This window comes from Vulpes lagopus, chromosome 23 (genome assembly GCF_018345385.1).
Source record: "Vulpes lagopus strain Blue_001 chromosome 23, ASM1834538v1, whole genome shotgun sequence".
Taxonomy (NCBI): domain Eukaryota; kingdom Metazoa; phylum Chordata; class Mammalia; order Carnivora; family Canidae; genus Vulpes; species Vulpes lagopus.
The window spans coordinates 35,258,080-35,330,168 of record NC_054846.1 but is presented as its reverse complement, the minus strand read 5'-3'; positions in this window follow the sequence as shown (position 1 = coordinate 35,330,168).

Sequence of the window (72,089 nt, the reverse complement as noted above, 5' to 3'; positions counted from 1 at the left end):
TTCTTTCAAATCTTTCATGAAGAACAAAAACATTTTTTTACACAAACTGCTTCAGAATATAGAGAAAATTTTCCAATTCATTTTCTGAGATTAGCTTAATATTGCTCCAAAAAAAAAATATAATGACTCCAAATAGTACTAGCACAATGCAAGAAAGGAAAATTATAGACCAATATCTCTCAGGAACATAAATGCAAAAATCTTAAAATATATTTTTTAAAGAATCCAATTTTTAGCAAAGATAATTGAACATGACCAAGTGGATGGAGCTTGTTTCGCTCCACTAGTAATACTAAGTTACTCTGAAATATTAAAATTAATCACTGTAACAGTGTAACAGTAAGAGATAGAAAGAAGACTGAGAATTAACAGCCAGAGAAGAGAGTGTGATATCATAGAACTCAAGGATAGAGAGTATTTTAAGAAAGAGAGCATGATCTTTATTATATTCTCTCCTACTCTGCCACAAATCACAAACTATCACAAGCCTCTCTGTGCAATATTACAGAAAGTATTTCTTTTGGCCATTTATTGGTGAGTCATTTGGGGTTCAGCTAATTTAGGCTGCGCTCAACTGAGCAGCTATAAACTGAAGGTCAGATCTGCATCAGTCTCACATATCTCTCATTCTCCCTGAGAATATTTTCCTCACCTTCACAATAGAGATGCAAAAGCACAAACAAATATGTGATGGTTCGTAATGCCCTAGTCTTGGAACTGGCACATTATCACTTCTGCCCATTTTCTATTAGCCAAAGGAAATCACACGACCAGGCCCAGAGTCTAGAGGTGAGGTGCATTTCCACTGGAAGGTCCTGCAAGGTCAAATAGCACCCAGCAGTTTTGAAGATACAGGGTGGTTGGTGATGGTTGTACAATGTGAATGTACTTAATGTCACTGAACCATATACCTCAAAATGGTCAATACGTTCAATTTTATGTTATGTGTCTTATATTGCACACACAGAAATCAATTTTGACAATATTGGGAAATTTACCCCTTTGCAACTTTTTAAACTTATGACAAAACATGTTTTTAGATGTCAGCTTCAGTGTGTGTGCATGTAGCTAGTTTTTCAAAACTCCTTTGGGCGAGAGAGTACCTAAGCACAAAAGGGAAATCAGTGGATTAGATTATGGAGAAACTTGAGCCCAAGTCCTGAGAGTTCCTAGCTGTATCCAAATTCCATTTGTATCCAGCAGGGAAATTGGAAAGCAAGCCATGTATTCCAATGTCTCCCAAGTCATCATGCACCTTTTGATATCACAGTCCATCTATGTCATCCTCACACCTCTTTGCATTACCGTGAGACCTCTAGGGTCATCAGAGTAACCCTCTGAGTTCTCTCACACCATCTTAAATACCCCTTACATCATTATGTTGCTTTTTGCTTCAACACAGCGACTCTGAACAGAAGTTCTACCTCTTTCTAGACTCCTCTGAGAATCTGATAAGAAGCTTCAGGCTCTCTTCCTCAGAAAACCATGTAGCATTTGGCATTAAATTCTGAGTGACAACACAGGCTGCAATCAAGAACTGGCACATTAACACAGCTGAAATAAGTCTCAAGGATGATCCAGGAGGTAGAAGGGGACAAAAGAAGTTTGAGCAACCACCCCTGCCCCATATGCACAATTTCAGCACAGCCATCCAAGCCCATAGGCCAACCTTATGACAGGACAGAGTATTAACTTTGGTAGAACTAGGTATTTTTCCCTTTCCAGGCCCCTCCTCCATATAAAAATTATATTTTATGATTGCATTGTTATAAAGATTATTATTTTTTTTAATTTTTTTTTTAAATTTATTTATGATAGTCATACAGAGAGAGAGAGAGAGGCAGAGACACAGGCAGAGGGAGAGGCAGGCTCCATGCACCAGGAGCCTGACGTGGGATTCGATCCCGGGTCTCCAGGATCGCGCCCTGGGCCAAAGGCAGGCGCCAAACCGCTGCGACACCCAGGGATCCCTATAAAGATTATTATATTACTATTATCTAGTAAAAATTTTCTTCAACCTAAAAAATAAAATACCAAAACACATAGATATTAGTAGAGGCAAGAAATTAGGCCAATAACTCAACTTACCAAAAGGCCCCAATATCTGAGCTCCCATGTCAGAGTCTTCTAATGTAGCCACATATAAAGTCTTTTAATTATACTGCCCAATCTAAAAACCCCCAAAATGCCTCTAATATTTACAGATAAATTTTGAGAAAGTTAGTATGCAGCAGTCACCATAAAATGTGCTACACTAATCTAGCACTATGGACATACTTAATTGGATCAGTGATGGATACCATCCCAAAAAGAGTACAGATGAAGTCCAGAGGTTCTAAGAGTCTGAGTGACAGAGAGCTCTAACTGAAGTACTTTATATTGGTTAATGACTATTGAAACTTTATTATCTTTTGACAGTTTGAATTCAAGATGGGAAGAGGGTCTGGGTCATGATCACTATGGACCATTAGACTTCTTACTAGGTCTTCTGACCTACTCTCAGAAAAAAGCAATTATTACTGCAATCTGAGCATCAGTGAATGATATTTCAATTCTCCATGTGGCCGGTGTTGTTACTGAGAATTTTTCTCGTCCTTAGGTACATCTCTTAACCTACCTCTTTGTTTTCAGTATCATATTTCTCCAATCTACTTTCCAAGTAGATTAATTTATTTTTTAAAGATTTTATTTATTTACTTATTAATGAGAGCCACAGAGAGAGGCAGAGACACAGGCAGAGGGAGAAGCAGACTCCCTGCAGGAAGCCCGATGTGGGACTGGATCCTGGGACTGAGGGATCACACCCAGAGCCAAAGGCAGACTCCCAACCGCTGAGCCACCCAGGCGTCCCAGATTAATTTATTTTAAATCAAACATTTCATCACTCATAGAACGAAATGTCTGCTCTTAGGAAGTTCAGAATTTTTAAAAACACAAGCAATCTCTGATTATGATGAACCCTAAGAAATTGCCTGAAATATGTACAGAATATATATGGGATTCTATGAAATATCTGCGCTTTCTAAACTTGAAAATCAAGACAAGATCTGCCAAGCTCAAGAATCTATCACTGACTCCAGTATCAAATGGATACTTAGGCAGTGACAATCTGAAAGTTGGTCAAATCTTCCTGTTCTATTTGTGGAAGTAGAGCAAACTCTATGGTAGACTACACTCCAAACCTAAAAGTTATTACACCTGGAAGTGAGAGAGATTTAGGAAAGCATTCCATTTTTCCCAAATCAGTCAAATGCAATTTTTTTAAAGAATCATTTTTTTATTGATAAAATAAAGCCCCTCTTCACTGATCCACATGCCCACTATTCTACTGATTCACAAAGAGTGGGAAAAGCATTGTCCCAAAGTCTGTCCTTACAGCGAACTTATCTTGAAAGTCAGAAAACAAAGGAAAAGAAGACAAAGGAGAACAGTGTGACAAATTGGGGAAATATAAAAATATTTTGAAAGATCACTTATCATTATTATTCTTGAAGTGTTTTCTCTTATGGAGTTAAAAGTTAATTTCCCCATTGAATAAGATCACATACTCAAGTAATACATCATTTTAAAAGGTCATGAGATAGTTTTAGTTCAGTCTGAGCTCACAATGTATTCATCTTTAACATACGTTTAAAATTAAACGTTAAGGATTTAAATTTAAAATGTATCATAGAAGATAAATTCGTACCAGGACAATCAAAAGCAAAATATTATAGTACTGGTAGAGCATTAAAGGAAAGTGAAATTGTTCTGTGGTTATAAAGTTACCCTACCTATCAAAAAGTCAACCCTTTTCCAGTATAATTAAATGATGTCCCTTTCAGAAGTATCTGCTATACTAAGCTGGCATAAAAATTGTTACATAGCATTCAATGTATATGTGCAAAACTTTAGTGAAAGATGTATTAGCCCTTATAAGGTTGACAATCTCTTCAAGTTCCATAGGACTTTATGAATAATTCATTGGCTTTGTATTCACACATTTTTTCATTATTCATATAACCTTATTTATTTATTTAACCTATTACTTTGATCATGATAATAAGCCTATTTAGAAAAAAAATCCTTATGACAATTTGAGATGGGTCAATGGATTCACACTTTTAGTGGTATCAATTAAATTTCCAAGACATGTTCCAATCTTTGCATGAAAAAGACAGCAGCCCTGTCTGCCATATTGCAACTCAAAGCAGTTATCGAAGACAACTTATGCACTTGTCTCAACTCTGTTCTATTTGCAAGTGGTGCAAAATGGAATGTTTTTCGAATTCAAGTATCCTTCAAGTCATTTCCAAGTTTTTCTCCAAAAGTAATCCAAACCTCCATTCTAGTCTAAACTTCTTATCAGGGCATTCCAGACTCTTCATAATCAGACATAAGACTTTCTTTCCAGGCACAATTCATATCACTCCCAATTATGAATCTTTTATTTCAACCCTATAAAATTTCTTCTTGCCACTACAGAAAATGTGAAAATGCCATGTTTCCAACTTTTTCCTTCTTACTGAGATTGCCTATCAATTCAACTATTGTTGAAAATTACCTCTTAGCTCTCTTGTTTGATGTTCAAATATTCCATCCTCTGAGGGGCCTATCTAGCATAATTCACCGCTTAAGGTTTCCACTGTGAGACCATTAACTGTAGCCCATACATGTATGGCTACCATGTATGGTTATGCAGTTTGTGCACTGCACAAAAGTACACAGGGGAGAAAATGACAATATAAATCCAACTAGTAGTCCACTTGTCCAGCTGGTGTTCTATCATAGGAATGCATCTTCCAGGAGGAAAAAAAAAGTGGGGTGAAGGATACATTTTTTTTATATTAACCTAAAGATGCCATCAATTTCTGAACCATCTAGTGATAGGACTATCTTTGCCTAGAGAGACAACTTGTTCTAATTTATGCATCTTAGGAGAAATGGGTTTCCTTCTTCTAATTCACAGAAAATTGCTATACAGGCTAGCTGCAAACTTTACTGGCTATAACACCTCTTAGTTAGCTGCATATACATTTTTTCTCAGATAAATTATGACCTGAGAAGAAATTAGGTACTTATTGATCTTTGAATGAGTAGTTGCCCAGTAACTACCCTAGAGTCTGGCACATAGAAGACACTCAATACATGCTAGATAGGCAATGAATTATCCCTCTGGGAACAAAACTGGGGAGAAAATTATGTCAAACTTAAGATCCAGAAATGAAGCCCTGCCACTAGCATTCTCAGCATATATACTTGGTTGTGATTTGAAATTACTCACCTTTTTTTTAAAGCATCATATCAATTCATAGTAATGGTTAGGATGCCTTTGAGTTCAGAAAATATCTACTTCAAAACAAAACTGATTTGTTTTAATTCTGTCTACATAATTCATTGGGATAAAATTTCCTTATTAGTTTCTTCAGAGGGAGGACAAATGCTTCATTAATTTTAAACATATCAATCTGAGAATGCTATACACATCACATAGAATAATGACTGACATTATAAGGAACACAATATACTGCATACCAAAATCAAGCTACCCATTATTCACTCAGAACAAATACACCTTTATTTGTACTTTATAAGTTTCATGAGGAGAAATCCAAGTAGATACTTAAACCATAGGGAAGCTAGAGGGATATTATGTGATGAAGAGACTACCATGTTATCATTAGCAAGAATATCCTGCATAATGCATATTATATATGTAAAGTTCTCCTTTGTGAAACTACTCCTTTTACAGTTAGAAATCATTTAACTAAGACAAAGCTGCTTTTTTTTAGTCCAACTCTGAGTTTGAGTCAAGAGCATCAACTATAATAGAAACAAAAAATGTTATTTCAGTTTCATATGCTGCTTTTACCCAAATATTTTTAAAGACTCATTAATGTATTAAATAAACAAAACTACGATTTTTGTTTATTAAATACATTTAAATGTTTGATAACTTTTTGAATGCAGAGAAGCCCCATGGAAAAGTCTTCAGGGATGCTTTTAAATTCTATTTCTTAACATTTCTGGACCATTACAAACTTCTCTTAATGGTGTACTTTCTATGCAAGTGCCAAAGTTATATTTTACAAATATATTCCTTTTCTCAAAATCTTGCTATGGCTTACCCTTTTCAATCAGAATAAAATCTGTAGTTCTTACCATTGTCTATAAGGCCTTAAACACCTCGACCCTTCGACCTTCATTTCGTTCACCAGTCATGCAAGACGTATGAAGCAGGCTTCTGCTGCAGGGCCACTCTGCACACTGTGTCTACAGTGTTCCAGCTATCCTAGGACTACCCCTCCACTTCATTCAGATGTCTGTGTAAATGTCTGCTTTTCAGAGATGTCTGCCCATCACTGCTGTTTTCTTACCCTTTATTTTTCTTTATGTCACTTATCACCATCTGTGTATAATTTGTGTATCATACCATTCTTTCCACCAAAATATAAGCCCTAAGAGCAGAGACTTTGTTCACTGGAGTGTCACCATCATTTATAACAATGACTACCATATGAAGTTCAACAAAATTTATTAAGTAAATGAAGTAATATTACAGTTAGTCATGTATATAAGCCTACCTAAAATTGCACAGAGAAATTTAGCATCACTGAAGATACAACACTATGGTTAAAGAGACAGATAACTCAATTGACAAAAATCAGAATATTTTGGCCCTTTAAATCATGTGTGAACCCAACTGAATCCTTTAGCCATAGCAATACATGTACTATAATTTAAGGATTCTTTTCCTCTTTAGTACATTACTAAATTAGTATATTACTAATACCTTGTAGATGTAAGTGTATATAGAATGTTTTAGTGTACTTCAAACTAGACATTTTTGTAATTTTTGTAAGTTTTTGTCCTTGTTCTTAATTTCTGATATATGTCAGATAATGAAATAACTGTGTAACATAACTGCTAGGAGAATACTTTTTCCAGAGAAAACAAGTCAATTATCTAAGAATGTTTATTGTTCAGAATTGGGACAGTATGACATTTTTGAAGCTCTGTCCTTGTCCTTTGTTGTGTGCCACTGAATAGAAAGGCAAAGGTAAAATTTAATTTGTACACTTGAGATGGATTATACATTACTTATAATTTTATAACTATTTCCCCACCATTGGCTCTTGTGATTATTTCAATGTTAAGAGAATTTTAATCATGACTGCAATTAATTACTTATTCATTTCAGTACTAAGGATCTTGAGCACCAAGGGAAATGTTTAGTATATTAGTAATCACAACTCATGAGGAATTTCCATGTATAAGCAAATCTATATTGAATATAAGCAAATCCTTGGGTGACCCAGCCATTTGGCACCTGCCGTTGGCCCAGGGTGAGATTCTGGAGTCCCCAGGATCGAGTCCCACGTCGGGCTTCCAGCGTGGAGCTTCTTCTCCCTCTGCTTGTGTCTCTGCCTCTCTCTCTCTCTCTCTCTTTATGTCTTTCATGAATAAGTAAATAAAATCTTAAAAAAAAATCGGTGGGTTGTAAGCTTTACTTACAAGGAAAAAAATTAAAGAAACTAATGATGCTCAGGTATACCTCACGTACCTACTTTTCCAAACAAAACCTACAGAAGTCACCATGTTTATTACATCTGGTTCAATTCAGGTATAAAATATGTTATTCCTCCAAAATTATTGTAGAGTTTTTTTTTTAATTTGGAGAAGGAAATGTCTTTATTTTTTGGTTTACATGTATTTATTCATTAAGAAAAAATATTAGGCATATATTATGTGCTGATATTGTGTTGGGTACAAGAACATAGAGGATATTAAGACAAAATTGCTACCTTTTAAGGGACACAAAGCTGAATAAAAATCAGCCCCAATGCTAAAGAGTTTCCAGTCCAGTGAGGAAAACAGGCATGTAAGGATAAGTATCACAAATATAAGTGAAAATAGTGGCATGCACAATATATTACAGGACCTTCAAGAGCATGGGAGCTTTAGGAAAGACTTTTGGGGGATGCTTGAGATGTCTTGCAAAATGGGTAAGATTTATACAAATGAATGAGTGGTGGGGAATGTGATGTGAGAGTACATTTCACAGAGTACCACAGTGAGTCACCGGGGTAAAGAACAATGAAGCTAGAGAGGAGACAGGGCTCACATCAGGGAAGTCTCCATAAGCCTGTAAGGCCTCAGACATTCAGTAGGTGATTGGCATGATCAACGTGCAGGTTGATAATGGATGTAAAGAGGCACAAGACTAACAGAGGCCCTGGTTGGGAGATGTAACTGTCCAAGAAAGAGAAGAGGAGGGCCTGACCAGGCTGCAGCTGCAAAGATTAAGAAAGGGATATATATTATATGAAAATATTTCAGAATGTTAATCAGGAAGACTTTTTGGTTTATTGGAATGACAAGATAGGTGAGAAAGAAAGGAATAGATAACTCATGTTATTGAAATATTGGGGGAACAGGAGAAATATAATGGCAATGCAGCTACAGAATTGTCAGTAATTGAAGTGAACTGTTCAAAATATTTGTCACTTGCTCCCTCTGGGTGAATTATCTTTTACTAGTTGTTAACACCGAATTTTGTCCTGTGACTTGCTTTGGCCAGTGAAATGGAAACAGAAGTGATATGGTCTATTTCCAAGGAGAGATTTTAAGAGCAATTGCAAGGTCCTTTTATGTTCTACTTTTCCTCAAACATGGAGTCCTCTCAGATCATGGCTATTCCTTTAATTTGAGTCTAGGGTAAGACAAGTATGGAGCACAGCCTTGGAACATTGCCACTGCTGACCTGGAATTCACATGGTAGGATAAGACAAAAATAAACCTTTGTTGTCATAAGCCACTGTCATTTCTCAGATATTTCTGTAACATATCTGAGCCTCATTAATTCAAAGCTATCTTAATATTAGTCTAAGAACAAGTAATTGTCTAAACAACTCATTGAGGAGTAAATGGAGTGAGCTTGATAGAAGTTTAGAGCACATGAGTGCTGATATCAGGAACAGAATTGTAAATTATCATGAGGCAGGTACAGAGGATAATGACTAAGGTTTAACTCAAGTAACTGAGGGAAACCTGTTTGTTCCAAAGTCAAAAAGTTAGCTTAGGATCCAAAAAGAAAGGGTCCTTACTTTCTAGGATAGCACTGAAGTTTAAAAAGTAGTAGCAGAGTTGTCTAGATGAAGGCAAGGGCGTATCTTCCAGAAAATGCTGATCTTTCCTAAAAGAAGTACCTACAACTTGAACGTAAGCAGAATACAGCACTCAGGATGGATATCAATTAATGGTAAAATTATACTTCTCCAGTTTCATTTCATGTGACATCTGTAATCAACAGAACATACACAGTTTATTCCCTGACTTGCCCTTGCAATACAACAAAAGGTAGTCTGGGAATTTTTTAAACTGCTATATGGCCTATGCTGCTTGTAGTAAATGGAACAGAAGGTTGCCACTAGAGAATGAATGGATAGATGTAAAATCCAAAAATATAGTCTTTCTGGGAGAGTTTCATTTCTTTCTGCTACATCCTTCTGTGTAATAGCAGTAAACAGTTACCCAACATAGAATATAGACATATTCTGATATTGGAGAATTCAGATAATGAATGTTACTTATACCTTGCTTAGGAGGCTACCTGAAGATGGTGCTTCAAAAAGAAACAGAAACTGGGATGAAAAATGAAGAAGGTGTGGCCAAGAGAATTAGGTCAAAAGAAGAACATGGAGTAAAATGGGATACGATAAGGTAGCGCACTCTATTCCTCTCTAGCTAGTAGGCTCTGGCTGAATGAGTATACTTTGAATCAGCCCCCATCACATGGTAGCACAAAATATTAATTTGTTGAGGAAAGATCCCTTGTGAATTGCTGCAACATCTGCATTATTTTCTTTGTCACTAGCCATATATGTGTTAATAGGCATGACAAGAAACATGAGTTGTAGCTCAACAGACTCCATAAAGTATTCTTTTGTGTGTGTGGTGTTTGCATAATGGCATCACATTGTAAAATAACTACACTTGCTTTTTCTCCCTCAACAATATGTTCTTGAGATTTATGCACAGTCATAGATCGAGTTCATTACTTTCAACCACTGAATAGTATCCAACCATGAGCTGTTTTGAGAGTCTTTCTTTTAAGATGTGAGTTTTCCATTTATCGTGAATATAAATATATTTCAAAATATTTCTAAATTAGGGCTTTCCAATTATTATATTTTTCTTACTTCTTTTTTCTCTCCTTGAATTTTCATATTTATCCTCTAATTGTTCAAAAATATGCTGGTAATTTCTATTCTTTCAAGTTAGCTCTTAAATTTATAACATACTGCTCTTCACATAGTTTGTAAAGAATACTTAAAATGAATCATGTCTCTGCCTCATACCCAAATAAAATAAGGACCTTAACACAATTTAACTATTTGTTCCCTGAACCCCCTGAATGCAAGTTCCATCTCATCATTAACTAGTTTCCTATTCTGATCCCATTTGCTCACATATTACTGCCTTTACTCTCACAGTAAGTATCTAGGCGTGATGCTATTTTATTAATTTATTTGTATACTCTTGCTCTATACATTTTACCACCACTTCTTCTTTTCTCCAGGCTCATTGCGTTTACTCTGTAGTAAATCTATTAGCAATTTTTCAGTGATGGTTTGTAAGAAATAAACTCTTTTAATCTTTGCATATCTTTATTTTACTGTCAGTCCTGTGTGATGGTTTAATTGGGAATTAAATTCTAGGTTGACAGTCATTTTCCCTCAGCTCTTTGTTTTCATGCATGTATTTTTGTGGATAAGACTTCTGTCAACTTAATCTCCCATCCTTTATAAGTAATTGTAATATTCCCTTGTTTCTTTTAAGATTTTCTCATTATCATTGATGTTATACACTTAATTATTTTGTTTCTCAGTGTGCACCTTTCTTATTTATCTTGCTCAGCTCTCAGTGAACATCTCAATCTGAAGGGCTACATACTTCTCTGTTTTTGGAAAAAATAAATTATTTCTGTAACTATTTCCTCATCTTTAATCTGAAAAATACCTTTTAAAATGCCTGTTAAATATATATTGAAGTTTATCAGTCTGTCTTCTGCTTTTTAGCTTCTGCTTTATATTCTAGATTTCTTTATGTTATTTCTATGTAGTTTGCTTTATATTTTAAAATACAACATTTTAGGACAGCCCAGGTGGCTCAGCAATTTAGTGCTGCCTTCGGCCTAGGGTGTGATTCTGGAGACCCAGGATCGAGTCCCATGTCAGGCTCCCTGCATGTGTCTCCCTCTGCCTGTGTCTCTGCCTCTCTCTCTCTCTCATGAATAAATAAATCTTAAAAAAATAAAATAAAATACAACATTTCTCCTCTACTGAGAAGAGTTTACCATTCATCTCTTCTACAGATCTTCTCCCCCTCACCAAAGAGTATATTTTTCATTTCCAAGACTTACATAATTCACTCTTTCACATCCATCTGTCCTTATTTTGTAAATTCTTGTTATTGTCACAGGAACAGTTTATCTCTTTAAGAACCCTATATATATTTATTTTAATGTCTTTTTCATATAGTTTGACTATTTCTATTTATGCAAGCTTTAATTTTCATGTTTAGTTTCTCTATAGATCTTCATATAATGGTTAGTATTTTGGTATGCTTTTGTTTTTGTGAAAAATGCTAATATGTGGGGCTTTACCATACAAGTCTTTCTGGATTCATATTTGCCTGGATTCATCTCTCCAAATTTAAAATGTATTTGATGGTAATTCTGTGCAAGCATAGGCCAAGTTCCCAATTCTGGATGGTTGCCTCTCTTTCCTCCCCAAATCCCAGAATGTACTGTAAACCTCCAGCTCTATTCTTATTTCTAACCAAGCTTTGAGGTACTTTCAATTCTTGAATCAAATTTTTACTTCCTGTGAGCCAAATACCTACTTTGTATTTGAAACTATGGATTACCTCTCTTTTTCTATCCTATGAAGATGCTTGTCTTATTTTAAGCACATCTGTGTATTTTCAACTGATGTAAATTGTGTATGTATGAATGTGCATATGTAGAGTTTTCTATGATTCAGAACAGAGAGAGGGAAGGTTAAGTTTCTGTTCACTCTGTTATGCTAAGCAACATTTATATATATTGATTTTAAACATTAGATTTAATTTATCAACCGCATCTCAACACTTGGCACTCCCTACCAAACCTATTATTCTGTATTTTTTCCCTATAGCACTTATCACCATTGGACATATGAGTGCTTTGAAATACTGGATTTATCTTTATTACTCTGTGCGTATTTTGTTTTGAAAAAATAAAGCAACGCTGTTAGATATAAGTGAAATGAAGAGGGAGAAATAGCAGCAGAAGAAAATAAAATGGAAAAATTAGTTTGGAGTATTTTATATTTTGTCTGACTTTTTAAAATTATTCCATTTAAGAACCTGAAAATTTGTATTTGCAACGTGCAAGGTTATATAGCCTAATTAAGATGAAGAAAACATTATTCAAGCAATCATAGAAGTAAGTATTATTTGCTTTTACAAGAAGGAAAGAAAATTCACGGAAGTCAGAATGATTAAAAACTTATAAAGCAATGAGAACACCATGATAGTTTGTACTTCCGTCAGCCAATGACAAAACAATATTGATTTTTTCTTAACATAATGCAAGGAACAATTTCTTGCTCTGAAGTAAACAGATTAATTTTAACAGAAATCAAGGATCACTTGTAATGCATAATATTTTTATGGAGGTACTGTCCTCTATTTTCCTTACATCTCATGATGGCTATGAAGCTGCAAAAAGATAGGCAGAGAGAGGCTTTGGAAATACAGAGAGATAATATGCTTGTAAAGCCTGCTCCTCTGATTTCTATAAATCACCTTAGAGAAGGAAGTGTTGTGGTAGCTACAGACCCTAGAAGATCAATACTACAGTCTATTGATATGTCATGATCAATCTGCTGGAAAGGTCTGTTCTGGAATATTCTGACTGTATTCTTTCTTCATTGATCTAAATATTGAGGTGGTAGGCATTCACTGTAATTGTCTCTAAAATTTATTTCATTATTGAAAGTTTTAGTGGAATCATGAATATTTAATGATACTATCAGAAATAAAAAAGACTTTAAAATATACCTCAAAATAGCCAATGAAAATGCTTAGGTGGCAAACAACTCAGTTTCCAAGGTGAAAAGTTTTATTGAATAAATGCAGAGACAGCTGTTTTCAGAAAATCACATTTTCCCCAGTCCCGAGTGAGACATGTTCTTACACATCACAACATTAATAGTCACATTGTGTTACTTGATTTAGTGCAACATAATGCAGTGTGACTAATGCAACCCGATGGTACAGATTCATGTAAGAGAAAAATCCATCACCTAGGAAATGTGAAACAAAGATGTACTTTTCTGAAAACAAAGGTTAATAAATCAAAGTTTTCTGAAGAAAGAAAAGTCATGCAAAAGAGAGTTTTATTCCAAAACACATTTCAATCCACCATTGCAGTGATCCCTGGGTACATTACGGAGGGGAATAGGAATCAAACATGAAAAGCCCTTAAGCTGTTTGAACTCAGCAGTACTTAGTGCTTCCACAATATTTTTCTCTGTAGTACTGATCTTCTGAAGCAATAGCCTTTTTGTCAATTTTCTCATGCATTGCCCAGGTGACTAGTACACAGGCCCAGTGGACAACCTAGTGTCCTTTATCCTTCACTGTCTCTAAAACTATACTTGAGTTACTGAAGAGATAAATGGAAAATACTTCGTAAAGTCCACTTTTCATATACTATCAAGGAGACAGAAAAAAGTGAGGGAAAAAATAGTTACTAAAGGTCTGTGGTTGGTTTTTGGTTGTGTTTTACCCATTTGTATTCTTTTCTTGTTGGTAACATCTTTACCTAATAATAAGTATACTAGACAGGGGCACCTGGGTGGCTCAGAGATTGGGCACCTGTGTTTGGCTTGGGTCGTGATCCTGGGGTCCTGGGATCGAGTCTCACATCAGGCTCCTGGTGAGGAGCCTGCTTCTCTCTTTGCCTGTGTCTCTGCCTCTGTGGGTGTGTGTGTCTCTCATGAATAAATAAATAAAATCTTGAATAGATAGATGGATATATAGATAGATGATAGATAAACTGGACAGATAATAGGAGTTGAAGGTTGGATCTCTTAGTCAATAGTTTGAAATAGGAAAAAAAAATTATTTTATGTCTCAAAAAGTTTTATTAAGAAATTTAAGGGGGAAAAGTCTTATAAGGATATTTGGACTATTCTATGAACATCAAAGATTATATTATATATTCAGATACGAATTATTATATTATATTATATTCAGATTATATTCAGATACGAAATCATTTTAATATTAGTCTGTCCTCCATTTTGACCTCACAACACTGCAAGTCAATTTAGAGGATATTTTAAAGTCTGACTGACGAATAATTGTTTGAAGCTCTTTTTACTTTTTTTTTTTTTTTAAGCTCTACACCTAATGTGGAGCTTGAACTCATAACTCAAGAGTTGCATGCTCTACCAACTAAGCAAGCCAAGTGTCCTTTTTACTTTCATCATTAGACTGGATGCTCCTTGACCCTTCTTCTCACAATTATTGAGCAACTACCTTTTTTCTGGTTACTTTATATACATTATGCTATCTCACATGGCAATATTTAAAGTATGGGCTATTATTACCACTTGCCAGATGAAAAAGTTATGGCAAAGATAGGTTAAGTGAGTTGGCCTCTTAACATAGCTAGTAAATGGTACAACTGTTACTTTAATACAAGTTTGTCTTCAAACATACATTTTTGTATCATGTATGGAACAGAGTGCTTGTAACTTTAGAAGTGCTCAATACATACACAGTTAAAACTCTGAATGTTGAAGGAAATCAAAGTCTTCATTTACTTCAATGTCCAAACAAGCTGCTAAACATCCACGTAACATTTCAACAACTGGCTATTCAGTCACAGTGGAGAACTCTGTTATTAGGATCTCACTTATTTGAGGTTATCTGACTAGACATTGGTGGACAAAGCTTATTGGTGAACATTGCTCTCACCACTAAAAATTTATTAAAAGTGACTAGAAGTAAGCTTCCTCAGAAGAGTCCAATGACATTTGTATATTCAACTCAATGTAGTCATGGAGAGCAAAATGGTTTAAACAATCACTTCCTATGGTGTTCTGTTGGAGTGCTGGCTTCTAATGAACCATGCTCCCTGGTGCATAGGCTCTTCCCACATGAAATCTGAGCATGGTCAAGTGAACCATGTTGGCTAAAGCATTACTGGCAAGCGTGATGCAAAAGAGGTTTAGTAAAACCCTTGCAGGGCCTTATTCTCTTGGAGATCAGTGTCCATGGGGTAAAGAACCTGGGCTAACTACTGAATGATGAGAGACAAGAGACTCTAGAGGATAAGAGGTTGTCTTAGACACTACAGCTCTTTAAAAAAAAAAAAAAAAAAAAGACACTACAGCCTTAGCCAAACTCTCAGCTGAATTCAGTCATACAGATGATCAAAGCTGCACCACGTAGAGCCACCCAGATGAGCTCCATCAACTCATAAAGTCAAAAGAAATAATTTGCTATTATTTTATGCTACTAAGTTTAGAAATGGTTTGTTACACAATAATGGATGACTGATACATTGTCCTTAAAGGCTTTTAAAAGAGAGATATATTGAATCTATTAAATATCTATTGAAGGAGAGACATCTACAAGTAATTAAAATATATAAATACAACAAAATTAGCTTTGTCTTCAGTAAGGAATCCATACCAAATTCCATCATTTAAGAAGACATTCAGATCTTTTGACTGCCTTAGATGTCTTACCTAGGAGTGTATCATTAAATAGATTGCAGGTGTAAGTGTTCATTTAATAAAACCATTCTATTAAAGACAATATTAATGGTAACAATATCTCTCACTTATTGTATGCTTATCGAGTAGTTTATTGCCATTATGTTCAACACATTGTAGAGATTTATTTAACTTCCTTCAGCAACAACCTAAGATACATCTGATTATTTTTTCTATTTTATAGCTATGAAAATTGGAACACATATTTTGTGAATTCACACAAAATTAGACAGTTACACTTGGCAACAATTAATTCAAACCTAAAATTTGAATCCTGCATCTAAAATTTGTATTCTTATCCACCATATTCTCTATAGAACCTTCTCCAGTATTACTTTGAGGAGAAACAGTGAAGGGATCTCAACAACATATATATAAAGTGAGTTGTCCTCTCAGAGTTAAACTATAATGTCTGCATATAACACATGATATAAGAAGTACAGTCACCTTACAAGACAAAATAAACCTCAGGCTTGAGCAAAATACAGTTGTAAGATAATTTATTTCATTAAATACACCTAAAGACAGAGTGTGGGCAGTTTGAAGAAGAAATAGAATTAGAACTTGAAAAAGAAGCATCAGAGAAAAATGGAGGCAGTAGTGATTTAGAAACTGTCTTGAGGGAAGGCATCCTTTTGATTGGTTGATGTGGAAGGTACTTTTCCATGAAAAGACTTCATAAAGCTAAACAGACAGGGTCCAATATTTAGTTTTTCCCTACAGCTAATTTTTTTGTTTTGTTTTTCAGTTACATTTCTGACTATAATTTAACTCATCATGACATATAAGTGTGTTAAACTGATGTTCCAGTTTCTGTATTTCAGTACAATCAACTCTGAGGCACAGGGAAGGACTAAGCACTGGTTGACTCCACCAAGGTGATGTGACCCTGAGGTCCCCCAGTATTCGGTAAGTTTGCCATAGAAATGTGACCGCTTTAAATGTATTGCAAAATGCTAGTCTGGTCATTGTTTGTCTCATCTGCACCCACACCTGGAAATCCCCAGTCACTATCCTCCTTTGAATAATCAGAAAACTATCCCTTCTAAACGAAGGGATACGATGCACAATTGACCTCCCAATACTACGGGATAGTATAGAGGGGGAGTCCACAGGCTCTAAGGTCTGCCTCTGGTTTCAAATTTGGCTTTGCACAAAGTGGCAGTGACCTTCATCAAATTACTTAAGTATACTCTAGTTTTCATGTCCACACAATAGAAATAATAAAATAAGGCCCAACTCTTAGAATTATACATATTGAGTTAACACATGTAAAACACTTATGATAGTATATAGCATAGAATAGTACATAGTAAGCACTCAAGAAATATTAGCAGTGATTATGGTAAGGATAGTAATGAGCATGATGGCATCTGGTTCAAAAAAAGTGAACAGGACTGTTTACGATGATCTCTTATGTGACATACAAGAAAGACATTGAGGAAATTTATCAGTTTCATAAAAAAAAAAGGAATTTATCAGTTTCATCTAACCTAGGTCACGTCAAGGGTACTGGCTCATGAGTACAATGAGCCAGCAGAAAAAGAAAGAATAGAAGTAAAATAAAACATACAAATAGAATAAGTGAAGACAAGAGAAGCCATGAAACTCCTAAGATATGGAGAAAATATCCGTTGTTTTAGATTTTTTTCAGTTTTCTAGTTCTCTCTTGAGGTAAGACTTATTTTTTTTTATTAGATAAGTGTGGAATTGCCAGTTTATCCTAACAATACACAATGTCTTTCTCTTTACCACCCCCTCCATAAACTATTTAACTGGCTTTCTGATTCTGTAACACTGTAGCTTTTTTAAAAATGTGTATAGCTTAATTCTTTTGAACTACTCTAGTCTTTTCTATCTTGTTCTGCCTTTTGTCATTCATCTGAAACTGCCACATCGATAATGTGAACAGCATTACTGGAAATTAAAAATGACCTGAAATCATAGGAAATTAGATTGAAGTGAATATAGGAAAAAACATTCACTATCTAGACACATAATGCATTTTTATGGACTCTGTGCTAAGAAAGATATTAACTCCCTCACTCCACCCCCACCCCACCCCCCACCTCATCAGGGCATAAACCAGGAGTACTCAATTACTTAGGGTCACTATTTCATTAATACAAATTCCTGACATAAGCACCCACTATCTCATGCTCAGCTTTATGTTTATCCATCTCTGTTTTGGTTCCCCACTCCCCCCCACCCTTCTGTCTTGTTTTCTCTCTTTTGTTCTTTTTCCTTAGCTTGTGTTTGAACTATCACTTCTAAAGCACTGAATTTTAAGCTCCCTCCTTAAATCTCTGGGGAATCTGTACATACTTTCTGCAAAACATTAAACTATATATCATATAGCTCAGAATCTAATGGTTAAAAATTCATTAATGGGAGCAGATTGATGATACATTCCTGCTTTAATTAAAGAAGGCTATGGAATGGCATTTTAAATAGCAGTGTCATTTTCTAAATTGACATGACTCCATTATAAGAAGACATACTTAAGTTGAACCCGAAGTTGAACAGTCTCTTTTCCAGTAGTAAGGGAATTTCAATTTTAATTTTTAATCTGTTAACAAAATATTCACCACCAAAGAATAGGACTTTTCTCATTTTTGCCTGAATCCTAGGCTCCAAGATTATTTCCAGATATCTCAAAAAAGTAAATCTTAAGTGCTTTATGACAATAGGAAATCGGGAATAAATTTCTGAAGAAATCTACTAGAACAAATACAAAGTACATTTCTCTCCCCCCAAAAAAATACTTGTTTTTATTTCTTTTGATGGGTACATCATATCCTTCTGATCTCCCCTGCATATGAGAAAGGAGCCTCTGCCCACTGGATCTTAGCACTAGAAAGAATTATTTAGAGATTTACCTAGCGTCATTGAAGCTGATCTGGTAAAGCCAGAACCATAACGCTGGCCTTTAGTAGCCTATATGTAGCATTTTTCAACTGTTAACAGGGAGAAACTAAGTATATCTTACCCCATATTGCTTCTATCTCCTTAACTCTGCAGGTAGGCATATTAACATTTATGCAAACTTCTCCTACCCAAAGCCCACATTCCAGTGAGGAGATGAAAAAGTACGTACAGAAATAACATTTGCTGTGTCTAAGATTTATAAAAACATCATGATGAGATTTCTGTATGCAAAGATCAAATGACCACAGACAGAAAAGTTTCACGACCTTCCTCAGATCCTTCTGGGTACCTGGATGTCTACAGATGTCACTTACCTCTTTACTCGAACCCCTTCCCATTTCCTTTTTCCTAACATTAAAGTAGCTCAAATTTCATACTGGATTTAGATGGTTGTATAGGATAACTGTCCACCATCTTCTCAGTTTGCTGGGCTTTCCAAATAAAGTTGCTTTCTTCCATTACTCCAACATCTTGCCTTTTGACTTACCTGTAGTGCAGTGAGCAAGCTTGGACTCAGTTATGCAACCATATTATGTGTTCCCTGAAAATCAATTCCAATCTTTTACAAAGTTTTTGACTTATGTTCTTAGCATATAGAAGTTTAGTTATAATTTTGGCAATCGTATTTTTAAGGGAATGAAAAACGCTCTTCTTTTCATTTTTAAGTTTGATGTTCTAGGATAATAAATCCAGGAATATTGTGTTTTTTAAAGAAACTTTTTGAGATAGGTTTGTTAAAATAGAGGATGAGTTTTGTTTTGTTTTTAAATTGTGAAATAATTCAGATATTCATACAAATGTAGAGAATAATGTAACAAATATATATTTATTAAATACCCAGTTTAATAAAATTTTAAAATTTCACCATGTGCATCTCAGCTTATTTTTAAGATATAAAACATAAACAGAAGTGAATGACCTAATACTTTCTGATCCTCTCTTTTATCAAAAGTAACCACTATCATATTTCTGGTATTTATCATTCTCATAAATGTTTTGTTTACTTAATGTTCATATATCCAGACAATATATTATTTTTTATGGTTATATATAATGACATAAATAGTGTATTGAACTGCTTTTATGACTTACTGTTTTCCCTCTGTTGATAATAAGTGCACCTCTATCTCACTTGTTTGAATGGCTGCAGAGTATCCCATTTTATAAATATATTGTTATATATCACTATTGATAAGCATTCTGGTTGCTTCCAATTTTTCTTACAAGTAACTTCAAAGAGTATTCTTATCATCCCTCCCTCTTTTTTTTTTTTAATTTTATGTATTTATTTGAGAGTGAGAGAGGAAGAGCACAAGCAGGAGGAGGGACAGAAAGAGAAGCAGACTCCCCACTGAGCAAAGACCCCGGCATGGGGCTCGACCCCAGGACTCCAAGATCATGACCCAAGCCAAAGGTAGACACCTAACTGACTGAGCCACCCAGGTGCCCATCATCCCTCCCTCTGCACCATGTGTATCTCTGTAGTATATACTTATTAGAAGAATATTTAGTTCACTGATGTTTTCTCTCCAAAATGACTATCATTTTAAACTCTACTTAGACCCATCAGATTGTACAAGAATTCTCATTGCTCTACATCCTCAACAACATATGCTATTTTCAGGTTTGTAATTATTTGCCCAGCAGGTGAGAAATGATATATTTATTGTTTTTTAGTTTGAGTTTCTCTGCTTACAAGACAAGGGGAAGTATTGTATTGGTTTTCTATTGCTATTGTGACCAATCACAATCAATATAGTGTCTTTAAACAATACAAATTTGTTCTGTAGCACTTCTGGAGATCCGAAATCTAAAATGGTCAGCAGGGTGTATTCCTTCTAGATATTTCAAGAAAAAAATTTGCTGTCTTACCTTTTTCAGTTTCTCCAGTTGGCCTGGATTCTTTGTAATGCCTTCCTCACATCCATCCCTCCAGCCTCTTGTATTTGTAATCACATCTCCTACTCTCTGACCCCTTCTACCTCCCTCTTACAAAGAGATTTGTGATTTCTTTGAACTCACCCAGATAATCCAAAAATAATCTCATCTCATGATGCTTAAATAATTCACATGTAAAATGTCCCTTTGACCATTTAGATAACAGTTGCAGGTTCCAGGGATTAGGATGTGGACCTATTTGGGAAGGCCATTACTTAATCTACTACAAATAGATCTTAACAATTTGGAATTCCCTCCAAAGAAATGTGTATTTATATTAATTTGTCTATTTAAGTTGGTTGGTTTTTTATAGCTGATTTGTAAAAGATTTTTTCTTTGAGGAAAGATTTTTATGAATATTAAGAGTTCATCATATATAGACATCAAAAATGTCTTTTGGTTTATGGTTTGTCTTTTCATTTTTGATTTTATACAGAGTTTTTACTTTTAATGTAATCAAAGTTTTGAGTGTGTTCTTTTCCTTTAGAGTGTATGCTTCTGTGCCTTAAAAAATTGCTTTGACTCTTCTTAGTCTTTTGCTTTTCCCTATGAAATTAGGTGTCAACTTCCCTGGTTTCTTGAAAAGTCCTATTGGAATTTTTAATGGGATTAAATTTAATGGCATTTAATGGGATTGCACTGAATTTATAGATAATTTTGGGGAGTGTCAACATAATTAGTTATTGTAGTTTAAGTCATAAATACCACAAGCATTCTGTGTGTGAGTATGCACACACCCACATATACACACACCTCTTTTGATTTCTTTCTATCCCTTCAATGTTTTGCCCTTTTATCCAGAATGGTTTTATACTTCTTTGTTAAACATATTAGGTAACTTTTAATTTTTGTTCCTATAGAGACTGGGTTGTTTTTTTTTTTTCTTTCATTTGCATTTTCTAATGATTATCCCTGGTGCTTAGAAGACCCTTTTAATAATTTGTCTATAGATGCTCTTCTACTTCTAGATAAATAAGCTTGTCTTCAAATAAGGATGTTGTTCTCTTTTTCTTTCCAATTTTTATACCTCTTACACCTTTTCTTGACTTCAGCTAGGGTTTCCTAGCTTTAACTAGAAGTACAACTTCCATCATCTTTCTGACTTTAAGGAAACTTCTCACATTTTGCCAGGAAGTGTAATGTCTATTGTTGTTTTGGTTCGTATTATTTATCATGATAAAAAAAAGTTCCCTTTTTCTAATGCTAAGTTTGCTAAAGGCTTTTATCTTGAATGTTGAACTTCATCCAAAGTTTTCCTGCATTTATTGAGACATTCATTTGCTTATATTCTTTAATCTATCAACGTAACATCTTTTCATAAATCATCCACAAATTAGTAAGATAAACTATTTAAAGAATACTTGTTTTTGAAAACTGCTAAACTGAATTTGCCAATATTTTATATAGAAATCATAAGAAAACTTAGAATAGTTTTCTTTTTTGGTTTTCCATTGCCTTGTTTTTAAAGGAAGATTTTATTTGCCTAAATTCTGTTTTATAAAATATTTTTAGCAGAATTAAAATTATTAAATTAAAATTATTTTTAAAATTTTATTATTTTTATATCAGAATGTTGCTATATATGTATGTTACCAGAATGTAAAAACAAACAAACACTTCTGTAAAATAATCTGGGAGTGAAAGATGTAGATAGATGCTTGGGTTAATGGATGGATGGATGGATGGATGGACACATAGAAAGAAAGAGAAGAAAGAGGAAGGAAGGAGGAAAGATTGAAGAGAAGGACTTTTGATTTGGTCTTTTGATTTGGGCTTTTGATTAATAATTGAGTTATTTAGTTCTTATTGACATATTTAAGTTTTGTGCCTCCTTGAAACAATTTTGATAATTTTTTCTATAAAATTATCATTTTTCTAGATTTTCAACTATATTTACATGCTGAAGAGAAGGACTTTTGATTTGGGCTTTTGATTAGTAATTGAGTTATTTAGTTCTTATTGACATATTTAAGTTTTGTGCCTCCTTGAAACAATTTTGATAATTTTTTCTATAAAATTATCATTTTTCTAGATTTTCAACTATATTTACATGCTGGTAAATTCATAGTATTCTATTTACTTACATCATATCTGTAGTTATATTCCCTTTGTACTTCATGCTGTTATACTTCAATTAGTTTTATTAAGGATTTACTAATTTTTTAATTCAGTTTTTCTTTTTACAGACTACTTTTCATAGAACAGCTTTCATTCTTATTGTTTTATCTTGGTGTTGCTTTGTTTCTTGTTTCTTGTTTCTAGCTTGGTGTTGCCTTTATTATTATCTTTAATCTGCTTTGTTAGGCTTATTCTTTCATTTTCCCCCAGCCTCTTAAGTTGTGTAAGTAATTAATATGTCTTCATTCTTTCTATTCTTTTTAGTAAAAGCACATAAAACTATAAAATTATATCCACACTTTTTTAGCTGAATTCTACACTTTTGAATATATGGCAATAGCCTTCCAGTTTATTTATAAATACTTTATAGTTTGTAATGTAAAAAAAAAAAGAAGAGTGAAGTTTTATTTCCAAATATATAGTTTTATTTTTGTAAAATTATATTTTTGTTGATAAACTCTAATTTTACTTTTTTTCCCTTGTGGTAAGAGTACACAGAATATATTTTTAAAGACTTTTTATAAAAATATATGCAGTCAATTTTTTTCAAAATGTTACACAGTACTTGGGAAAAAGGTATATTTTTCATGTTTTAGGTACAGTTATAATACCTACCACATCATTTTATTTTGCTAATTTGGCTATTAAACTACTCTTCAAACTAAAATAGTTTTCTTTCCTACTTTGTTCATTAGTTTTTGATAGATTTCTGTTAAAACTTCCCCTTTCTTCTGATTTCATGTCTTCTCTGAGTAGCTACCCTAACACTTCTAAGAAAAGGTATCTAATGATACCAATTTTCTATTCCTCCTAAATACCAGAAGAGGTCTTAACAAATTTTACCATTGAATACTATTACTATTTTATTATTGTTTCAATTTGTAATTTTACTATTTTAAGCACAAGCCAGATTATTACTGTTAATTTAAAATTAAGTTATATATTTTATTAACCTGGATGGTAATAGAGTTGTTTCTTTATTCTACACTTTGTCTCTGAATTTTCTTTTTTCACGCTAAAATCACCTAAGTAGTCCATGAAAGTCTGTAAATATTCTATTTGTCTTTACAAATATGAATAATAACTTTATGTCATTCTGACTCTCAAATAATAGTTTACCTGGTTATATTTCTAAAGAGTGATTGTTATTTTTCCTAAACACACTAACTACATTTTTTCATTCTATTCTCTCCTCTATTGTCCTTGCTGATAAATCTGATAGATCTGTTACCCCATATAGACATTTTGTCACTTTGGTCTTGTAGCTTTTAAAATTCTAGAAGCTTACCTTTTGTTTTCCTCACTTGTCTACCACCAATGAATACAGTCTATTTTTTAAATTTGAAAAAGAATTTTGATGTGAGAAAGCTAGACTGCATATTTCAAGCTTTTGATTTATATTAAACAATAAAATAAGAGCCAAACTGAGTCAAAATATCTCAGTTTTTTAATCAATATTTATTGAGTCTTATATCTGCCAGACAACCATCTAAGCACAAGGGGTATGTTAGTGATGGCACAGACACACAGGAATTATGCTTCATGGTCCTAAATCAGCAAGGTTAAAATATATCACCAGTCTCCTTAATAGTGTTTATTGCATAATTCTAACCTTCACTTTAAATATTCTTTGACCAATACATTATACATTGAGATTTATCAGTAAGGTTGTGACTTATTTGCTCTAAGGTAGACAGATATATAAATAAGCCTAAGAATCCCTATAAAATGATTTTTTTAAAAAGCTCCTAGCCAAACTAATATTTTCTCCAAAATCATCTTTGCTGATTATACTAAAGATATATTTTTAATTAATTAATTTTTAAAGTCCAATATAATTAACACACAGTATTATATTAATTTCAGGTGTGCAATGGAATGATTCAGTAGTTGAGATTCAATACATTACTCAGTGCTCATCATGATAAGCGTATTTACTCTTAATCTCTTCATCTATTTCACCGATTCCCCATCCACCTCTCCTCTGGTTACCATCAGTTTGTTTTTTTTTTCAATATTTAAGAGTTTGGTTTTTTTTGTTTATCCCTTTTTTCTTTGTTCATTTGTTTCTTAAATTCCACATACGAGTGAAATCATATGGTATTGGTCTTTCTCTGACTGATTTCACTTAGCATTATACCCTCTAGATCTATCCATATTGTTGCAGATGGCAGCATTTCAACCTTTTTTATGGCTAAAAAATAGTTTATTGCATGTATATATATATAATATATTATTGTATATTGTATATATTGTATTGTATACTATATATAATATACATACCACTATACATATAATATATATGCCCTATCTCTTTTATCCATTAATCTATGGATGGAAAATTGGGTTGCTTCCATATCTTGGCTATTGTAACTAATGCTGCAATATACATAGGGGTGTATATATCTTTTTGAATTAGTGTTTTTGTTTTGAGGGAGCAAATACCTACTTACGGAATTACCAGATTATATGGTATATATGGAAGACAAAAGACCCCAAACAGACAAAGCAATCTTCAAAAAGAAGAATAAAACTGGAGGTATCACAATCCCAGATTTTAAGATATACTGCAAAGCTGTGGTAATCAAATCAGTATGTACTGGCACAAAAATAGACGCATAGGTCAATGAAACAGAATAGAAACCCCAGAAATAAACTACAATTATATGTCAATGAATCCATGACAAAGGAAACAAGAATATGCAATGGGAAAAAGTTACTTCAACAGTATTGGGAAAACTAGACAACTACATGCAAGAGAACGGAACTGTCACTTTCTTACTCCATACGCAAAAATCAACTCGAAACATATTAAAAACCTAAATGTGAGACAGTCACATGTGGGTGGCTGTTGGCTCTGAGTAATTAAATAACCTCTGCAACAGTCCTCATATCTTTTTCACTTTCCACAGAACTTCTATTAAAATCATCATTTGCTTCTTATATTCTTGTCCCTCTGCTTAATTAATTCTTATAATACTGCTTTCATTTTAGAGTCCATTTTCAATCCTTTTATAGAAGTGTCAGAAATCATTTTAACCTCTGAACATCTCCAAAAATATTGGACCAAATATATATATCCAAAAATATTCTCATGAAGTTCTTTCAAGATTATCTATCTATATAGATTTTCTTATTTAAAAAGTATATGTACGCATATATTACTCAACTTCAAGATTTATAACTTTGCACAGAATTATATTAGTATTACGTCTAATAAGCTTCTAGAACTTACATGGAGAACACTGCTAAAGCTTAACATTAATTTTCAACTTAGTATTTTCAATTTAAAACTATTTTGAAAAAAACTATTTTGAAAAGTGGAATTAAGAAAATTTAAATAACAGATGAATGGATAAAGAAAATGTGATACACACAAAACTGAATGTTACTTACAATAAAAAATAATGAAATCTTGCCATTTGCAACAATATGGATGGACAATATGCTGAGTGAAACATGTCGGACAGAAAACGACAAATACTGTATGATCTCACTTCAAAGCAAAATCTTAAAAAAATATAAAAAAGAACCAAGCTCATATATACAGAGAACAGATTGGTATTGTCAGAAGTGGGGTGGTGCATGAAATGAGTAAAGGGAGTCAAAAGATATTTACAGTTTTAAATTGAATAAATCATGGGAATGTAATGTACAGTTTGGTGACAATAATTAATAATATTGTCCTGCATATTTATTTGAAAGCTGGTAAGAGAGTAGAGCTTAAACCTTTTTATTACAAAGAAAAAATCTTGTTGCTATGTATGGAGACAGATGTTAACTAGACTTATTGTGATCATTTCTCAATATATACAAATGTTGAATAATTATGCTGTATACTTGAAATTAGTATAATATTATATGTCCATTATACCTCTATAAAGAAAGAAAACACAAATTTAAAAAATCAGAGCATTCTTAAAGTGATGGGATAGTACCAAAGCCAGTCACAGGAAGTAACCAAAGGCAAAGAAAGAGAATATGCCAAAAAATTCCTAAGGAAAACAGTAAGATCAAATTATCCAAAATCGGCACTAATGAAGTAATACATGTAAAGAAATACAGAAAGCAAGTAGATTTCCTAGAAATCTGAAAGCTTGGGAGGAATGGGACAGGAATAAGAGGTCAGCCCACAGGGTGGTTGTAAAACCCAATAAGGTTCTAGCAATAAAAGAGTGAAACAAAATGAAGAGCCAGAGGAATGAAAACGGGGCAAAAACAGAAAGAAAAGATTTAGATATGAAGCAAACTCGTCCTTTATTCATTAGGATCTTCGGAAGAAAAAAAGCCCAGGGCTTTTAGGTAAAGAACAAGAAGCCAAAAGATATTAATTCCTTCCTTTATAAGATATATTCTTACTCTTTCTTTCCAAGTTCTAGCATTCTTATAATCTAAAGACTCAAACTATGAACTACGTAAGGGTATCTGAACAACAACCTCATTAGGGATGAAATTATCTTGTTTCAGTAGAATTTCATCATGGACTGTGAAAGTGGTGCGAAAGCAAGCAAGGAAAAAGGCATACCTAATTGTCCTTTTCTCTACATTTGGGTGGAGAAGCATTTTCTAAATCTACAACCAACTATGTGCTGGCAGCTAATATTTGGTTTATGGTAGATCAATTTATGAATATTGCTGTCTAACTTGAGGGAATAGAATAGGATTTCACCTGCTTAGAATTGTCATCCTGTCAGCTTCCTGAAACTGCTTTAAATCCCCTTGGCTTCTATAGAGATAACGGTGCTGTTTACTTTTCCTTAACAGAGAAGGAAAAGGGCAAGGACACAGAATGGTCCCTGAGAGTCCCTAGTATTGTGCCTACAAACAAAAAGCCAGTTGTCTTCCTCAGGTTTGCTTCTACCAGGTGAGTCAGGATTTTAACTCCAAACATTTTCTCTCCGTATTACACTTACCAAAGTCATAGGGTTAGAGAATAGAGATCTCACAAAAACTGCTTCCCTAAACCATGATTTTGACAATAAATGGTTCAATCTTTTGAGAAGGGGAAATTTTTGTATTTCTTACTACCATCTGAAGAGTTCTTCCTAATCTTTTTTTTTAAATAATAAATTTATTTTTTACTTGTGCTGGCAAAAGACATTTACAGTGCCAACTAGTCAGAGAAGATGAGAAGCCAAACATTCACTGTTGGGAATACATGACTGTCCTCAACTTGATTTGAGAAATTAAGCCCTACAGAAGATAATTTAATTGACTATTTTCTCAATTTTCCAGTTAATATACTACCATTCCACATGCATAGGAGAAAACACAATTCATTGTATACATAAATGTACTGGGGCAAAAGGGTTTAACTCCCTCCACAGAACTCCTTTGGAGAAGGACTATACAAAGCCTGAAAATTCACACCATTTTCAAAAATCATGAAAGCTATGGGATTCCACCTTTATTGTATGTTAACAAATCAGCCTGCTACAGTTGCACAGATGCTGGCAGAAGGCATGATATTCCTGATTCACAAACACCAGACTTAATTATAGCACAGCAGGAAGCATTAGCTTCATGTTTGCATGGTGTTCCTTTGTCCCCCAAATCCCTTGGGAGTAATGAGGAGCAGCCCAGGTAAATGCTACAAGTGCATTAGTTTTGTCTAACAGCCAAGGAACCCAGAGTTTCAGAATTCCAAATCTTGGAAAAAAGGCTCCTATCTGTCCAATCTTTGCCCCAGAGAAAGATATTATCTATATCATCTTGACTAGAAACAAAATCTTCAGCCCTCTACTCCAGAGGGAGATACTCTCTGTCTTCCATGGCTGTTTGTTATATGAAACTCCTAGGAAAAACAGTCCAGAATAAAAATCATCAAGGCTGCTTCACAATATATGCAGAAACTTGAGACCCAAGGAGAACTGTTGTTCAACACTGGCCAAACTCACAAAATCTGAGATGTTTATTCCCACAGCCATCCTTCCACCATTCTTTGACTGAAAACCTATAGAAAGAGAAGTAACAATGGGTGATTACCCAAGTCACTGCAAACAGATACTGTTCAAGAACTGTCTCTTAGGTGAAAGGACTGAGAGACAAATTAATCTTAGCAAACCACATAGTAAGCAAGGTTGAATTTATAAAGCCTGCATCTTAAACCAGGCGTACTATTTATCTTCCCACCATGCACAGTCACCACAGTATATGAATAAAGCAAATATTAGGGATAACTTATATTACCAAGCAGCTGAATTTAATTACTTGGTTTGAGGAGCTATACCACAGGATGGTAGCTGAATCAGTTCTCCAAGTCCCTGAGAAGTGTCCATGGCACTGGTACCCTTTAAGGCAGCAGTGAAAGCAATCAGTATCTCTAAAGAATCTGTGGCACAAATATTTCCAATTACTCTGCGGAAATACGTTATTTTAATTTCAATCTCTGTGGTAAAAATGTCTTGTATTTCCTGTTTTTGGTTAATGAGTGAGAAGGCTAAAGAAGCCGGGGTCACATGCTGCAAGACACCAATGTAAAACATGGGAAATGGCCCTCATTGCCTGCTTGCTAGCTGCCTCTCTATCTACGTACATAAAATTAACAGAAAACTAGCATATGAACATAGTCCTTGCACTGTACCCAAGAGGAAAATTCAAAAGATTGAATTATATTAATCAAATATAAGGAATTTTAATTCTATAATTATAATTTCATTAAAATACCTATTTAAATAGTAAAAGTCAAATCTCAGATATCTGCAAATTAGAAAAATATATTTGTTGCTATCAGCCTAAACTATTTCACATGTTCTCTTTTGCAAATGACAGTATAGTGTCATTAGAAGCATCCTTAGCTAAAAATAAATGTAACTCTTCCAGGCTCCAGATATTAGCCGTAATTAAATATCATATAGAAAAGCAGCAGCTCCTGCCCTCATGAATCCATTAGTTTAATCATTTTCTCATTCAATGTAAATTTCATTATCAAAATTAAGTTTAAGGAACTCAAAAGTGGTATTAAGTTGACTTACCTCTTGTAAAGTAAGTATGATTCGATTCCTCTAATGTTTAAAATCATCTTTATCAATTTAAAATCACTTCTCTTTTTAACTTGCTGTCTTGTTACTAGAAAACTGCATATGCAAGTGGAGAAAATCCAAGTCCTATTCAAATAATGGCAGAAAGTCTCAATATCCAGAAACCTGTCTGGAAACAGTTAAGAACTAAAAAACAAACAAAAAAGATACCTAGGGAGGTTGTATATATTTGACAAAGTCTATGCAATAAACCTATAAAGGAAGACACTCATTTTAGTTTATATACATTTCTAAAAAAATTAAATATGGGGATCCCTGGGTGGCGCAGCGGTTTGGCGCCTGCCTTTGGCCCAGGGCGCGATCCTGGAGACCCAGGATCGAATCCCACATCGGGCTCCCGGTGCATGGAGCCTGCTTCTCCCTCCGCCTGTGTCTCTGCCTCTCTCTCTCTCTCTGTGACTATCATAAATAAATAAAAAATTAAAAAAAAAAATTAAATATGTGGTTTTGAGGATTATAAAAGGATAGAAATACTAAACTAGTAAAAGAGGAATGCCTATTACAAGATATAAAACTTAGCACCGAAATAAAAATAGGTCAATAAGCATATGAAAAGGTGTTCAACATCATCAGCATCAAACAGAATTATCACAGAACTCAGCAATTCTAGTGTTTGATACATATCCAAGAAAAATGAAAACATATCCAAGAAAATGAAATCCAAAATGTGTACATGAATGCTCACAGTGGCATATAATAATAGCTAAAAAGTAGAAACACAAATGCCCATCAACTATTAAATAAATAAAATATGGTCTATCCATACAATGAAATATTCTTTTTCAATGAAAAGAAACAAAGTACTGCTTCATGCTACAACACAGATGAACCATGAAAACATATTAAGTGAAAGAATCAAGTTACAAAAGACCACATACTTCATGATTCCATTTCCACATAATGTCCAGAACAGACAGCCTAAGGAGACAGGAAGGGTAGTTGCTAAGAAAGGATGAGAGTAGTTGTGGGAAATAGGGGGGTGACCGCAAAAGGGTTTGTACCCAAGGATTTCTTTGAGAAGAGATGCAAATATTCTGAAATTGATTGTTCATGGTCATACAACTCTGGGAATATACTAAAAGTCACTAAATTATGTACTTTAAACAGGTGAATTTTATGGTATGTGAACTATATCTCAATAAAGCTGGTGCAAAATAAATAAATAAGAGGTGATTCCATCACAAAACAAAAGAGGTTACTATTAAGCTCTCTTTTTCTGTCTAGTATAGTCTCTAAAAAGCAATGCATTATTTTTCATAATTTTATACTTCTTCAAGTGAATTATAATTATTCTTTGTTGTGAAATAATTCTGACATCTCTTGTATAGTCACTGATATTGTTTAAAAACAATATCTTAATCTAAGTTGGTTGAAAAGGAAAAACATCCACAAATTTCAAATAGAATATTATATATTTATATATAAATATAATCTTGCCCCCCAAAATACAATAGAATATATTATTAATCATGGTGTCCCTCTAGCAATAAAAAAATGGAAAGAAAAAAAATGTTTGATGAGGATATCACATGTATTTTTGTAAGTTCTGGTATAACCATTTGAATTTGCCTCTCTAGGCTCTTTACTGAAAAGAATGCAAGGGCCTTTGGATATAATAAAGAGACAGAACTAATATAAAATTCTGTTTGAAACACTCAAGTCATTTGGAACCAATATATGTTGTCATTATCCCATTGTAGTCTATCCTCATTCCTGTCCACCCTCAATTACTACAAGTAAATGATACAGTGTTAGGAAAACTAGCCATCGCAATTTCTGTAGCATGAAGTACTTAATGTAGTTCCCCTGAAATGTGTAACTCTGCTTCCTTTAGTCTATCTTTCAACTGACTGTAATGTAGCAGTTGACACAGCAACTCTGTATTAAAATGCATGGTAGAGCCTGGCTCTTCTTTTACCACTGGTTTGCATTATTCAAGGGTTGGAGGATTGGAAGTAATTTGCATTCTTTAGAGAATACTCAGTAAGAATATATATTTCTAAACTCATTGTGATGCATCTGTGGGGAATAACAGCTTGAAACTTAACACACGCACACATCCTCACCCACACACAAACATAAATACACAAAGTTAAAAAGAAGTTAAGGGTCTTAAAGGATGGAAATAGCCCTCAGAGCAAATGAGCCTATTATTCCCCAGGTTGGAGCAGTGAAAGAATCTGTGAAAGTTTGAGTCTTAAAAGGCTAATGGCACTGGCAAATATTTTAGAGTCTGACAGAGAGTTAGAGTTTAGAGTTATCAGGCACTATTCTAGACTCTTGAGGATTAAACTCCACAGAAGAGAATAAAAATTCCTCCTCTCAGAGGACGTTCATTCTAATGTGGGGAAATGACATTAAACAAATACATAATACAAAATCTGTGAGGGATATAAGGGAGAAAGAAAGCAAGGCAAGAGTACAAACAATGGGACGAGTTTGGATGCTAATGTAGATAGGGTGGATAGGAAAGGCAACTGTGATGAAGGGCTATCAAAATAGAAATCTGGTTAAAATAAGATTGTAAACTATACAACTTTAATGAGGAAAACCATTCTAGGTAGCAAAGAACCACAGTGCTGACAAAAAGGAATTCACAAGGGGAAAATAGTTGAAGGTGAAATCAATGAGGTTATCAAGATAAGGATTACAAAACTAAGATTAGGGTATTAGATTTTGCTCTAAGTAAGATGAGAAAAACCTTTGGAGTGCCTTTAGAGAAGCAATTCAAACTGAATTTTATTTTTAAAAGGCAATCCTGACTACGTTATGGAGAATAGATTGTAGAACAAAAGTGGAAAAAGGAAGAACAGATGAAAATCTGGGCAAAATATGATGACTTGGGTTATAATTTAGTAGAATTCACAAGAAAGGCCAAATTTAGTGTGTAATTTAAAAGCTGATATTATAAGACACTCCACAGAAGTGTCCATCTTCTGGAAGTGGATGGTCAGGTGAACAAAAAATAACATCTTTTCTTTCATGACATTTGAGGCGGTATTATTTACTGAAACAGGAAAAGAAATGAAGAGTAGATTCAAAGAGCAGAGTTAATCAATAGTTCTAATTAATAGATGTCTCAGTAACAATATGGAGTAGGCAAATGGAGATATGTCTGAGGTTCAGGTATAGCTGAAGATAGGGTTTTAGAAGGCATCCATTCAGGGGTGCCTGGGTGGCTCACTTAGTTGAGGATCTGACTCTTGATTTCGGCTCAGGTCATGATCTTAGGGTTGTGAAATGGAACCTCACATAGGGCTCTGTGCTCAGCAGGGAGTCTGCTTGATGATTCTCTCCCTCTTCAGTTGCCCCCACCCTTCCCTCTAAACTAACTAACTAACTAAATAAATAAATATTTTTTAAAAAACATTTATAAAAAAAGAAGGCATCCATTTAGAGTTGATGTATTTGTTAGGGTACAGTCTAAACTGCTGTAAGAAAAATATCCAAAAGTATAGTGATTTAAATAAGATAGAAATATACTTCTCTTTCATATAAAAGTCTAGTGGCAAGACACTACTCATCTTATTCTTGAAATTAGTTGTATTTCTAACTAGACTACTTGGTTTGAGTTGCCAAGCTATTGTTATTCAAAAGAAGTAAAGTCTTTCTGAATTGACCCATAGACCATTTCTTTGTTTTCAAACCAAATCCACATTTTCATAGTCAATCCCATCATCTAATTTTGTATCCTATTGCCACAGTTCTCAGGTCTCCAGACTACGTGTCAGTGCAGTACTAGGCACTGTGCTAGATTCTGAATACACAACAATAAATAGAAGTAATTTGGTCCCTACTGTTAGAATAAAATCTACAGAATAGAAGAAACAAGTGGTTCACATATAAAGTGATATAGGTCTACAGGGGAAGTACAGTGTCCAAAAAAGGTACCTGGAAGGAAAATGCTCTTAACAAAATAGAGGTGCCTTTTCTACAAGCCATGCCATACTACTTCTGCCAGAAGTCAACTGATACAAGTTAAAAATGGCCAAATCCCACCTCACAGTAGGACCACTTCTGCAGTGCTATTTATGCTCCAAAGGTTTCTGTGGTTTACTTCAAAATTTCCAGCTGAGACCACATTCTTACTAAGCTTTTCACCCATCTGTATCCTGCTTGCCTTACTTCTAGAGAATACCTCCCTTTCTCTCAAATAAATCTTTTGAAAAAGGCTATTCTAGGGAACCTACCTAAGACAGATGCCTTCCCTGACCAGCATACACACAGGCCCTCACTCTCAACTGTATCTTGCTTTACTTTTTTACATGGCACCTACAGCCGTATTGAACAATATATTTTTGCAATGTTTTGTTGTACTTCTTCATTCACTTTTTCTTTCAATGGCATGTAGGGCTGGGACGTTTTTTGTTCACTACTATATTCCCAAGCCTACAAAATCATCTGGTTCATTATAGCTACTCAATAATATGCATTGCTAAATGAATAGATAAATGGAATAGAACGGTGAATTTATTTTATTATTTTTAAAAGGATATCCATTCTTGAAAGCATTGGGAAACAACAGCCTGGATTAATTTTTATCTGCATTAAAGAAGGATTCTGAAGGATTCTGTTAGGGACTGTGTGTTCTATGCCCTTTCAAACTAGGTCAACACTGGAATACTGATCATTGATATAACATGTGTTTATCAACTGAGAGTTAGTTCATTAAGACACTCTTCCCAAGGCTTGCAGTCTTTAAACTCAAAGGTTTTAATCATGTTATATTCTAACAGTCATTCAAATTCCCCTCTGAATGTCTTAATTAGCCTTTGTTTCTTAAATAAGAATTTACTTTTTCATTAATCAGTATTTTGAACTGAGATCTTCAAAGCCCATATTGAAAATGACAATGTATATATTTTAACAATAAAAATCATTAAGGAAAATATATTGTAACTGTAGAATGAATGGCTAATGTAAGCATCACTCATATTCAATCAGAGACAGTCCCTAAAACAATTATAGAGTTTCTTGAAAATGGATTTTAAAATAAGGTAATAGCTGTTTTACTACACAGACCCTATTTGCCTGTAAAGCTGGCAAAGGAGTTGAGCTTACATCTGAGCTCCTTCATTAAGGAAACACTGCAGCTGGATATGACACATCAAAAATATTCAAATATCAAACTGTGGAGATTCCGGATGACTTTCGGCCCCTTTAGTTCACAAGCTCTCTAATAGAACTCAGCCTTGATGAGTGTTTTCAGAAAATTGTCTACATTGTCAACTATGCTCCACAAAAGTGACTTGAATAATTTGACTTTTACAGATTTTAAAAGTCAGAAAGAATTTGAGGTTGCATGCCAATTCCACAGAAGTCTTTTCTTTAAGCAATAAATAAAGTTTGATTTAATTTTTTCATAAGGAGGTTTTTGTGGTCATGAAAGCCTGCTGTCTATGCCATTAAAAATTAAGAAATCTTCTGGGAAGAATCTCAAACATATTCAAATAAAGACCTTGTAAAGATGTTTCATTATAACTTGGGAGTGCATAATGAGTGTAGTTCTTTGCAACTAGCATTTAATACCAGTGCTTTTATGGTTTATGATGTAACATTTGTTTCTTTTTATTCAACAGAAAAGGTCAACATGACTAATAATTAGAACTATGACTCTGAGAGAAGACGAGTGCAATTAGACTATTTTTCAACAAATAATGAAGTGTCAGAAAAGGAAAGTGAACCCTTGGTGTCAGCAAAACTAGTTTATGTAAGACAGGAAAAGTGATTCTTTCACGCAGATGCACACTTGGGTGATTTTCCAATAGTCTAACTCAAATAATAAATATACATAAAAAGCACTATCCAGATATTCAAACTAAAACAATAGTTCTCATCCAGGGGTAATTTTGTCTATAAGATGGTTATTTGGCAATTTCTGAAAACATTTTTTGTTGCTACAACTGGAAGAATGCCATTGACATCTACAGGGCAAAGCCCAGAGATGCTGCTAACCATCTTAAAATTCACAGGACAGCATCCCACAAAGGGAATTCTCCAAACCCAAATACCATGTTGATTTTGAGAATCTCTGAGCTAATGTCATAAAATTTTCTGGTTCTGAAATTAATGAGCAAGTTTTAAAGTGCCTACACTTATTAGAGTTCTGTAGTGAGGTGGCTGTCAACTAACATTTGAAAGACATTGTGTAGCTGTTGTAGATTAAAACAAAAAGAATGAAAAAAAAAAAAAAGAAAAAGAATAAGAGGTGTTAGACTTGTTAGAATCCAGAACTCTGAGATAATACTGGGATTCCAGACACCTAAATGTCATGTCATTATCCTTTGGAGCTGTATCTATTTGTTAAGGCTGCCATAACAAAAGCACCACAGGGTGAATGGCTTAAACAACAGAAATTTATTTTTTCACAGGTCTGGAGGCTAAAACTCCAAGATCAAGGTGTCTACAAGGTTGTTTCTTCTGAGATTTCTCTCTTTTGCTTGTAGATGGCTGTGTTCTCTCTATGTCTTCACATGATTTTCCCTCTGTGCCTGTGTCTGTGATCTAATCTCCTCTTCTTATAAGGACACTAGTCACTGGATTAGAGTTCACATCAATGACCTTCCTTAAATTTAACTGCTTGCTTAAAGAACTTATCTCCAGGGTGCCTAGGTGTCAGAGTTGGTTAAGCACCAGACTCTTGATTTCACGATCTTGATTTCCTCAGGTCACGATCTGAGGGTTGTGAGATCAAGCCCTGCATTGGGCTCTGTGTTCAACCCAGAGTCTGCTTGAGACACACACACACACTCTCTCTCTCTTTGTCCCTCCCCCACTCTCTCTCTCTCTCCCTCTCTCAAATAAATAAATAAATATTTAAAAATAAAATTAAAAAAAAAAAACATAAAAAGAAAATAAAGGCACTGAAGGTTAAGACCAGAAGATGTAAATGTTAGTAGGACACAACTCAGCCATTAATAGGGGCATTGGTCTGTCTTTGGTCCAGAAGTCCTCCAGAGAGACATAACTAGCAGTCAATGTGAAAGCACTGGAGAGCAGAAAAGCAAAGATAAAGGAAAAGCGAGCCTTATCTGATTCAATCGATAATTTTTATAAAATGACTTTGAAGCTGCCCCAAATTTTTGCAGGAAATAGTTAGAGGAACTCATAAGAAACAAAACCATAACTTTGAATCATAGAACTAATTTGTATATACAAAGCATTTTCCTAAATCAAACAGGAACTAGAAGAGTGAGTTTCCGGCAAGAATTGTGTTGGCCATGTTAGCCAAAACACCACAAGCAGGGCCTAGCATAGAGAGAGACCTTAATATCTATCTGCCTACTGACTGTGTGATTGTATCAATGAAGAACAGTCCTTTAACATTCTATGTTTAGATGGCAGTGTGCTTCTAACCTGCCTCCTACCCAATCTCCAAGCCTTCTCTCTCACTACTTGTTGTCATGCATTTTATGATTCAGCAACAACAAATTATTGGTGGTTACGTGCTTAATTTACGCTGTTTTCCTTCTCCATACAATGCCCTATTCTCTTCTTCCCTTCCCACTTTACAAACTAGCTTCCTACTTCAAGACTGCACAAAAATTACCTAGAACATTTGTTTTTGACAGAAGATAATAATATTTTTAAACAGATTAATTTGAACTTCATAGGTGGTTCTAAAAATTTTATATATGTGTATGTGTACATGTACATAGGCATATCTATAAACCCATGTTCAAACTATATATAATATGTACATGCATATTCACTTGTCTATTCACAAATATTTATTATTTAATTTGTGTCAGACCCCTTGTTAGCTATGTATATGCAATGTTCCTGCCTTCAAAGAATATGTACTATTAGAATATATTATAGAATATGTGTAGTAAACAGTGACTAGCTCTGTTTACTGGAAAGACATATGGAGGCATAAAACCAGTGACTAAAACAACAAACAAAATAGTGACTTTTTTAAAAATAACATATAAACTTGTTTTCTTCAAATAATTCTATTTAAATCAATCTTATTTTTTTGGATTACAAAATCAAGCTAATTATTTTAAACTCACTAGCATTCAAAACAACTTTTCTTGGAAATTAGTGATTAATGAAAGCAAATATTTTATGTTTCTTAAGAATGATGCATAACATATATTTAACTTTAAAATAGTATGGATTCTTGACATTTATTCAGAGTGGGCAACTAAGATTCTCATTCTGAAACTAAAATGTGGCATAGGAAAAAGCAGAGACTATAAATTTGTCCAGACTCTCACCCCTCCCCCAGCCCCAGCTGAGAGTATGACTCTAAACAAGGTAAGTAAACTATTTGAATCATAGACTATCTGTAACGCTTAAGTGATTTGCATTTTCACTGAAGCTAAATTTCTATATTTTGATGAAAAAACAAATATTTGAAAATATGCTTTACCACGTTTTTAAACTTGTTCTCTATATAAGGAAAACATTTTAGATAAATAACCAAACCCATATTTTAGAGGTCAGTAGTGAGCCTATAACTTCAGGTTAATTACTTTTATAAGCTAACATACTATAAGATCTTTGAAAGTTTTGTCAATAAAAGAAATTAACAATTTATGAAGTAAATTATAAAAATATATGATCATTTTTAAGATCATATATGCAAAGATCATAGTAACTTCTGAAAATGTTATATGACCAATGAAACAGTTAAAGTTTCATAATGTTTTGTCTGTCAGATTGACATAACTGGATTAAAACATGGGAGAAATTTTCAGGCAATTTAATCTTCCTCTGTTTTTCTTTGTTTGACTGTATTTCAAGCTATGAACTATATATACAGGCTAGAAATAGTCGAAGAATAATAGCTGATGAGCTTTCCTCAGCAGGAATTTGACCAATACATTAAATAAACTGCATTTAAATAAAGCAAATCCATAAAAGTAACAGAATAACCAAAGGGAAGATTATAAAAGGTGGTAAAAACCAATGGCACTTGAATTATTAGGGAATAAGAATAAAACAATGGAGCATGTGAAGGAAGTAATTGAAGAAAATAAGTGCACTTTAAAATTACCTTGCCCACAACTAACAGCAAACATTCTGGTCATTATCTTTAAATATGCAGAAAATAAAAGTTGTATCTGCATAATAATTTATATTTTAATCATGAAATTAAAAATGAGTGTTATATTTTAGATCTTGACTATATCCAGAGGAGGGGAAACAATATAATAAAAAAAAAAATCATTGGCCCCGAAAGCAAAACCATCTGGTGAAGTCATTCATGACTGAGTTGAACAGCAGGGGAGCCTACTGTTAGACATTTTTGCAGTCAATTGAGAATTTTGTAGAGAATGTATTAAAGAGTAGTAGTGCAGTGACCTAAATAAACTGCTTAAGAAAAAAAGTCAAAATCAATTAACAGATATTGTATCCTACCAAAATTGAATACTTTTAAGAATTTGTATTTGCATGTTGCTGTGATGGAGCTATCTCCTCCAAATTTTAAGAATTTTCTACTTGGTTGTGTTCTTGATGAAATTCCAAGAGGATGGGAAACTTTCCTATGTCCTACTTTTGGTATCCAAGTGATATTTGCTACTAATGGTTCAATTCTGAAACACGGAAGGATAAAACCAATTCCCAGTAATAGACAACAAACTTCGTTAAAATTGAATACAATCAAACTTTGTTTATAAATTAGTTTTTTATGTTGCTACTGTTCTCAAGAATCCATTCTTCATGTCTCTTTCTTTTTTTTAAGTAATGGAACCTCATTATTTTTAGCTTATGTGGAGTTGAGACACCTAGATACAGACTTGATTTCCCATCCTTCACAGCAGCTATGTGTGGCCATGAGATTATGTCTGGGTCAAAGAGCACAAAGAATATGTGCAATTTCAGAGTTATTGCTTTGAAGATAAAGTCATTTACTCTGGACTTGCTCTTTTCTCTTGTCTCCAATCCATGTAGAACAGAATAATATCCTAGATGATGACTGAACATCAACTTGGATATTATCCAATGAGAAAACTTTTACTCATGAATGATTTTCTGTAGTAGACCTATGCCAGCCTTGACCTCTCTCCTCTGATAGAATGAGAAAATAACTTTCAATATTATTTAAAATAACTGTAGTTTTGGTTCATTTGTTATAAAGATTTATCTTTTACCTCATTTCATATTAAAATTTGGTAAGAGATGTGAGAGACTACAATAATAAATCTTCAAAATATTTGTTATTGGTTTAGCAATTAGGTGGATGGTGGTAAGGAAACAGATATCAAATCATGGGAAGCCAGTGACCTATTTTATTCCAAGGAAAACTAACAAAAAAAAAATGCAACCTGCTAAGGATTAAAATTTGTGTCCTCCTCAAAATTCAGATGTGGAAGCCCTAGTTCCCAATGTGATAGTATCTGGAGGTAGGGTCTTCTGGAGGCAATTAAGTCATGAGGATGGAGCCCTCACAAATTGGAATAATGCTCTTTAAGGGAAGATATGAGAAAAATGATTATACTCACCCTGTGAAACAACAAGAAGACAGCCGCCTGTAAGCCAGAAAGAGAGCTCTCACCAGAACCTGACCATGCTGGCACCCCAATCACAGATGTCCAGCCTCCAGAACTATTAGAAATAAATAAATGTTTGTTGCTTAAGCCACCCAGTCTATGATATCTTACTACAGCAGCCCAAACTAAAATACAACCTACGAGAAACAGAAGGCAGATGATGTATTTGCTGGGCCTAATGCTCTAAAAAATGGATTAGAAAACAAAGAATATTAGAGTGATATTGGCCCCCTGCCTTTTTTAGAAAAGTCCTGTAGAATAAAAAGAAGCTTATGTATAAATAGGCCAGTTTGCAAGTAGAGACTGTAGAAAATAATTTCCACCTGTGGCATTCCATCTACTTTGAGAAGTATATGGCTTCATGGGACTGGAAAAGTCACCTGCTTTTGCATTCCACACAGCAGAAGCTATGTCTGTCCTTCAGAGCCTTTCTTTAAATTCTCCCAATAACACCTTAGTGTCAAACAATGGAAGCAGCCCAGAAACCAAGTTCAGAGTAACTCCTATTTGAAGCCTCTATTTTTTAGAGTACTTTAAACTAGCCAGTATAAGTTGAAAGTAAAAGGGAGGATTCAAGCACAGATGGCAAGCACAAACGTAAGAAAAGATCTCAGTGGCTTAAGAACTATGAATAAAACTAATCTGAATATGGTAATTTTCACACAAATTTAATTGGAAGCAAGTAGACTGGAAGCCTATTAAGTTATTGAGGGAACTGTATTACCACTGCAGCCACAAGTCTGACCAGCAAGAGCTGTGGCTGTCTCATAAATAGGGTTCATGGCGGTCATACTCTCAGTGCTCCCTTTAGTTGTGGCAGAGAGGAAAAGAGACAGAAAAATATTTAGCCAACCCACAGAGAAGAAATAGGGTATTTAAAAAAATGGATAGGAGAGTCCTCTCAGAAATCAGGTCAAGAGTCAGCTGAGCAATTTATTCCAATGCTAGAACAAGTATCTTAAAATTATTGCATACCATATTTCTGTCATTTCTATGGAGCTGTGACTACTCCCATTCCGATTTTATTAACAGGAGCTTATCCGTAGTGGTTATTCTGTTCTAGCTCCATCATTGTATATTGGGTGTCAGGGACATATATAAATTTTGTATTCATTCATGAGTTACCAGAACTTGATAAAGGGCAAGTTCAAACTTGACAAAAAGGAAAATGCAATACTTGTCTTAGCCTCAATTTTTATGTGGATAGGAAAACAAAGAAACTTGGCTCCCTGGGTGCCTGGGTGGCTCAGCTAGTTAAGCATCTGCCTTCAGCTCAGGTCACGATCCCAGGATTCTGGGATAGAGCCCCACATTGGGCTCCCTACTCATCAGGGAGCCTGCTTCTCCCTCTCCCTCTGCCACTCCACCTCCTTGTGCTCTTGCTCTCTCTCAAATAAATTTAAAAATTCTTTTAAAAAGAAAGAAATAAATAAACTTGGCTCCCTAATTTTGGGAAAGAAAGAGTATGGTCTCAATGTAGGAAGAAGGTACTCATGGGAGATGGCCAGAGGGGAAATTACATCACACTGTTCACCAAATCTTTTACCTAGATTTTTATTTTAATAATGGAATCTTTGGGGATTTAACTGGCCACCTGCTCACCCAGTTTTCCTTACAGCTAAGCATAGCATTTTGTTTAAGTCTGGTCAATAGGATGAAAGAGAAAGGCATGTAACTTCTGGGTGGTCTCCCTAAAAACAAAGACATTTTCTTTGAACTTCTTAATTATTTCAGTTAGACTGTGAACAAAGGCTGATCCACCTTTGACAAGGTAGACAAGACCAACACCCTCAGGGATGATGGAGCAATAGGAGGAGTGCTACATCCCTAATGACCTAGAAAAGCAAAGCCACCCAAACAGCTTGGTGTACTAACTTCTGGACTTTTATATACGAGACAGAAATAAAACCTAGAATTTAAGCTCCCATATTTTAGAGTCTCTTGTGGCTGCTTGGTCTAAATCCTCAAACAATATATAATTTAAGCTAGTAAATCCACTAATGTAAAGCACAGTTAGGATTGTGAAATTAAATCAGATCTATAATTATAAGTCTATGAAAGAAAATAACAAACTTTTACAGAATGAGCATGGTAAAAGATTATTTCTAGTGGAAGCAAGTAAAGAACCAAACAGTTTCTGGGAGACCTGGCGTGATAGATGCCTTCAACACAGACATTAGACTCAGACACTTTTTATTTAATTTCAAAGGTGCACCATATTATTGAGACAGATGTACTGTCTCAATAAACGATCATATTTTATGATTATAAGACTCTTTAAATCATCTGTCAGGCAACTACAGATGCCAAATAAGTCAAAACCTTCAATGTTCAAACCACTACTCAAAAATAATTTATACACCTGGGAAATCAAAGTTAATGATTTGGAAACTATTTCTGAATGTGCCATTATATGCCCAAGATGGTACAAAGTCTTGAGACATAGAAAATATAAGATACTCCACCTACAATCAAGGATGTTTCACCCTTGTTGAAAATACAAATCAATAAACTTTAAACAATTAAAGAAACATCTGCTATTAAACATGAATGCTTCTGGTTATAATTTGATTAAAATTATTAGTCTTAATGTGTGATTTTCTGGTGAGTTAACAATAAATGACTAAGACATAGTTCTCATGAAAGAAATTATAATGTAGGTTAGGGATGGGGCATTAGTGGTAGAATAGGGAAAAGAGAGATGCAAACATAGTCTTACACACAACTACACAAATAATACATGACAGGTGTCAAAAAAGAATAAACAAAAAAGAATAAACAAAAGGTGTCTATCAGTCCATAATTGGATTGGGAAATTATAGACACCAAGATTGGTTATTAGAGAATGGAAATAAAAATATAAAAAAATTGTTTTAAAGATTTTATTGACTTGAGAGAGAGAGTGCATGCATGCACAAGCAAGAGGAGGGTCAGAGGGAGAGGGAGAAACTGATTCCCCACTGAGCAGGGAGCCCAACACAGAGCTCAATTCCAGGACCCCAAGATCATGACCTAAGCCAAAGTCAGACATTTAACCAACTGAGTCACTCAGGTACCCCAGAAATATAAAACATCTACTCATTCAACTATTCAACACATTTTTTAAAACACTTTTTTATGTAAATTTATGTTCTAGGTATTAGGCTCCTGTTCATGGCCATAGAATGTTCACTGACCAACAGTTTAGTTGTACAATGCAGCTGCTCTGGCCAGGCACAGAGAAGGCCAAGCTAAGTGGGAAAGTATAGCCCTGCAGTCAATGAACTCATAGCCAAGAGAGAAACAGATAAAGACAGGAGAGAGAGCATTTTCAGCTGCTGGTAAAAATGAGGCAAAAATGATGATCAGAGTCAAAAAAAAAAAAAAAAAGGATTGAGTTGGGGCAGGAAGGAAGCAGTATAACCACATTCCGACAAATTAGGTGAAAAACAGAAATAGAATAGCATTCAACACATAATTACTCCACATCAAACACTGGGAATAATATGCTATAAACAACATTAGAGACTCATAATCTAATATCAGTAGAGGAGGGGGAGGAATTAAATGACAGAGGAGTAAGAGGACCCTAAGCTTGTCTCTGCCCTTGAACACAGCTAGATATTTATCAAATTATTGTGAACACTCAAGCAATCAGATGTCTGAGAGAACAAAAACTACAAGTCCACAAGTAAAAAAGCAACCACCTTTTGGAAGAGAGGAGGTGCAGAAGTTCACTTGGAGGAGACAGAGCTGTGGCTATAGGAGCAGGGAGGGAGCCTACACATGGAGGCTACTGCAAAGTATTACAAGTATGGAGCACAAAATCTGGACTTCAGTGTGGAACCATGGAGAACATGCCAAGATTAAAGGTGCTTGTGTGGTGAAGAGGGGGAGAATCTGAGGAGTGACTAGGTGGTCTGAGGATGCCCTGGGTCACAGGAAGAGCAGGTGGCGCCAATGTGCTGCACTGTTCTCAGGCATAGGAGATGGGAAGCTGGCAGGGAGCAGTAGGTCCTAGTCCTGGCTATCCGCTATGAACTGTGAACCAAATCAATACCACAATGAGATACCACCCCACACTGTCAGAATAGCTAAAATTAACAAGTCAGGAAACAGGAGATGTTGGTGAGGATGCAGAGAAAGGGAAACCCTCATACACTGTTGGTGGGAATGCAAGGTGGTGCAGCCCCTCTGAAAAACAGTATGGAGGTTCCTCAAGAAGTTAAACATAGAGCTGCCCTATGACCCAGCAGTTGCACTACTGGGTATTTACCCCAAAGATATAAATGTAGTGATTTAAAGGGGCACCTGTAGTCCAATGTTTATAGCAGCAATGCCCATGATAGCCAAATTATGGAAAGAGTCCAGATGTCCAATGACAGACAAATGGATAAAAAAGATGTGGTATATGCATATACATAAATAATGGAATGCTACTCAGTCCTAAAAACAAAAAATTAAATCTTGCCACTTGCAATGACATGGATAGAACTAGAGGATATTATGCTAAGCAAAATAAGTCAATCAGAGAGATAATTATCATATGATCTCACTCATATCTGGAATTTAAGAAACAAAACAGAGGATCATAGGGGAGGGAAGAGAGGAAAAAATAAAATAAGGTGAAAGCAGAGAGGGACACAAACCATAAGAGACTCATAATCATAGGAAACAAACTAAGGGTCACCTGAAGGGAGGGGAATGAGAGTGGGGTAACTGGGTGATAGACATTAAGGAGCTCACATGATGTAATGAACACTGAGTATTACAGAAGATTGTTGAATCAGTGACCTTTACCTCTGAAATGAATAATGCATTATGTTAATTACATTTAAATAAAATTAGAGTTAAAAAAAAAAAAGCTTACCAACATAACCCTTGAATCAAAACAAAAAAAAAAAAAAAACTGGCCACTTTCCTGGGAAAGGCCTGCAAGTGTGAGGAGACTCCCCCTGGAGGAACAGTGCTGGTCTGTACCACCAGGGTCCCTGAAATTCGGAGGTTTGAAATTTGGTCACGTGCCTGAGATAAAAAGGCTCAGACAGGGCAGGGTGAGTGCAGGGTTCAGATGGAAGCCAAGGAAACAAATAGGGTGACTGACTGCTTCTGTGAGGGTTCACTAAAGAGTAAGGGGTGCAAACTTACTACAGCTCTGAGACTGAAGACCAAGCCACAGCCATTTTCATCCCGTCCATCAGTGCTGAAAGATTTCAGGGAGCAGAACAATGCCACCTAATGGAGGGCTGAACCGTGTACACCAGGCCTTGCCCCCTGTGTCCTGGGGAAGCATTTTCAGGGAAACAAGTCCTCCTGAGAATCAATAGAGCAGGCACCTCCCCTAGAAGACCTGCACAACTAGCTAGCACCAGGTTTACTGATTATAGAGTGCTGCAAAGCTTCAGCTCTAGGGAAAATGGCATGGAGCTTCTTTTTCACTTTTATTCTTTATTTCTTTTATTTTTATTATTTTTCATTTATTTTCTTATATTTTCCAATTCCTCTTTTTCATTTTTGATCCTTTTTTTAAAATTTCTATTTATATTTTTTCATATATTTTTGGTCTATTTTTATTTTCTTATTTATTTGTTTATTTTTTAATTTTAGGATTTAGATTCTTTTAACAAGCAGACCAAAACACACTCAGTATCTATTGGGGTTTTTTTGTTGTTGTTCTTGGGGGTTTCTTTTGTTTTGTTTTGTTTTCTTGCTTTTGTTTTCCTTTCTCTCTCTCTCTCTCTCTTTTTTGTTTTTTGTTTTTTGCTGTTTTTATTTTGGCTTGGTTTGGGCTTTTTTTTTCGTTCTGTTTCTGTTATCCTTTTTTTCTCTTTCTTCTTTGAGATGGAGGAAAGATGAGATGATGAGATAAGATGAGATGATGAGATGAGATGACATGAGATGACATGAGATGACATGAGATGAGATGAAGGAATTCATGCCAAAAGAAAGAACACAGGTAGACCTCACAGCTAGGAATTTAATCAACATAGATATAAGCAAGATGTCTGAACTAGAATTTATAACAATGATTTTAAGGATACTATCTGGGATTGAAAAAAAGCATAGAGACTAGAGAATCCCTTACTATAAAATCTCTCACTATATAAGAGCTGAAATCTAGTCAGGCCAAAATTAAAAATGCCATAACGCAGATGTAAATATTCTCCCTCTGATCTAACATCAGTTTAATTATATTTTAGCTTTTGAATAACAACTCCGTAAGTAGAGAAGGGCTTCTAACAGAATATCTACAAATGTACATGAGTATAAGTGCTAAGTGAATATATGCATATAGGGAAAACTATATATAACCACATATACATGTATGTATTTATAAACATAGATGCACTATCACACTCATATGACAAGGTAGAGAGAAGATATTTATATATAACATATCTTTCAGAGCTAAATTATTGGCATCAAAATTATCTAGAAATAGCATTACAGCTTGGAGTAGAAGCACCCTTTCAAAATTAAGTCATTATTCAAAAACTCATATCGTAATTTCAGCAACTGCTACAAACATATTTAGCTAGCCAGTTGTGTTAATTTGGAGCTTAAAATGATCAATGTAAATGTCTTAAACTGTATGGTGCTTTGCAAATTAAGTTATTTATGGAGAGTCAGCAGTGCCATTTACAAAGATTGTTCCATAAGGTGGTACAGTTTGGAGGCCATAAAAATGGAGGTCATAAAAATGAGGATGGACAAACAGAGGGGTGAATCAGTGATGTAGAAGATAAAATTATGGAAAATAATGAAGCAAAAAAGAAAGAGGGAAAGAAAGGTAATGGACCCAAAGGTAGACTTAGAGAATTCGGTGACTTAGTAAAACATAGTAACATTCATATCATAGGAGTTCCAGAGAGAGAAAGTCCAGAGAGATAAAGAGATATTCAGACAAATTATAGCTGAAAATTTCCCTAATCTAGGGAAGGACACACATCAAAATCTAAAAAGCACAAAGAACTCCATTAAATTCAATAAAAACTAGCCATCACCAAGGCATATTATAATCAAATTCACAAAATACACAGACAAGGAAAGAAACCTGAAAGTACTAAGGGAAGAAACATCCTTAACCTATATGGGAAGACAGATCAGGTTTGCAGCAGATTTAGCCACAGACACGTGGCATGCCAGAAATGAGTGGAAGGAAATATTCAATGTGTTGAATGGGAAAAATACGCAGCCACAAATTCTTTATCCAGTAAGGCTGTCATTCAGAATAAAAGGAGAGATAAAGAGTTTTCCAGACAAACAAAAACTGAAAGAGTTCATGACCACTAAACTAGCCCTGTGAGGAATTTCAAGTGAAGAAAATAAGACCAAAAGCAGCAAAGACAAGAAAGCAACAGAAGAACATCACCAGAAACACCAACTCTACAGGTAATACAATGGGCACTAAATTCATCTCTCTCAATAACTGCTCTAAATGTAAATGGACTAAGTGTGCCAATGAAAAGACATAGAGTGTCAGAATAGATTTAAAAACAAACAAACAAGATCCATCTGTATGCTGCTTACAAATGACTCATTTTAAACCTAAAAACACTGCAGATTGAAAGTGAAGGGATGGAAAACCATTTATCATGCTAATGGACATCAAAAGAAAGCCAAAGTAGCCATACTTATATCAGACAAACTAGATTTTAAAATAAAGATCATTAAAAGAGATGCAAGAGGACATTATATAATAATTAAGGAATCTATCCATCAAAAAGAATTAACAACTGTAAATAATTATGCCCTCAACTTGGGAGCACCCAAATATATAAATCAATTAATAACAAGCATAAAGAAACTCATTGATGATAATACAACAATAGTAGGAGAATTTAATACCCCACTTATGGCAACAGACAGATAATTTAAACAGAAAATCAACAAGGAAATGTCTTCGAATGACACACTGGACCAGATGAATTTAACTGATATATTTAGAATATTTCATCCTAAAGTAGCATGATATACATTCTTCTGAGGGCACAGGGAACACTATCCAGAAGAGATCACATACTGAGTCACAAATCAGCTCTCACAAGTACAAAATGATCAAGATCGTACCATGCATGGTTTCAGATCACAACACTTTGAAACTGGAAGTCAACCAGAAGAAAAAAATTGGAAAGACCTCAAATATGTGGATGTTAAAGAACATCCTACTAAAGAATGAATGGAAGGAAATTAAAGAAGAATTTAAAAAATACATGGAAGCAAATGAAAATGAAAACACAAGAGCCCAAAACCATTGGGATGCAGCAAAAGTATTTCTAAGAGGCAAGTGTGCTGCAATACAGGCCTACCTCAAGAAGCATGAAAAGCTTCAAATACACAACCTAACCTTACACCTAAAGGAGCTAGCAAAGGAACAGCAAGTAAAACCTAAAGCCAGGATAAGGGAAATAATAAAGATTAGAGGGAGAAATAAATGATATAGAAACAAACATACAAACAAAAAAGTAGAACAGGTAATCGAACTAAGAACTGTTTCCTTGAAAGAATCAACAAAATTGATAAACCTCTAGCCATTTTTATCAAAAAGAAAAAGGAAAGGACTCAAATAGATAAAATTACAAATGATAGAGGAGAGATCATAAAAGAATAAATGAAAAATTATATGTCAACAAACTGGGCAAACTGGAAGAAATGGGCAAATTCCTAGAAACTTACAAACTACCAAAACTGAAATGGGAAAAAATAGAAAATTTGAAGACCCATACCAGCAAAAAAAAATTCAATCAGTAATCAAAAATCTCCCAACAAACAAAAGTCCTGGACCAGATGGCTTCCCAGGGGATTTCTACCAAACATTTAAAGAACAGTTAATACCTACTCTCAAACTGTTCCAAAAAATAGAAATGGAGGGAAAACTTCCAAACTCATTCTATGAAGCCAGCATTTTTTTATTCCAAAACCAGACAAAGACCCCACTGAAAAAGAGAATTACAAATTCTCACATAAATTTGGATGCAAAACTCACAGAAAAATATAGACGCAAAAATTCTCAATAAAATATTAGTAAATCAAATTCAACAGCACCTTAAAAGAATTATTCACTACAATCAAGTGGGATTTATTCCTGGGCTCCAGGGTGGTTCAATATTCACAAATCAATCAACATAATATACTATATTAATTTCAAAAAGGATAAGAACCATATGATCCTCTCAATATATGCAAAACAAGCCTTTGACAAAATATAGCATCCTTTCCTGATAAAACCTTCAACAAAGTAGGGATAGAGGAAACATATCTCAATATCATAAAGGCCATATACAAAAAACAACACGTAATATCATCTTTAATGGGGAAAAACTGAGAGCTTTTCCCCTATGGTCAAGAACAAGATAAGGATGTCCACTCTCACCATTACTATCTAATATAGTACTAGAAATCTTAGCCTCAGCTATCAAACAACAAAAGAAATACAAGGCATTCCAATTGGCAAGAAGTCACACTTTCACTATTTACAGATGACATGATACTTACTCTATGTAGAAACCAAAAGGCTCCACCAAAAAATTGCTACAATTCATATATGAATTCAGTATACTTGTAGAATATAAAATCAATGTGCAGAAATCTGTTGCACTTCTATGCACCAATTAACAGCAGAAAAAGAAATCAAGGAATCAATCCTATTTTCAATTGCACCAAAAACCATAAGATACCTAGGAATAAATACAACCAAAAGAGTAAAAGATCTATACTCTGAAAACTATAGAACACTTATAAAATAAATTGAAGAGGACACAAATAAATGGGAAAGGATTCATTTCTCATAGATTAAAAGAACGAAGACTGTTAAAATGACTATACTATCCAAAGCAATCTACACATTTAATGCAATCTCCATCAAAATACCATCAGCATTTTTCATAAAACAAACAATCCTAAAATTTGTATAGAACCACAAAAGAGGGATCCCTGGGTGGCGCAGCAGTTTAGCACCTGCCTTTGGCCCAGGGCGCGATCCTGGAGACCCGGGATCGAATCCCACATCGGGCTCCCGGTGCATGGAGCCTGCTTCTCCCTCTGCCTATGTCTCTGCCTCTCTCTCTCTCTCTCTGTGTGTGACTATCATAAATAAAAAAAAAAAAAAAAAAAAAGAACCACAAAAGATCCTGAATAGCAAAGTCAATTCTGAAAAAGAAAAACAAAATCAGAGGCATTTCAATTCTGAAATTCAAGCTATATTACAAAGCTATAGTCATCAAGGCAGTATGGTACTGGCACAAAAATAGACACACAGATCAGTGGAACAGAATACAGAACCCATAAATGGACCCTCAACTATATGGTCAACTAATATTCAACAAAGCAGGGAAGAACATCAAATGGAAAAAAGACAGTCTCTTTAACAAATGGTGTTGGGAAATTTGGACAGCAACATGCAGAAGAATGAAACTGGATCACTTCCTTACACCACACAGAAAAACAAATTCAAAATGAATGATAGACCTTAATGTGAGACAGGAAATCTTCAAAATCCTAGAGGAGAACACAGGCAGCAATCTGACCTTGGCCATAGCCATTTCTTACTAGACACATCACCACAGTCAAGGGAACCAAAAGCAGAAATAAACTACTGGAACTTCATCAAGATAAAAAGCCTCTGCACAGCAAAGGAAACAATAAACAAAACTAAAACTCAGCCAATGGAATGGGAGAGGATATTTGCAAATCACATATATGATAAAAGGTTACTATCCAAAATCTACAAAGAACCTACCAAACTCAACACCTGAAAAATAATCCAGTTAAGAAATGGGCAGGAGATCTGAATAGATACTTTTCCAGAAAAGACATCCAGATGGTTAACAGACATATGAAAAGATGCTCAATGTCACTCTTCATCAGGAAAATATATATTAAAGCCATAATGAGATACCATCTCACACCTGTCAGGATGACTAAAATCAAACAATACAAGAAACACTAGGTGTTGGAGAGAATCCAGAGAAAGGGGAACCCTCTTGCAGTGTTGGGGGTAATGCAAGCTGGTGCAGCCACTCTGGAGAACAGTATAGAGGTTCCTCAAAATGTTAAAAATAGAACTACCCTATGATCCAGCAATCACATTACTAGTTATTCACCCAAAGGATTAAAAAGTACAGATTCAAAGGGATAGATGCACCCAGATGTTTATAACCAGCATTATCAAGAATAGCCAAACTATGGAAAGAGCCCAAATGTCCATCAACTGATGAATGGATAAAGAGGATGTGGTGTGTATATACAATGGAATGTTACTCAGCCATCAAAAAGAATAAAATCTTGCCATTTGCAACAATATGGATGGAGCTAAAGTGTGATGTGCTAAGTGAAATGAGTCAGAGAAAGACAAATAGCCTTTGATCTCATTCATAGGTGGAATTTAAGAGAACAGATCCACATATGGGAAGGGGGGAGGGAGAAAAAAAGGAGAAAGGGAAAGAAGCCATAAGAGGATCTTAACTATGAAGAACAAACTGAGGGGTAATGGAGGGAGGTAGATGAGGGATGGACTACATGGGTGATGGGTGTTAAGGAGGGCAGTTGTTATGATTAGCGCTGGATGTTGTACATAAGTGATGAATTACTGAATTCTATTCCAGAAACCAATATTGCACTGTGTGTTAACTATCTAAACTTTAAATTTAAAAAATATAAAAAGTAGAACTAGTAACAAATTGTTATAAAATACTAAGATAAGTAGTATAATCAAAGGCATATGTAGAATTATAGAAGCAGATGGATAGGGTTTAACAAATTGTTTACTAAGAACATGTTATTCTTGACAGAATGAATGATTCATATTTATATTCCATTCAATTTGCTCTAGTTTGTACCAAAATAGGTATAGAGAAAGAGAGAAATAGAGAGAGAGGGATTTAAAAAGTATATCTGTATCATCAAAGCATACAACAAAAAAGATGACAAAAAAAGATGGAATTCAGTGTTTGTAAGAAGGAATCTTACAGATTCTTACAAAAAGAGGAGAGCATTTACATCCTCCATTCCACAGCAAACCACCTAAAAATTAATGTCAATATTTCTATATGTGAAATTATCTTCCTAGACACACTGCTATCATGAATTATGTTAGCCTTTCCCTCACTCAGAGTCCATTCTAGATGTTTCCTTTCTCTCTCACCTTCTTTTCATCTCTGTTATCCTGGGTCCTTCCCTATCTTCTTTGGAACTTGCAAGCTCACTTCTGTATCTTATGCACAGCAAATTAGCAATCACATTTTATTTTTCTTGAGCATGTACTTCTGGTCCCACACTCAACCTCCATAGGCCAATCAAGTTATTTTCTTAAAAAATGCTGATAATTGCACTTAGGAGAATCCATTGACTTAAAAAAAATTTCCATCTGATTACACTGTGAATGATCTAATTTTGTTTATTCGTGTTTCACAGGCCTATGGATTATGATCAAGAGGTAGAGATTTCCTTACATACACAACTTGAACACGCTGCTAGCACTGTAACCAAAGTAAAACAGACAAATAAGAGGGTCACCACTTTCCTCCTGGCCTTTGATCCTTGTCTATTTCCTCACCTTGTGAATCTTGACTAACTGACCAAACATAAGCCTTGCAGAAACAATTCACAGAAAGCACTATTCTGACAATTATCACCATGAAGATTACACCAACAATTCTGAGAAATTGGTGTGAAAATAAGTACAACTGTCAGATACAAGTTTTGAAGCATTTAAATACAAAAACTGTTAACCTAAGGCAAACCATAAAGACATATGTCTCTCTCTTCTCCTCTCCTAATAGTTTCAACCCAAGAAGTTACCTGGTCTTTAGATGCTCCCAATGTACATCAGCTAAAAGAAACCTGTATCCTTTCTTTGCATCACTTATATTATTTGGATAGCACAGAAATCTATTCATAAAGTTCACCCACAAAAACACATTTAACATGTAATCAGTGGCTAACAGAGAAAGATAGACAATCTCCTTTTCCCTGTTTCTATAACAGCAGATGGTTGGCCATGCACACAAGTCATTCACTTGAAATATCTGTAGATGAGGAAGGTTGTACCAATTAAAGCAAACTTCTTAATGTCTGAATTGCAATCTCCTGTATGGTCTGCTTTCCTGACGCTAGTATAATGCCTGAGGTCCATCCTCATTCCAGACACAAGAGATTCATGGCAAATTCCAGCGGCAGCTGAATTATTTTGTGTGTTCTCATTACCCTAGCACCATAGCCAAGGTCTTCTTCAGAACTTTATTTTCATTATTTTTCTATTCTATTGAAATATTTCTTTTTTTAAAAAGGTTTTATTAATTTTTATTTTTATTTATTTATGTATTTATTTGAGAGAAAGAGAGAGAGCATGAGTAGGGAGAGGTACAGTGAGAAAAAGCACAAGCCCTACTGAGCAGGGAGCCTGATGTGGGGCTTGATCCCAGAACTCTGGGATCAGGACCTGAGCTGAAGGCAGACACTTGACCAACCAAGCCACCCACATGTCAGAAACTTATTTCTACTTTTCCTATGAAACTTTCTCCTTTATGTCCAGAGGAGAAATCTCTCATTTCTCTTGAATCTCTAGTTTCACTCCTCATCACATGTGTACTTATATCATTATCACACTGCATATTTAATGAACAACTATTTCCAAACATTTATCACATGCATTACAGAAGATAAGACAGTGTGAGATTTAGATGTATTTACAAACTAGGAATTTAAGGAGAAGTAAATGGAAGCAGAAATGATGACTTCTCGGGCAAAAAGTATAGCGCTAGCTAAAGCACAAGGACTGAAATGCCAGCCGTGCCTTTCTGATAAGTACTCCACTTTGGCCATTTCACTGAATATTTATAGAGATAAAGTGAACATAAAACATTAAAGGTCATTTTTTTGTAAGAGTCCTTAATAGAACTGAGAAATTTTCATATAATTTACTAGATAATGATAAACAATTAAATGCTTTTGACAAGTGGTTGGTAGATAAGATCAGAGTCTTCATTTTAGAAATTTAATCTAGAAATTAGGCACAGAAAGGACTGGAAAAGAGAGTCATGAGAAAAAGAGACCAATTAAGAAGCTCTTGAAATATAGAAAGGGGAGAAACCAAAGGAATGTCAAAATTGTAAGAACTGCAAAAGTTGGCAACTAAGATATCGAAAAAGAAAGAGAAGCAGAAAATAATTTCACATTTCGAGCCTGAATGACAGAGAGAACATCATGGTAAAATCATGAGCTCTCTTTCAGGTATGTGTAGTCATGCAGTCAAGTATCCTACTAGAAGTTAGGTCTATATTGAAAAAAAAAAATACTTCTGTATTGTTTTTTATAATCTTGCCTTTCTCTAGAGCCTTATCTGTTTCTAATTAGTGATGAGGGTAAAGATAACAAAACGTGCAGTCTAGTTTAAAGATTCATTTAATACAGTGTCTCTTAAATAAAATATGCTTCGATGATTGATCTCCTGTTCCTGGGGGAGGAGTACGGATTATTACTTTTATGATATGGGAGAGGAAAGATAAAATCCTCATTGTTTCTCCTCCAGTGGTTCAACTACCCTTTGTCCTCCTGTATGTTGGTTGTTCTGCTCTCTTTTGACACTGACTTCTATAGTGAATGTATCACAGAGGCCATGCCTTTGGCATAAACCCTGCTGCTAATGGTATTCATACCCAATGACCTTCCCTTACATTTTGCTGTAGAAACCTCTGGTCTGGGGGCACCTGGGTGGATCAGCTGATTAAGCATCTGCCTTTGGCTCAGGTCATGATCCCAGGGTCCTGGGATTGAGGCCTGCATCAGGTGCCCTGCTTAGCAGGCAGTCTGTTTCCCTCTGCCTCTGCCCCTGACTCGTGCTCACTCTCTCTCTCTCTCTCTCTCTCTCTCTCTCTCTCTCTTTCAAATAAATAAATAAAATCTTTAAAAAGAAAAAAAAGAGAGGCTTTTTTGGGGGGTGGCTCCCCCATGGGGAGCCTGCTTCTCCCTCTGCCTGTTTCTCTGCCTCTCTCTGTGTCTCTCATGAATAAATAAATAAAATATTTAAAAAAAGAAAAGAAACCTATAGTCTGCCTAGGAAAAAGAAACCTATAGTCTGCCTATAACTTTTATTTGGCTCTGATTAGAGTCATCTTCCTTACAGTCCTTACTTGATCCCAACAATATTGGGGATCCCAACAACCTCCTTCTGGCAAAATGCATATGAGGACAAAGGGTGCCTTAGGAAAGCTAATCCTCAGGACCATTTCTTTACCTAATAGGCTACCCTGGCCAGTTCACTTTGAAGAGGTTGTGCACGAATTGCTTACAAGACCCCCTGCAAGTATCCTCCTCTTAAAGTTTCAAAAGGGAAATGGGTGTCCCTCTGACTCCGCTAATGTTCTCTCTTTTCTAATGTACCTCTGGGCTACAGCTCCGAAAAGGGAAAATGCAGACCTCTAAGTAATGGTTTCATTTTCCTCTATCTTCTTTCTACAATCCACTAGGCTGAGACATCATAGAAGGCAAAGTTATGCTCTGCAAGTTACAGGAAAGCTCTAAAATGACTACTCCAAGATGAGTTGTTTATTTGCAAATATAGGGAATGTAAAAAATAATGGAACTCTTCTCTCTAGACTAGCTAGTAGTCTGATTTATCATTATAGAAGGAAACTATAAACACTAACGTCAACACCAAAAAACCTTTCTTAAAACATAGTTCTTTATTCTTTTCTCATTTTTATTTTTTGGGCACTTTCCCTTTGTATTTCTTCTGTAACAAATCCTAATCTCCCCAGGCATATTACTGCCTTAGGCAAACTAAGACAATGGTCTTGTACTCTGAAAGGCAAAATAAAAAAGTACATCAATAATTTTCAAAATACTGCCCCACTGCACATGTTCAGTTTAAACTACCTGCAGAACATTTAGGAAAGTAAATCCCCCTTAGTAATCCAGAGAGATTTGTTTCCCCATTTTAACTTAAAGTCTAAGCAATGTTCTAGTTTCCATTCAACCTCTTATTATGATTAATCATCACTAACGGAGTTTGGCTGTAAACCAGGAGAAGTTTTTACACCTTTAAACACAGATAAAGAACATATTTGGTTTCTTAAAAAATATGACAAGAACTTGATATATCCAATCATAATTTTTAAGACTGAGAAGTCCCATTACCCACCCGTATTTAAAAATGACAACTATCTTGTCATGCCAGTACTGTAAATACCAGTAGGGAACAGGTACAAACAGGTCATCAAACCTGAAAGAGTCAAGGAAGGGACCATAGGAGATAAATAAGATAATCACAGCCAAGAGTCAGATCTCACAGATCCCGAGGTCAAGGCAAACACAGACCTAGAACCAGATACAACAGAGTCAGGGCCAAAGACAGCAGGAGAGAGGACAGACCGTTCATTAAGCCAGCTGGGACATGGGCAGGTTAGCCAAGAGATGAAAATAGCAAAAGGCCACCAGGCATCAGGGTAAATTAGTTTGGGAAGCCATGGGGGTGAGATAAGGATTTGGGATTTATATTCCAGTCTTTTCATCCTCACAGGAACGGGTGTTAGACTGGCCGGTGGACAGCTGACAGGCAATGATCATTTTTCTGTGGCTAAGGTTACTGCTCCCATTTGCCTCACACAATAATTTCTCTGGAGCTTCTGCATCTGAGTGGGTGAGTCAGGCTGGACTTGAAAAAAAATAAATAAATCGAGATCCATATCTCAGATTAGATTAGAGAGTCCAGAGTGACCTCAGGTGAAGATAACTGTTGGAACGGTAGAACCTTAAGTTGAGGGGCAAATGGAGATAGAATCAGAGTTCAGCAGAGCATGAAGGAATGTTAGAGGATTGCTTAGAACACTGAATTAACCCTACACTACCTGTGGATCTGAAGGTTCAAGATACAAGTCAAGTAAGATATGAACTGTGCAGTGTTCAAGCTGAAGCAATAAAAATCAGGAGTCCTAACAGACCCACAAGAGACCTCTCGGTGGTCTCAGTATCAGAAGATTTATATTATTAAGCAGTATATTTTTCATTTAGAAAAATGAAAAATATATTTTAAAAGTGGTAAAAGTCCAATTTCTACATGATATGAGGACAGGAGAGGTTTCATTTATCTACTCATTTTCCAATTTGTGTATCTGACAACAGTAACTCATTACATTCTCTCAGTGATGGTCAATGTCAATTCAAATGTCATCAATGAGCACTTGGAATTCCTCAAGTTAGCAGGAACTAGTTTTCAACAGAGATCCTTTAAATGTTCTAAGGCAGTTTAACATTTATATAAACACTATTTTTTTTTCTGAGTTGCTGCCAATGATATGAGGTCAGATCCCCTCCTCTACACACTTGTTACCTTTTCTTTTCTTAAGCCATCATTTCATAAAGATCCCCTTCATTCAGCCAATACCTATTGATAAGCACTCAGCTCCGTGATGTAGAGGATGTAAAAAACATATGAAATATAGTCTGTGTTTTCAGCATTTGGAATAAAGATGACTGGTGATGGGAGATGATATGTTCATGTTGCTGAATTCCATTTCTTCTAGAAAAGTAGACATATGTCAGGATTCGCAGCAGGTTTTAACAAAAAAAACAAATCACACATCCCCCATAGTAGCAATTAAAATTTCGGAGGGTCAAAACTGTGTATGTTGACAGGGAAAGGTTACACTAAATATACAGAAGTGAAGATCTCCTATCGGCAGTTCAAAATGAGGCCTCCCGAATTGCTGAAGTATCATCAGCATGAGGTCCTTTATGTGATGTGAGGAGTTATAGAGAGGACTCCATTTGTTGTATTTATCTTTCATAAAAGCATTCATAAAACACAATTATAATTTTTACGTTTGGTTGTTTATGTTTGTTGATATTCCCATTTGACTGCGGGTTTCATGAGGATAGAGACCACATCTATTTACTGCATCATTGCATACTCAGTTCCAGAAAAGATTTGAACATGAAAGATAGCCAGTAAATATTTATTGAATGAATAGAATTTGAGCTAAATTTCAGGACTGTAAATATGACATGACGTAGGCTCAAGTGAGCTCTCCAAATCCACAGTAGCTGGGATTGTGTTAAGGGCAATATAATAATACCTTGCTGAGCTCAAGGCCATCTTCATTTTGAGAGATATCAAGAGACCAGATTGGTTTCAAGGCCTCTAGGAGACTTTGATCCTTTTCAGGTCACCCATGACAGTAAGCACGCAGGCATTTTCTGAGGGACCTTTGAGATAAAGAACACTTTTAAGAGCAAAGGGTCACCCTTGACATTCCGCCTTGTTACACAATAACAAAGTCATTTAACCAGCCAGCTTTGTAAAGGGTACTCAGTCCGCACTATTTTCTATGCTGTGTCAGATTTAGTTCTTCCCTAGATCAGCATGTTCAGGTCAATGAACTGCCCTTCAACCTCTGAAGCGTTTTCTAGTCCAATCCTGTTGGGGAATAATATATTCTTTCCATTTTACATTCCTTTCTCCATTGTCTTTTAGTGCTAAGTTTTTATGTAACATTCTAGAAAGAGCTTCAGACATCTCAGCAGAGGGTTGTATTACACATAAAATCATTGCTCAACTGACATCAGTTTTGGACCTCTGCCATTTGTTTATAACTTCTCGTTTTTGCCCTTCAAATGAACTGTATATAAATAGACTCAAAATAAACTCATTATGGAGTTGGAAGTTGAACATATGTCTGAAATGTCACAGACATTCTTTGCAACCAACGTAAGAGTGTCTATGGATTACCATTTTTATTTTCAATAATAAAAGCTTTCCCTTTAAAGCTAAGTTCCAGCGTTTAAAACATAGCTCCCAAAAAATTTTTGTTTGATACAGAAACACCATTTTTAAAAGTCTTATTTCCTGCCAATGTGGTACCACTGGGAATTTTATAATAGCTAAATGACAAAAATTATGTGTCATAATTCTCTTAACACAAATAGCTTTTTTAAGAGTTCAACACCTATCTGTAGCTTTGTTTGTCCATATTGCAGTATCAATGATAAGAGAAATCAAAACATTTTATAAATATATATGTGTAGATAGTCCTCAATATAAATGTTTTCAACAATTATGAATGGAATTGTCTTTTCCAGGAAAGAAGGAAAAACTTAAATGTGTGAAATAAAAAAAACTTTGAGTTAAGACCATATAATGCTTGTTTCAAATTACTGATTAATTTGTGATCCGTACACTTATATTCAAAGATGCTCTAGAAGTTGAAAAAATTTAGATTACTCAGAATTGTCTATATTTTACTTAGTAACAAATGTCACCAAAATAACAGTGGCATAATAAAAAAAAAACTTTTTTTTCCTTACTCAGATAAAGTCCACTATCTAGGCAACCTTGATATTGTGTCATTGCCTTCTCAACTCTTAGTTTTAGACTTCACCATAATAGAGATGAGCATGGAGACTATCATACCAGCTCCTAAATAGTTAAGCCCCAAAGTAATCCCTATCATTACCAGTCACAAGCTATTGAGAAGAACCAGTCACATAGTCCTACCATGCAAAGAGGCCAGGAAGTGTTCCCCATAAGTACAAAAAGGTGAGGAGAACTCATGACATTTGGTGAATGCGAATAATGTCTACCTCAAAACTCCATCAAGGTAAGACAAATTTAACTTCAAGATACCCCTCTCTGTACGGGGTTGAATAATATACCAAAAATTCCTGTCTACCAGGAACCTCAGAATGAGATCTCATTGAGAAAAGGGTTTTTGAAGATGCAATTAATTAAGATGAGGTCATACTGGATTAAGATGGGCCCCAAATTCAATGACTAGTGCCCTTATTAGAAGGTCGTCTGAAGACACAGAGAGATATACAAGCAGAACACTATGTGAAAACAGATGGAAGCTGCAATGATATGGATTGCCAAGAAACCACCAGAAACAGGCATAAGAGAGATTCTTCTCCAGAGTTTTTAGAATGGACCAGTTCTGCCAACACTTTGATTCTAGACTTCTAGCCAGAACCACGAGAGAATACATTTCTATTATTTTAAGCCACCCAGTTTGTAATAACTTGTTATGCCAGCCCTAGGAAACTAACAAACCACCCCTAAAAAACAAGGTGGAACATAGAGAATTTAATCAATTCTCCTTTGTTCCTGATCTGCAGACACATGCAGAGACACTGTCACAGCAACTCCTCTCTGAAACTTGCCTTATTTTAACAACTTAGGATATTTGTCTTGAGGACATAATCATAAAATATGTTATGTTGCATAAGTAAAACTCAAGAGGACATAATTTAATGATTGACCAATAGATCAGTCTGTTCTTATGTTAATATTCTATTAAAGTGTCTGCTCTGGAACTCTGGAAATTCATTTAGAATTTGCTATCTCCTGGAAATCTAAGAACAATTAGAATAGTGCTAATGGTCTGTACATTTTCTTGTATTTTTACTGTTTCATTAGCAATGAAGAGGTTAGGCATATTGAGTTGGAGGTTAGAATTACAATTAAACCCTTATAAGAATGTTAGAATTTCTGTGCCAAGGTCACCATTTAGCAATTTTACAAATAGCTAAATGGGGTGCCAAAAGTAGGTTATAATAAAAACTAGATCAATGGGAAAACAGAAGTGAAGTACTTAAATTATTTCTCCTTTTAAAGATATTAAACACCTTCTAACATGCCATCTCTCTTCTTATAAAGAATACTTTATTCCCGACTAAAGTTGCAATCTTCCAGCAATAGATAAAATCCTGCCACTTCCAAAATGTTTTCAGAATATTTTGATTTCCAGGAACACTTTTTCCCTCAATGTTTGCAATGAAGCAGAAAGGAACCACAAAACACTGCAATTTCTATTACATCAATTTATTGACGTTAATATTTAGTTTCACATTGCAAGTGCAACCAGCTTTGAAGCATGCTTATTGTTCTTTGCTGCATCTTATTTCAAACTCATTTCCAATAATGTTAGCATCTGAGCTTTTGTGGCATATCTAGTTATGTGGAAGAAAAAAAATCACTGAAATGGTCTATTAAAACACTGAAATGTACCTAAGCATTATCTCCGTAGTCCTGTCATGACAGTAATTTACATAGTAACTCTGAGGGTCTAATTCCCTTCAATAATGTCTCGTAATGGCCAAGGCCCAAAGTATAAGCTCTGTATTGGGAATTACAATCAAATATATCATTTTAATGTATCCATATGGATACATGTGTAATTCTGAAATCCATAATAACTAATGTCATCATATTATGAAGGCTAGAATTTCCATGCTTATGTTCCCACCAAGTCCACGCGGTTTCCCTAATACTGCATTTTGTTTTAACATTGCAATACCCAGACTGAAATAGACTGAAATTATGCTTTGCCACGATTGTTATTAAGTGAAACCAAAGCATTAAAATGAGTAGCCCTGAGAAAAAGAGACCAGCTTTTGGATCTCTCTGTGAAATACAGTGTTTATTTGTGTTGGACTATGGAGACCAAACTCAGTCCCAATTTTCTTTATATAATTCACATAACTAGGTGATACATGTTTTCTCCAATTTGCACAAAAATCAGCTGTTCTTCTATTTCTTCCAATATTTCACTCAAGTGCATGCTGAGTATTTTTTCCTCATCATTCAGTAGAGTCTAAATTTTATGTAACTCCTGTATAAATATTTTCTAGTAAGTCTGTGTTTTCTTACAAAAGATTTTCTTTTGGGATGCCTGGATGGCTCAGCAGTTGAGTGTCTGCCTTTGGCTCATGGCATGATCCCGGAGTTCTGGGATCGAGTCCCACATTGGGTTCCATGCATGGACCCTGCTTCTCCCTCTGTCTATGTCTCTGACTCTGTGTCTCTCATGAATAAATAAAAATCTTCAAAAAAAAAAAGATTTCCTTTCTACATTATATATAAAATAAACTCATATTTGGTTTACACTGTGAAACTTTATCTCTGATTTTTAAGTAATGAGTTTGAATATTGTCTGTTTGATCAACTATCTGTTTGTCTCATGGTCTCGCTATAGAAGAAAAATCCTTAAGGTCAAGAATGACTAACAAGATAGATTCTATGCCTCAGCATTATAAGACTATTTTCTTTTTATAGTCCTAATGACTTATATGACCTAATGACAGTGATTGGAGTAATAATGGTAAAAATATCTGGCTCCTACCTTGTTGATCTTACAGGATTATATGACAAAAGCAAATGCAAGTGTATTTGAGTGACTTCTGTACACCCTTACTGAAGAAGGCACATGTAATATCTGCCCCCTAATCTTAAATTCTAGGAAAAATTATAACAAAACAAACATATTTACTTCCCATTCTTTGGAGATAACTCGATAAGCTGTCCTACTTGTGCTGCTTGTATATTAATCAAAGAATACTCTTAATAAAATATTTAAATATTTTCTTCCCATTCCTCATCTAATCATTCACTTTAAACTTATCTCCATACTGTTTTATCATATCAATTAAGTGCTCTTTGGGATTAAATAACTAGTATATAACAGTTAAAGAAAATTAACACATCCTATATAATTTCATTTCTAGCCTATCCATACAATTTTTTTTTTACTCTAAGGCACCCTTAGGCAAATAACAGACCATCTACCATTTAAATTATATTTTGACTTCCAAATGTAGTTAAGAGGAAATAAAAAACAAGAGTTGATTTTCCCAGGGCTCTGAGCACAGCAAACAATATTAGCATGAGCCAATGTTAAACATGATGTGTGATATTATTAGCTTTTACTACTTATATGCTTTGTGACTCGTCTATGTACCCAATCTATTATGCTGCCATTATTGATGCAAAACCCTTTTGCACAGCCTTTTAAATGCATTAAAATTCCAATCCAAACCACCAAATATTGTATTTCATAGCGTTTGCCTTCTTTTAATCTACAGCATTACAATTAAAAACCATAAAATAGTGATGTAAAATCTATAATGAGAAGAGTTATTTCCCTCTGAGATTTGACTAATATTATGACAATCTGCTTTCTTGTTACCATACATTTTAAATGGAATGATATGTCTTGTGCCAGTATTTAAAAACTGTCTTTTGAATTCTTTCCAAAAATAGTTATTCTGGCTAAACCTCAAAGACAAAAACATTTTGTCTATTTATTTAAAAAGATGTTAATATTCTTATTAGTTGAGGATCTTTTTTGGATAGCTGATGCCATTCTAATATGTCCTCGTTAGAAATTTGTATTAAATGAATACATCATCTGAGGATACCTTGGGAGATTTCATAGAATATCAAACTTTAAAAAAAATATTTTTGAAGATAATAAATCTAATTTTAGTGTTGGATGAGAAGTGGAAAATGAACTAGAAATATTTTTACCACTGAAACCCAGACATATATGCCTTTTTATTCTCTATAGTAAGAAATTTAAAGGTAGAAAAGTAAAGGTTGCTGAAGACATTCTAAAAGTTTTTAAAAATCAATTTTATTATGTGATCATTATTCAATTCCTGTTTTTATTTTTATTTTAAGCATATATGTTCCTTTAAAGTTTTAAATGCATTTGAGTTCTAATTACTGAAGTTATTGCCCTAAATATTCTCTTTTAAGAGAATCAGTATATTTCCATTTGGATGAGTAAAAAGAACAGAGAGAAATACTGCACCACAAGGAAGCACATAAGAATAAAAGCTTTCAGTATGCTAGGACTGTTGCAGACACCTTGGACAAATCATTCCTTTTTCTATGAGGACACAGAAAATGAGAAACTGATATAGTTGCTCCCATCATTAATCAGGTAATTGGAGTCAGAACTTGGGGATGGGAACCCAGAAATCATAAACATACATACCAAGCAACACCCTCCTCCTAGAAAGAATATCAGCAATTAAAAAATCCTAAGAGTTCATACTTCTTAATCTTTCTCATAGGGAGTTATCTCTTCACTTACTAGCTAATGGAAATTTGAGAGGAAACATTCTCTTTAATAGGCATATATATAAATCACAATTAGAGCACAGATGTCAAAGGTCTACTACGAAACGAGTTGCCATATTGAATCTTGTCTTTTAAACACAACTGAAACATTTCTGGATGAAATTAGAGCACATCTCCCAAGATTGTCCCAAGATGATTAGTAGATGTTCACTAATCATGCAAACTTAAATTTATCTTTCCTTGCTAAATTTTACTGTCTTGTTTATAAAGATGATAAAAGTTTGACCCACAGTAAGTGAATGGAATTTTTAGAATAAATGTAAACATAGATGCCCTCTAGTATTTAACAACGATAACTAACCTACTTTTCAAAAAGGTAAGAGCATATCAACATCTCTAAAACAGAGATTCTGGTCTTATCTATCTATAGTATTCAACTAAATTAAAATAAATAATTTTAAAAATTCAAAATAACTAAATAAATGATATTATTGACCTACAAAAAATTATCAGAATATCTTCCTGAGTACACAGCTATAATGAGAATAAGGGACTCAGCTATTAACTGAATTTCTGACATGAATAGAAAAAGGCATCGTGACATATCCACACATTTAAATTATTATGGCAAAATATCAACTTTCCGTCAAGACATCTTTAGCACATCCTTCTGTCTGAACCACTTATTTTATAAAATATGACTAGCCTAATCCACAAAAGCACAATATAACCACTCACAAACATTGTCTTGTATGCCTCTCCAGAATTTACCCCTCCTGCTTCTCCTCTTCTGGCTCATTTTCATTATCCTTGGTTTTTCAATAAGGTCCATTTAAACATTCAAAGCAAGAGCACTCATCTCTTGATAATACAATTTGTTCAAGAACTATGTTCAACAACCTCAGATTCCTCTCTCGAATAATCCTGCATCTCTCCCTGTTACCACGTACCACAACTACACACAATGTCTACCCAACAATTCTACAGAACTAACTGCCTGGAAATCCTTCTAACTTAACGAATACAATACAATACTATTTCTGTGGATCTAGCTGACCACAAGAGTTGGTACACATCATCATATGAAGGTAAACAAGAAGGTTCTATTCTGCCTTTCTGTATTCAGTCTAGAAATTTTGCTTAAAAGATATAAAGCATGAAATAACTGACAGAGAGTAGCATTGAAGCTGTTATACTAAAATTCCTCTTGTGAGAAATAACATGTTCAGGAAACATTAGAATGTTATTTTCAAAGCAAAATAGACAATTGCCATAAATAAGAAAATACAAATATAAGTAAATGCTAGTGAATCAATTTCATACTGAGTTATCAATTATTCAAATGTTTTGTAGTTGTGACCTTCAAAAATTGAGGGTAGTGTTATACCAGTTATTAATATAATTTAAATCACCTAGGTTGTTTTACTTTTGTGGTTGGCTCATTCAGCCCAATGTCTCAATATATTTATACATACAGTTACAGCACTAATACATAGTGATAACTACCCATTACTAAAAAAGTTTCAAATTTTTCATTTATTTTACCATGAAAATCAAAATTTAATATAACAAATTACCTTTCAGCTTTATAGAATAGTATAATTAATTACCTAGATAAACTCATTCCTATAGGTTTTAAATAGCTAACATAGTATTTGAACATCAATTTCCAAATATTTGAAAACACATATGACTAGGTCGTGTAAGGCAACACTTATGAAGGGGAGAGAAAAAAATATCAATCCTAGTGGTACATCTACCACATTGAAAGTGCGTGAGTTTGGACAGTCACCTAAACTCTCTAGGCCTCAGATTTCTTAATTTTAAAAATGAAATAACACTTTGAGCTTAGTTTCGCAGAATTGTGAGGGTCCAATGTAAACACTGATATGAAGATGTTTACAAAACATTAGAGAATAATATCATCATTTTTAATGGCTTCTATTTTGTTTCTATCTCTTGATTTTCTTCATCATTTTCCTTACCTTTATTCTTACATGTTTTATAACTTGAGCCCTTGCTGCTACACAAGTAATTATGTTGTTCCCATTTTTCTGTTAAGACTCTATAGCAATAAATATCTAATAATTCTCTTCCCAGTATAGAATAAACCAAAACCATGAAAATTATTGCTATTCTTTGCAATATTTCTTTATCATCCTACTCCAGTAATCATCAACATAGAATTCTAAAAATTTTTCAATGACTCTTTCAAGTAACTCACATATGAAAAGAACATCAAAAGTATCTAAAGTCTGAAAGACTTCCTTTCATGCTTCCCTTGGTTGTATTGTTTCAGTGAAATTATTAACCTCCAATCATTAGAGAAATAAAAGCACTGGGAATTATTTAAATGGTAGAACTCAAAGAAAGGCCAGTGGAAGGGATATAAATTGGTTGATAGCACCAAAGTAATTCTTGGTCGCACTTAACAGAACTCTCCTCAACTTCAAATTAGCAAATATAAATTCTGTGAAGACATTCAGGCTTACCATCTTTGTTTCATAAATAAATATATATAGTAGAGCCATGAAAATTAAAATTGGTTGCAGCAAGTGGAAATGGATTTTTTTTATCAGGCCCACAGTAGGACACTCCCATGAGAATCTCAGAAAACAGAATGTCAACAGTATGAAAAATTAAACTACCAAAACTAATTCCAAAGCATGTTTGTGGATGTGATCACTAGACAGGACTATGAACCTGTGGCATCTTTAAATATAAAATTTTGTGGGGGAACAGACTTGAGTGATTATGAATGAACGTCATTCATCTCTATAACTAAATACCTACATTCATTTATATGCCAACCTATTTGTAAGACAAAAAAAATTTGATAATCTTGATGTTTATGCACTTAAATTCTATCAGACTGTTTAATATGGAAGTTAGTGTTACATAATATTGTCAACCTCATGGTAGTTAACAATTAACAGAAAACAAGAAAATTGAATTTCTAATATGCTAAAAGTATGGCGATACTCAAGACTGCAGCATAGCTTGCAATAAGATCTATTTTCTCCACAATAAGATTTATTTGAACTTTTCCACATAGTATATTTAATTAAAATAAAGAAAGACAGAATCCTATCACTGCTCAAACCCAGCGCTATTTCCACTAAAATGTGCTGCCTTAGGGACGCCTGGGTGGCTCAGTTTGTTAAGTATCTGCCTTTAGCTCACATCAGGATCCCAGGGTCCTGGGATTAAGCCCCACATTGGGTTCCATGCTCAATGCAGAGTCTGCTTCCCCCTCTGCTTCTGCTCAGTCTCTCTCACTCACTCTCTCAAATAAATAAATAAATAAATAAAATCTTTTTTAAAAAATTGTTGCCTCAAATGTTGTTTGTATTGTGTTTTATTGTTTAATGATATTTGATTTTATTTATGAGAAATTATCTTACAGACTGCCATTTCTTTATGTGAAAAACAACTATTATTTCTAAATTGGTTAATTTATTTTATAAGCATTTTATTGTTTCTTTCCTTTTCATCTCAGGATTAAAAGTTATTAAAAGATCACTGAAATATTTTACTTTCCAGAACACTTTGACCTTCCAATAGCTAATTTCCCTGCCAGTGCCACATGTTTTCAATGTATGTTCATGATTTAAGTAACAAATCACTTTTAAGATTAGTGATTTTAACAAGTGAATTAATGATTAGCTTGTTGTCTTCAATATGCAGAAACAGAATACAAACTAAAAATGACATGTCACTTTCTAACCCTCTTTAGAGCAGCCATTCTGTGCTACCAGTTGAAGCCCTCTTTTTTGATATGCATGACAGATGATGATCTGAAATACATATTCCCACAATTATATGCAATGTGATAGAAAATTCAGAGTGTAGATTTATCCTTCTCTCATCAACTTAAGGAAGCATATAAGAATGCAAGCAAGTGACAGTGATATTGTTAAACAATCAACCTTAAATCCTTTTAAATTTATTAAAAGAAAACCATTAATACCCATACTTCAAGTATTTTTAGTTACAAAAACCTTTCAACACCCCACACACTGATTGTGATATCCTCGTATATTTTGGCATGAATATATAGATAATTATCACCTAGAATGATAGCAATTTGAGAGGAGAAAATATGCAACACGACAATAAAATGAGATTATTGTTGAATACTTAAGTATTTACCTTAGAAGAGTTAACTGATATAATACAAATAAGGGAATCTTACTTCTGGCAATGATAGACAACTGGTGCCAGGCTTTCTCTTATACTGTAAATAATTAACAAGTGGACAAGCTATAGGAGGCAACTATTTTTACATATTGGAAATCAGCCAGTGTGGAACTGTGATCATTGAGGTAAGCTGGTTGACCCAGATTTTCGTCTAAGACAGAGCCCAAGCAGAATATGACAGTTTAGCTGAGTTGAAGTTTGGGCTGCAGTGACTGGAAATTGTGGAGCAGGGGATTTGAAGAATATAGAAGTAGCAGAGGGGGAAAGAGAAAGTTATTTTCATAGAGGCTTTTTACAGGTCCTTGAACCAGAGTGGGCTAAATAAGTGCAGGGCAAGAATCTACAATGTCTAGTGGGGAGGACCTGTCACAGAGCTGTTAAATGAATACCATGTTGGAAGATATTATAGCTCCAGCCAAATGAAGAAATCTCACAAAGTACTACTGGCATTTAGTTGCCATCTCTTAAAAGGCCATGTTTTATGTTTTAAAAGAAAGGCTCAAAACACAGTGTAAGGACCACACCTCAAAGTACAAAACCAAATTACATAAGCTCTAACAAAGAATAAGTTAAATCTATTTCGATCAAAAATATTTTCCATCAGTAGTTAGCAGGGAGATATAAATTAAAAACCGTAAGATACCTCTTCACTCAGTAGGAGCTTAATTAATTAATGTGTTCATGTATTTACTTATTTTAGGACAGCTATTTAAAAAGATGGTCAGAATCAAATGCTAGCAAGGATATGGAACAACAGAAACTCTCACACATTGCTAATGGATAAAATGGAACAAGTACTTTGAAAAACCATTTAGCATTTTCTATATATCAAACATACACTTACCATATGACTCCGCTATCCCACTCCCAGGCATATATTAAAGAGAAATGAAAACATGTGTCCCCAAAAGCTTTCTACAAAAATGCTTATTGCAACTTTATTCATAATTGCCAAATAATGGAAAAAACCCAAATGGATAATAATTTTAAAATTATAGTAAATTCATGATATATTCATTCAATAGAATGCTACTCTTTAATTTAAAAAGTAAGAAAATGGGGTAGCTGGGTGGCTTAGTCAGTGGAGCATCTGACTCTTAATGTCAGCTCAGGTCACGATCTCGGGGTTGTGAGATTGAACCCCTCATCAGGCTCCAAGCTGGGTGTGGAGCATGCTTAAGATTCTCTCTCTCCTTCTGCCCCTCCCCTAACTCTCTCTCTTAAAAAAGTAAAAATTAAAAATAAATAGAAAGAAAGAACTACTGATACATAAAACCACATAAATCTCAAAGCTATTATACTGAGCAAAGGAAGCTAGAAATAAGTGAGTACACACTGTATGATTCCCCATTTATTAAGTTCAGAATAAAAAAAGTAATCTATGATAAAGAAATCATAACCTTTCCCATCTGTGGTTATAGAACCTACCAGGAAAGTTGACACCAAGGAACTTTCTGGGATAGTGGAAATGTTCTATATCTTGGTGTGATATACATAGTGGAATCATTTGCTAAAATTCACCAATACCTACATGTAAAATCTGTTAATCTCAGTGTATATACCTTTTACCTTAATTTTAATAGGGAGACTTTAGGAGGATTATAAAGAAAATTCCCATCAGCCAAAAATGTCCTAAGGAAACCCAGTTTTTTTAAATATGCTCTCTCTTACTATTGGAACACAACCAGTATGAAAAAAAAAAGTAGTAAGATGCACATTAATTAGGATAGAGGAAAAATTACTTCCTTAAGAGAAATATTGAGACTCAGAAGACAGGCTGCACACACATGAAAGAAAAAAGACCTCAGGGCCCAGGAGAAAAAGGGAAATAGGACTGTTTTTCAAAAAAGGAGAAAAACAAAGGAAATTAAATATTAGAGGCATATCCTACTGGATAAACATCTGAGAGAAAGAAATACTCTCACAGACTAGAAATTCAAAAGTTAGGGAGAGTTGAACTGGAAGTACATGACAAACTTACAATTCTCACTCAGGTCTCAAAGTATAGTTTTCAAAAACATCAACAGTAGCTTCACATCAGAAATGTGCTTCAGCTGATTCTCCAGTTGAAAAATAAAATAGAGGAAAGCCTTCCCTAGGAAATAAATTTATATATATAAGCAAGTGTAGAGCAAGAGGCAGGGATAGCAGCCATTGTCCAAGATAAATACTCACTTGCATTGTGGGAAAGCTATTTCACTACACAGAATCCAGATCTATTGTAACTTTGGGGTGTCAATAATACAAAGTTCAAAGAGGCAGTGTGAACAAAAGGATCTGAATATGTTGCATTCAAAAGAAGAATATTTCATTAAGTCCTAATGCCTGGGGCTTACATTATTACAAATACATAAATAACTAAATGCCCCAGAGTGGTAATGTATTTTACCTTAGATGTAGTAAATGTATAGTGTCTCTGAGCTCTCTATACACCTAAACAAGGTAAAACCAAGAAGACACTCTCTACTTTCTTTCCCTTAGACACAAATAAGTCCTCCTGTGATGTCTGGCCAATAGCGTACACCAGCTCTTTCTTACTTTCTGCTCACAGCCCATTGGCCAAACTAGTTCCATAGCCCATACTAATTTTAAGGGTGGTTATGTTTCCCCCAGGAGTCCCCAGAGTCAGGACATAAAATTAATTCTACCCAATGGAACATTTCTGCAATGCCTAGGAACACAGAATGTGGAAGCCAGTAATAATTAAGAACAGCATCTAGGGTCAGACTGTCTGGATTAGAATCCTGGTCCCATCATTCAACAACTGGGCAACTTTGGGTATTACTTAATTTTCATATGCCTCAGTTTCTCTTCTATAAAATAGGGATAATAATAACATCTGTTACGTACAATTGTCATAAGAATACAAAGAAATAATACCTATGAGCATTTACTACAGATCCAGCACACAGAAAGCACTTGATACAGATGTTAGGTATAACAACCTGACTATTCTCTGACTGGCCAGCTTTTTTTTTTTTTTTTTTTTTTGAGTTGAGATGGATGACAAGCACTGTGCTAATGTGTTCTGAGCTTGTAACCTTGACTTAACTTCTCAAAGTGAGAAATATTAAACCACTAAACAAAACACAAACAAAAAAAATAAAAACAAAAAAACTTCAGAAAGAATTGGAAGTTCTCCTTGTTGATTTACTATCCATCCACTAAACATAATGATTTGAAAGAACAGATATTCCTCAAATTCAATTTAAATTCATTTTAATAGAAAAAATAATAGCAGCAGCCAATAGTAGCTACAATTCCATATGCACTTGACACAAATTATCTGATTTAATCTTCACAACAACTAAAGGATACAAGGACTCTTAGTAATTGCATTGTACAGATGAGGACAATTTGGCTGAAAGAGATAACAAAACAATCTCTAGGCCACAAATTTGGCAAGTAACTGACCTGGGTAAAAATTCAATCCATTTGATTCCACCTATTCTTGAGTTAACTACTTAATTGTTCTCTGCCTCAAGTCTTCCCAACTTCAAAATATGAATAATTACAATACCTTCTTCATACAATTTTCATAAAGAGTTAGTATATACAAACTCCTAGAACCGTGCCTGGAACTGTATTACAATTATAATTCTGGCTGATTTGAGAGCAACTGTGACCAAGATCTTTATTTCTACGGAAGAAATACCAGAATAGTAGTGACAATCTCACCTACCTTTATCAGTGGTAACACTTCAAGTTGGCAAAG